Here is a 72089-nt window from a genome sequence, read left to right as displayed (position 1 = left end):
AGCCTAAAGGAAAGAATCCAATGGACACCAAATGGGTATTCAGAAAACAAGATGGATGAAAATGGCATAGTGGTTAGGAACAAAGCTAGATTGGTTGCTAAAGACTATTGTCAACAAGAAGGAATTGATTTTGATGAAACCTTTGCTCCTGTTATAAGACTTGAAGCCATCGGAATTTTCTTAGCCTATGTAGCCCATGCCAATTTCAAGGTCTATCAAATGGATGTTAAGAGTGCTTTTCAAAATGGAGATTTGGAGGAGTAAGTCTATGTCAGTCAGCCTCCTAGTTTTGAAGATCCAAATTTCCAAAATCATGTCTACTATCTTTTGAAAGCACTCTATGGACTGAAGCAAGCACCTAGAGCCTGGTATGACACTTTATTAAAGTTCCTTTTGGAAAATCACTTATTAAGAGGTACTGTGGATAAAACTTTATTCTTTAGAAATATTAATGGCTCTAGTATACTTGTTCAAATCTATGTAGATGATATTATATTTGGCTCTATAGATGAAAAACTTTGGAAAAAGTTTGCCAAATTGATGCAAAGTAAGTATGAAATGAGCATGATGGGAAAACTAACTTACTTTCTTGGTTTACAAGTTAAGCAAGTTAGTGATGGAATATTTATTAGTCAAACTAAATACATTCATAATCATTTAAAGAAGTTTGATCTAATGGATTGCACATCTGCAAAAACTCCCATGGCCATTGCAACTAAGCTTGAATTAAACACTATTGAAAAGTCTGTGGATATTTCAAGTTATAGGGGGCATGGTTGGTTCACTTTTGTACTTAACAGCTAGTAGGCCAGATATAATGTTAGCTACTTGTCTTTGTGCTAGATTTTAGGATGATCCTAGAGAATCTCATTTAGTAGCTATTAAGAGAATTTTCAGATATCTCAAGGCAACACCAAAACTTGGCATTTGGTACCCTAGAGATTCTGGTTTTGATCTAACTGGTTATTCAGATGCAGATTATGCAGGTTGTAAAATAGACATAAAAAGTACAACAGGAACCTGTCAGTTTCCAGTAAATAAGTTTTTGTCCTGGTTCAGTAAAAAGTAAAATTCAGTTTCTACTTCTACAGCTGAAGCTAGATATATTACTGCTGGTAGTTGCTGTGCACATATTCTATGGATGAAAAACCAATTATTGGACTATGGTCTACAACTGGATAGGATTCCTATTTTCTGTGATAACACAAGTGCAATTGTCATCACTAAAAATCCAGTACAGCATTCAAGAACAAAGCACATAGACATCAAGTACCACTTCATAAGGGAACATGTGATGAATGGTACGGTAGAACTACATTTTGTTCCAAGTGAAAACCAGCTTGCAGATATATTTACCAAGCCACTGGATGAATCCACCTTTTCAAGGTTGGTAAGTGAGTTAGGTATGCTTAATTATTCTTGAATTATTTCAGATTTTTTTGCAAGTTGTAATGCAGCCAGAAATTTAATTGACTTTTCTGCCTTGGATGAAATTTTGGCTAAGTCAAAATTTACATCCCGGAGGATGATCATTATCCATCGAGTTTGATCATCCGTCGGAATAAAATATCTAAAAATCAATTATTTTTCTGGATTATTTTAGTAAACCGACGGATCAAATGTTTTATCCTCATCCGTCGAGTTGTCCAAATCATGGTCGTTAATTCTCTGAACATCATCCATCAAGTTTACTTACAGTCTGTAAGTATATTTCTAAGGATGGTTGATAGAATTTTGACAGTTTATTTTAATTTAAACGGCTATTTTGGGCAAATCTGATTGGTTCTTATTACTTTTGTCAGTTTATTTTTGAGAGAGTATAAAAGAAAAATTCATTTTCATTACTTTTCTTTTATCATTCTCAATTCATCTTCTCTAACTTCTTCCTTTCTGAAAAGCAATTACCCTCTCTCTCTGCAATTTTTACTCTCTAACAATGGCACCAGTCATCAAAATCATGTCTCAAACTGGCTTTATCTATGAGAAGAAAAATTTCACGGCTCTAGTGAACAAGGGGATTCAACAGTCTGGCGACTACCATAAAATGATGAATTTTGTGCAAGGCTGTAAGCTCAACTATACCATGCCAGAGTCTGCCACTATCTATTGTGAGGTTGTGGATGAGATATGGACAGCCGCAGTGTACAACTCAACCGACAAGACCATCACTTTCACTATTAAAGGTAAGGAATTATGTGTTAATAGTGACATTGTTAAAGCATGCTTTAGGATTCCTGATAATACTGTCACTACTCCACACACAGACACTGATATTGTTAACATGTTAAACTCCATGGGTTATGCACTCACCATCTCTAAATTAAGTGAAATTAGGAGATTGGGTCTTAGGAAAGAATGAAGTATTTTGTGTATTTGATGCGTTTTTCTAGTGTTTGTGCATTTAAGGGTATTAGTTGCATTTCGGGAGAGAATTCATCAATAATAAGCCTTGGCATGTGTTTAGCATTGCAAGTGGGAAGATAAGAGCAGATTGCAGCGAAGAAACGGAGCAAAAACAGAGTATTTTCCAGAAAGGGTCTGAGTGCCCGCTCAGCTCTACTGAGCGGCCGCGCAGGAAGCTGAGTGCCCGCTCAGGAATGCTGAGCGGCCGCGCAGGGTCGTAATTTCAGATTAAATATTTTAGACTCCTATTTCTGTTTGGCTTCCAACTTCTGAGTTATCTGGGTTTTATGGGACTCCTATATAAGTAGATTTCAGAAATGTTTTACAAAGGTTGGATCTTAGTATTAATCGAAGAGCAAGGAGATAAGGAAGAAGACAGTTTTAGCACACCACAACGAAGAGGAAGCATATTTTCTTGTGATTCTTTATTTCGTTGTAACGTTGGATGCTAGTTTTCTTTACTTTGAACCTATTTACTCTTGTGACGTACTCTGGTTTAATATAAGTAGTTTTAGTTATTATTATTGTGTGTTATTATCATGTTTTCATATGAACCCATGATGATGATGAGTGCTATCATGGGCTAATCGTGATCATGGGGTCGTAACGGATTTACTATGGAGTTCTTTAGTTAGTTGTTTAATACCTTAGTGTGTGATGATTGTATGATATCTAGTATTGGTTGTGCGTATAAGTCTTATGTGCATCGCGAACATATAAGATAGAGTGTTAATCTCTTGTGAAGCGACGGTGGATCTTGAGATTTAGAACTTGCCATGCTAGCATAGGTTCATGTAAGAGTATGCATGATTAGTGGGTAACTCTAACCGTTTTATTTTCCCTGTGTAATCAAAAGGAATAACTTGTGCTTAAATCGTTATGTTGTCAATTTCTGTAGACATATAGGGACTTAACATAATTGATGCCTATTCAACTTCTATCTTAATTGTAGATGTTTGGTAGAATGGTACTAGTACAATGAAAGTTGCTTTTATCAGTTTCGTGTTGTTCGATTAATATCATCACTGTTGCATGATAAGGGTAATAACAATAATTATTGAAGGAAGTAGTAATGAAGTTGTGATCTCATGAGTGTTTTAATATTGTTAATTCAAGTGCTAATTATGTGCTTAATTATAGTAGTTAATTGTAGTTAATAATTAGTTAATCAAATCTAAGTGTTATTGTCTTAACATTGAGAAGTAATCATACATTGGTGAGTGAGTTTAATTGAACATAATCAGTCTGAGTCTCTGTGGGAACGAACTAGAAAGTATTCTATATTACTTGTGAATGCGTATACTTGCATGTGTTATTAGCGCGTGTTTTCGCCCTAATAAGTTTTTGGCGCCGCTGCCGGGGACTCGGCGTATTTGTTTAGTTTGTGTATTTACCATCATTGGTCATTAGGACTCAGTGATTAAGAAGTGTTACTTATTGTTTCCGGTTGTGTTTCAGGTACTTTAGCGAGCGTTTATGCAAACTCGTTCTCTTACTCGCAAGAGGACTTTAAATACAGCTGAGGAGACAGATGAAGTTCTTGATATTCCGGAGAAGATAGAATTTGAAGATTCGGATTCAGAAAGTGAGCAGAAAGAGCCAGTAACCATGGGTGATCATTTAGTTCCGGCAGATCCAGCTCTTATGGACTTTTCTCGGCCCAAAATTGATGACATTCAGTCTAGCATCATGCACCCGGCTATTGAGGCCAATAACTTTGAAATCAAGCCGGGCACTATTTAGATAGTGCAGAATTCTGTTTCTTTCGGAGGTGCTGCGACGGAAGACCCCAACATGCACATAAGGAATTTTGTCGAGATCTGCACATAAGGAAGTGCAGCTCCACCTTCTAGTGCTGATTCTGAGGAACTTAAGTTGTTGTGCAAAAGTCAGACGGTTTCTATCAAGACCTTGGAAAATCAAATCGGTCAAATAGCCAATGCAGTGCTCAATCATCAACCTGGCACACTTCCTAGTGACACTGAAGTGCCAGGCAGGAAGGAAGCTAAAGAGCAAGTCAAGGCTATTACCTTAAGGTCTGGAAAAGTTGCTGATGCTGAAAAAGCAAAAGAAGGAGAAGCTGAAGTTGGAGATGAAGAAGCTAAGGAAAAGGAGAAAGCGGCGGAACCAAGAAAGACTACTGTTGGACACACTCTGCCTGAGGAGGGGAAAAACAGCTCTATCCTCCACCACCTTTCCCTAAGAGATTGTAACAACAAAAGCTGGATAAGCAGTTCGGTTAGTTTCTGGAGGTGTTCAAGAAACTTCACATCAATATACCTTTCGATGAGGCTCTGGAGCAAATGCCTAGTTATGCAAAATTTATGAGGAGTATTCTTTCAAGGAAGGTGAAACTGGATGAACTTGAGACCGTTGCTCTAACGGAAGAATGCAGTGCTGTGCTGCAGCAAAAGTTACCTCCAAAGCTTAAAGATCCAGGTAGCTTCACCATTCCTTGCACCATTGGCAAGTTGTCTTTTGACAAGTGCCTTTGTGATTTGGGAGCAAGCATCAATCTGATGCAGTTGTCGATCTGTAAAAAGTCGAATTTGACTAATCCAAAGCCCACCTACATGTCTCTACAATTGGCTGATCGTTCTATTAGTTACCCACGAGGCATAGTGGAGGATGTTCTAGTAAAGGTGGATAAGCTCTTCTTTTCTGCAGACTTTGTTATTCTGGATTTCGAGGAAGATAAGAAGATTCCCATAATCTTCGGAAGACCTTTCTTGGCTACAGGTCGTACCTTGATAGATGTGTAGAAAGGTGAACTTACAATGCGGGTGCAGGATCAGGATGTGACATTCAATGTATTCAAGGCAATGAAATTCCCTACAGAAGATGAGGAGTGCTTAAAAGTGGATTTGATTGATTCTGCGGTTACTTCAGAACTTGATCATATGCTAATGTCTGATGCATTAGAGAAGGCCTTAGTGGGGGATTTTGACAGTGATGATGAAGATGGCAATGAGCAACTACAATATCTTAATGCTTCTCCCTGGAGGCAAAAACTAGACATGCCATTTGAATCTCTTGGTACTTCTGACCTCAAAAATGTTGAAGGAAAGCTCAAACCATCTATTGAGGAAGCACCTACCTTGGAGTTTAAACCATTGCCTGAACACTTGAGGTATGCTTTTTTAGGTGATGCATCTACTTTACCTGTTATTATTGCATCTGACCTTTCAGGCAGTGAGGAGGACAAGCTATTAAGGATTTTGAGAGAATTCAAATCGGCTATCGGATGGACTATAGCAGACATTAAAGGGATCAGCCCTTCATATTGCATGCACAAGATTCTGCTAGAAGAGGGTAGTAAGCCGACTATTGAGCAACAGCGCAGACTTAATCCTATCATGAAAGAAGTGGTGAAGAAAGAAATTCTGAAGTGGCTGGATGCAGGAATCATTTATCCTATTTTTGACAGTTCTTGGGTGAGCCCCGTGCAATGTGTACCTAAGAAAGGAGGTATCACTGTGGTAGCAAATGAGAAGAATGAGCTCATCTCCACGAGAACAGTCACGGGATGGAGAGTATGCATGGACTACAGAAAGTTGAACAAGGCCACAAGGAAGGATCACTTCCCGCTTCCGTTTATTGATCAGATGCTTGACAGGTTGGCCGGTCATGAGTATTATTGTATTGCACCAGAGGATTAAGAAAAGACTACCTTCACTTGTCTATTTAGCACGTTTGCTTTTTGCAGAGTTTCGTTTGGGTTATGTGGCGTGCCGGCCACTTTTGAGAGATGTATGATGGCTATACTCTCTGACATGATTGGAAATAATGTCGAGGTATTCATGGACGACTTCTCCGTCTTTGGACATTCGTATGATGAATGTTTGAATAATCTTCGTACAGTACTCAAAAGGTGTGTGGAAACTAATTTGGTGCTCAATTGGGAAAAATGTCATTTTATGGTGCGTGAATGCATTATTCTTGGGCATAAGGTCTCTAGCAAGGGTCTTGAGGTGGACAAAGCCAAGGTGGGAGTCATTGAAAATCTTCCACCACCTATTTTTGTGAAAGGAATCCGTAATTTTCTTGGTCATGCGGGTTTTTATCGGCGTTTTATCAAGGATTTTTCGAAGATATCTAAGCCGTTGTGCAACTTGCTTGAGAAAGATATGCCTTCTAAATTTGATGATGACTGCTTAACGGAATTCGAGACTCTTAAGAAGAGTTTGATAACTGCACCAGTTATTACAGCACCTGATTGGACAGAGCCTTTTGAGATGATGTGTGATGCTAGTGATTATGCGGTAGGTGCAGTTCTTGGGCAGCGCAAGAATAATCTCTTTCATGTGGTCTACTATGCTAGCAAGACCTTAAATGGGGCCCAAATGAACTACACCACTACTGAGAAGGAGCTCTTGGCTATAGTCTTTGGTTTCGAAAATTTTTGATCTTATTTGCTTGGGACAAAGGTGACAGTGTTACTGATCATGCGGCCATTCGCTATTTGGTTTCCAAGAAGGATTTGAAGCCGAGACTCATTCGTTGGGTGCTCTTACTACAGGAATTTGAGTTAGAGATCAAGGATCGAAAAGGTACTGAGAATCAAGTATCTGACCATCTCTCTAGATTGGAGAATCCCGAGTCTACTTCACATGATAAGACATTGATCAACGAATCTTTTCCGGATGAGCAGTTGTTCGCAGTTCAGGAGGAAGAGCCATGGTTCGCAGATATTGTGAATTATCTTATCAGCAATATAATGCCTCCGAATTTGACCACAGCTCAAAAGAAGAAGTTTCTGCATGAGGTGAAGTGGTATATGTGGGATGAACCGTATTTGTTTAGACAGGGAGCTGACCAAATCATCAGGAGATGTATCCCATTCTGTGAGACGGGGGGGATATTACGAGACTGCCACTCCACAGTTTATGGTGGACACTATGGTGGTGAGAAGACGACAGCTCGTATTCTGCAAGCAGGTTTTTTCTGGCCTACTTTGTTTAAGGATGTTCATCAGTTTATTTTAAGGTGTGATCGTTGCCAAAGAGTGGGGAATCTTACGAGAAAGGATGAGATGCCGTTAAATATAATGCTTGAAGTCGAGGTCTTTGATGTCTGAGGAATCGATTTTATGGGGCTTTTGTCTCGTCCTGCAATAATCAGTACATCTTGCTAGTAGTCGATTATGTCTCAAAATGGGTAGAAGTCAAAGCTCTACCGATAAATGATGCAAAGGAAGTGTTGAATTTTCTTCATAAGCAGATTTTCACAAGGTTTGGAATGCCACGAGTAATCATAAGTGATGAAGGGTCGCATTTCTGAAACCGTAAGTTTACTTCTATGATGCAGCGCTACAATGTGAATCATCGTGTTGCTACTGCCTATCATCCGCAAACAAATGGTCAAGCGGAAGTGTCTAACAGAGAGATCAAGCACATTTTAGAGAAGGTTGTTTGTCCGTCAAGGAAGGATTGGTCTTCAAAGCTCGATGAAGCTGTTTGGGCTTACATAACAGCATACAAGACTCCACTTGGGATGTCCCCGTTTCAACTTATGTATGGTAAGGGATGTCATTTACCTGCGGAGCTTGAGCACAAGGCCTATTGGGCGTTGAAGAATTTGAACCTGAAGGAATTTACGGATGAGCGGAAGCACGAAATAACATTTATTCCGTAAAAACCATATACCGCACATATAGAAAAACATATAAAAGGGAAAAACTGAGGAATCAAAACCATACCTCGTGAATTGAAGCTTTATAAAATTGGAGTGCTAGCAGTTGCTCCTCAATATGTGAAGCACTTTACCGGTATCCACCAAGAACAATCCGCTTCAATGAACCTTTTATAAAACTAAGCTTTTATAAAATGGAGTTTTTGGGAGAGAGAGAGAAGAAGAAGAAGATGGAGGCTAGGGTTTTCACAAAACCAAAATTGTGTGTTGTATTTTTTAGCCATCCATCTCATTCTATTTATAGGACTCTCCTAGGGTTTTATAATATATCTTTATATATATTAACCCCCCACATTTTATCTTCATAAAATGCTTTAATAATAATTAAAACTATTTTAATCATTATTTCTTTTCTTAATTATTTAGAAAATAATTCTCTCTCTCATTATTTCATCAAAGAAAATATTCTTTTATGGTGTGATCCTGTAGGTTCAATATTATGCCGGTAGTAGAAATAAATAATAATAAACTTTTATTAATTATTTATATGAATATTAAAATTCACTAAATATAATTAAATGATTAATTATATTTATTCTACATCGTGAGTGATGCTTCTCAACATATCGTGACTATCCGGATAATATGAATTCACTGCTTAGAATATCAAGAACCTGTCAGTGACTAGTTACCGTACAATGAATTCCTTCTACCCTTATAATATCCTGATTAAATACAAGGCATGGATCTTGTGTCAAGCCTATCAAATTTAATCATATGATTTCTTATTCATAATGCAAAGTTCATATTCATGCAAATTAGAAACTCCTTTCTAATTTCATACACTCTGGCCAGAGATTCCAGAACTCGCATACTAAGAATAACATAGGATATTCTCTTCCTATACTGGAAGGGGTAGATCCTCTATTGACGTTAACTATCTCTATACACAAATCCCTATGCCCAGAATAGACCTAATGGATGTCCTTGAGACTAAGGACTAAACTAAAGCACAGTTCATTATATATAAGATACCTTTAACGATCTCAAGTCTAAGGACACTTGTACAACTATCACTTAGTGAATAACTATTGACACGTGAGTAATCTCCATTAGTTGTTCAACTTATCAAGTCATGTTCAGTGAACTTATTCCCTAATAAGCACCTACATACCAGCTATAGTGTCACCACACAAATGCCTACGAGAACAGACATCCTCCTGAAGGGAGCAAGCATAGTATGTACCAATCTTTGCGGATCCACTAACATCCGATTAGTTATCCTATGATCAGGAACTGTTTAAGTCCAGAGTTGTCATCTTCTAGATCCCATTATTATAATCTCATTATAATTCTAGAAACTTTACTCTAAACTATGGAACATCTTATTTAATACAATTTAAAAAGATAAAGCCCATAAAAATACAACAAGTCTTTTATTAATTCAAAATGAAATCAAATAGGAATACAAGAAAGTTCTTCCTAACTCATCATACATGATTGGATTTAGGATAAACACTTTCAATCTCCCACTTGAACTAAAGCCAATCACCCTGGTATCTAATACCCATCTTTTCTTTATGACGATCAAAGTGAATCTGAGACAATGACTTTGTGAGTGGGTCTGCTATGTTGTTATGTGTGTCAACTCTCTCAATCTTGACATCTCCTCTTTCAATGATTTCCCTAATCAAATGAAAGCATCGCAAAACATGTTTGGAATTTTTATGAGACCTAGGTTCCTTGGCTTGTGCTATTGCTGCGTTGTTATCACAATACAACACAATAGGCTCCTCAATGCTAGGAACAACTCCCAACTCAGAAACAAATTTCCGCATCCAAACGGCTTCTTTTGCAGCCTCACTTGCAGCTATATATTCTGCTTCCGCTGTGGAGTCAGCCGTTGTAGACTGTTTGGAACTCTTCCAACTAATCGCACCACAGTTCAGAGTAAACACGTACCCTGACATGGATTTGCTATCATCACTTTCTGATTGAAAACTAGAGTCAGTATAGCCCTCTATTTTCAACTCAGATCCGCCACCAAAAACAAGAAAAATATCCTTAGTCCTTCGCAAGTACTTAAGGATGTTCTTCACTGCTTTCCAGTGGTCTTCACCTGGATTGGACTGATATCTGCTCGTCACACTGATTGAATATGCAACATTAGGCCTAGTACATAACATCGCGTACATGATAGATCCTATTGCTGAAGCATAAGGAATCTTACTCATACGCTCTCTTTCCTCAGGTGTCTTAGGAGACATCTTTTCAGAAAGGGACACTCCATGGCTCATCGGAATGAGACCTCTTTTGGAGTTTTCCATGCTAAACCTTTTAAGCACTTTCTGGATGTATGTACCCTGGGTAAGACCTATCATTCTTCTAGATCTATCTCTATAGATCTTCATACCGAGAATGTAGGATGTTTCTCCCAAGTCCTTCATAGTGAAGTTCTTCGATAGCCACACTTTGACTGATTGCAGCATCGATATATCATTTCCTATAAGAAGTATGTCATCCACATACAATACAAGAAATGTTACCGCGCTCCCACTAACCTTCTTGTAGACACATGGTTCATCTATGTTTTTGATAAAACCAAACTCTTTGATTATCTCATCAAAACGGATGTTCCATCTACGAGAAGCTTGCTTTAAACCATATATGGTTCGCAGTAGCTTACACACTAGGTGTTCATTTCCCTTAGAAAGAAAACCCTCTGGCTGTGTCATATACACTTCCTCTTCAAGTTTCCCATTGAGGAAGGCCATTTTCACGTCCATTTGCCAGATCTCATAGTCGTAGTAAGCAGCAATCGCAAGCAAAATCCGAATTGATTTTAACAGGGCTATAGGCGAAAAAGTTTCATCAAAGTCAATCCCTTGTCTTTATTTGAATCCTTTCGCCACGAGCCTGGCCTTATAGGTCTCTACCTGGCCATCTGCTTCAATCTTTCTTTTGTATACCCATTTACACTCAATAGGCTTCACACCCTCATGTGCTTCAACCAAAGTCCATACTTGGTTGGTATACATAGATTCCATTTCGGATTTCATGGCACTTTGCCATTTCTCTGAGTCAACACTACTCATAGCCTCATTATAGGTCATAGGGTCGTCATCATCAATGATTGACAGCTCATTGTCATTCTCAATGACAAGGCCATAATACCTCTCAGGTTGGCGAGACACTCTCCCTGACCTACGAATGGGCCGTTCCACAGAAGGTTGTTCAGTCTGAACAGGTGTTTCCATTTGATCCGTAGTAGTTTGTGCTTCTTGAACTTCATCAAGTTCAATTTTGCTCCCACTGTTTCCTTCAAGGATAAACTGCTTTTCCAAGAAGGTAGCATGTCTGGATACAAACACCTTATGATCGGTGTAAAAGTAATACCCTAAAGTCTCTTTAGGATATCCCACAAAACTACATTTTACGGATCGAGATTCCAGCTTATCTGGGTCAACTTTCTTGACATAAGCTGGACATCCCCAAATCTTAACATGTTTAAGACTCGGTTTCCTTTCTTTCCATATCTCATATGGAGTTTTAGGGACAGATTTGGAAGGCACCTTATTCAGTAAATATGCTGAGGTTTCCAATGCATAACCCCACAGGAATACTGGAAGATTTGCATAGCTCATCATGGACCGAACCATGTCTAACAAAGTTCGATTTATCCTTTCAGATACCCCATTCAACTATGGAGTATATGGAGGAGTCCATTGGGAGACTATACCATTTTCTTTGAGATAATCTAGAAACTCTCCAATTAAGTATTCACCACCTCGATCTGATCGAAGAGTTATAATTCTATGTTTGGTTTGTTTCTCCACTTCATGCTTATATTCTTTGAACTTTTCAAAGGCTTCAGACTTCTGTTTCATCAAATACACATATCTGAATCTAGATCATCTATGAAAGTAATGAAGTATGAAAATCCACCCATGGCTTGCGTAGACATTGGTCCACATACATCTGTGTGTACCAATCCTAGCAAATCTGCAGCCCTCTCTCCATGTCCACTAAATGGAGATTTGGTCATTTTACCCAATAGACAAGACTCGCATGTAGGATATGATTCAAAATCAAAAGGGTCAAGTAACCCTTCCTTATGCAATGTCCGCAGTCTATTTTCACTAATATGACCAAGTCTGCAGTGCCACAAAAAAGTGATATTTTCATCATCCCTTTTTCTTTTATTAGTAGGTTCAATTTGTAGTAAATCATGCTCTACGTCACATACATACAAACCATTATTTAAAATACCACTTCCATAAAGAACGTTATCTCTAAGAATTGAATATTTATTATTCTGAATAACAAACGAATATCCATCCAAGTCTAACATGGGAATAGAAATAATATTCCTCACAATCGAAGGAACAAAATAACAATTATTTAAAACAATGGTCTTGCCCGTAGGCATATGTAAATGAAATGATCCTACAGCTTCAGCAGCAACTCTTGCTCCATTTCCCATCCATAGAATCACCTCATCTTCCTCAAGAGTCCTACTTCTCCTTAGTCCCTGCAACGAATTACAAATATGAGAACCACGGGCGGTATCTAATACCCAAGTAGAAATTTGATTTAATGACATATTCACTTCAATCATGAACATACCTGAAGCAGAAGTGGTAGTCTCACTACCCTTCTTCTTCTTCAATTCTGCAAGGTAAACCTTGCAGTTCCTCTTCCAGTGCCCCACCTTGTTACAGTGAAAGCAAACAACTTTGCACTTGGGGTCTTCAGCTTTTGGTGGAACAGACTTTTTCTCACCTACTTTCTTCTTCTTGGAAGGGTTCTTCTTCCTTTTCTTAGGATTGGAACCTTCACCAATTAGAAGAACAGAGCCCTTCTTAGGGGGGAAATTCGATTCCGCAGTCTTCAACATGTTGTGGAGTTCAGCCAGGCTGACATCCAACTTATTCATGTGAAAGTTCACAACAAACTGTGAAAACGAACCCGGAAGTGATTGCAAGACCAAGTTCCATGGCAAAACCAAGTTGTCCAAGACGTTCAATCAAATTGATCATCTTAAGTACATGGTCATTCACGGATGATCCCTCAGACATCCTACAACCGAACAGCTCCTTCGATATCTCATATCGAGTTGTCCTCCCTGCCACATCATACAACTCTTGTAGATGCATAAGGATAGTGTGAGCATCCATATGCTCATGTTGCTTCTGTAGCTCGATGTTCATGGAAGCTAGCATGATGCATTGAGCAACATTTGCATCATCTATCCACTTACGATACACAACATGTTCATCATTATGTGCATCGTTAGCAGGTTCAGTAGGCTTAGGTGAGTCAAACACATATTCCAGCTTCTCCACCCTGAGAACAATTCTCAAGTTTCGAAGCCAGTCAGCAAAATTAGGACCAGTCAACTTGTGAGCATCTAGTATACTCCGGAGTGATAGTGCAGAAGACATAACGAATATAGTAAATCTGTAAATGATAAACACATAACAACACTTAGCAAATATTCAATTTTATTTCAAAACACTATATGAATTGGGTCTTTATTCATAAGTGGCTCCCACTAGTTTATCTAATTTATATACCCCCTAAGTGAAAATTAGGCATTCATAATGCTAGTGGGAATAGGGATCCTACATTCCATTACACAACCTCGGCTGTAGCACGAAACGTCATGTGATGTTCAATAGGAAGACAACTCTTGTCAATTACATCTTATGTTATTCCCTAATATAATTTTAGCCTCTTGAATAATTGAGTCACGGCTGTGGCACGACAAACTCAATATTCTAAGTCAAGTCTAACCCAACATTCCGTACAATTGAATCAGTCTTCAACGGCCCACGGCTGTGGCACGTAACGACCTTTAGATTCTAATTCAATGTACACATCTCTATGTAATAGACAAGTATTCCTTATTTCGAAATCAAAGCCCTCGGCTGTAGCACGAAACGATAATGATTTAAAAATAAGAACCACTTTCTATCATGTTGGAAGGCTATGACCGACACAAGCCCGTTGTGTCATTGGCCAATTACTACTTGATATTATTTAATTTTAGAGGGATTATATTACGTTACAATCATAATCACATTATAAAGAGATTCTTCCTTTTAAATTAAATATTTCAAATCAATAATCGATAATCAGATGATTCCCAGATCGGGTGGAGCATTGTCAAGAGGCGTCACTTAATAACCCTTTCTTACAGATAGAAATCTGTTATTGACAGAATCATCTTTTCTCTCAAAATTGAAAATTCATATTTAATTACGTGTTTCATAAACACAAGAATCTCATGATTGTATTCATAATATTATTGTCAAGGCAAGAAACGATTCCTATTCTAGATTTTCTAGAGCACGCCTTATATTGATTTAAGTTCACCTAAATCTATCATCGCATGGTAAACACAGGCATATATCTCATATATAAAAATAAATGAACAAGTAAGCATGCAATTAATATCATGTCACATATTGATATAATGATGTATGGATTTATTATAGCATTTAAAAGTAATTAAAATAATTAAAACATGCTTTAAAACACTTTCGGGAATATAAACAGTTTAAAACTTTTATATAAAAAATATTTGACCACTCCATTAGATTCGTCTCGGAAAAACGAATCCAACGATATATTGCACGCCCAAAACGGAGTGACGAAACTCCCAAAAAATCAAATTTAATGTGGACATAAGGGCTGTAACGCATGTACGTAATGCGTTACACCACTGTTGAGCCATTTACGCGTGTAACGCATTCCGTAAATGCGCAACAGTGTGTAACGCATTCACAGAATGCGCAACACGCCCCTTCCCCGCGTGCAGCGCATGCGCCTGCACAGCCGTAGCAGGTTTTTGCCATTTTTTTTTGTTTCTACCTACTACCTGTCTGTTGGCTTGCCTGCTGTTACAAAAAAAATAGAAGTAACTCCCCTTTTCCTTTACTCCCTTATTAATAACTCTTCATTAATATGTTATTATTTTATTTTTTTTAATAAATTAATTAACATTTAATTAATAAATTAATAAAAATCAAAATAACATGATTTCTTAAATCAGGGAGTAGTAGAAAAATACCAAATCAGCCATGGGTCCTTGTGCAAATTTTAATCATAATTATTCACATGTATAATTATTTTATGAATTTTAATTAAAACAATTTTTAAAAATTCATAACAAATAATCTACACATCACAAAATTATGAAAAAAATACCTAGATGATCTACAACACTTGTAGAACCCAGATCAGTCGTCAAAATTTCATGCAAAAATTATTTCAAATTAATTCATAATTAAATCTGAATAAACTTGCAAAAATCATAATAAATCCATACATGCATTAAAAAATCTAAAATTTTTTATATGAATCTATATGCATACACTCTGGCCAGAAATAACATTTATTCCGTAAAAACCATATACCGCACATATAGAAAAACGTATAAAAGGGAAAAATTGAGAAATCGAAACCATATCTCGTGAATTGAAGCTTTATAAAATTGGAGTGCTAGCAGTTGCTCCTCAATGTGTGAAGCACTCTACCGGTATCCACCAAGAACAATCCGCTTCAATGAACCTTTTATAAAACTAAACTTTTATAAAATGGAGTTTTTGGGAGAGAGAGAGAGAAGAAGAAGATGGAGGCTAGGGTTTTCACAAAACCAAAATTGTGTGTTATATTTTTGAGTCATCCATCTCATTCTATTTATAGGACTCTCCTAGGGTTTTATAATATATCTTTATATATATTAACCCCCCACATTTTATCTTCATAAAATGCTTTAATAATAATTAAAACTATTTTAATCATTATTTCTTTTCTTAACTATTTAGAAAATAATTCTCTCTCTCATTATTTCATCAAAGAAAATATTCTTTTATGGTGTGACCCTGTAGGTTCAATATTATGCCAGTAGTAGAAATAAATAATAATAAACTTTTATTTATTATTTATATGAATATTAAAATTCACTAAATATAATTAAATGATTAATTATATTTATTCTACATCGTGAGTGATGCTTCTCAACATATCGCGACTATCCGGATAATATGAATTCACTGCTTAGAATATCAAGAACCTGTCAGTGACTAGTTACCGTACAATGAATTCCTTCTACCCTTATAATATCCCGATTAAATACAAGGCATGGATCTTGTGTCAAACCTATCAAATTTAATCATATGATTTCTTATTCATAATGCAAAGTTCATATTCATGCAAATTACAAATCCCTATGCCCAGAATAGACCTAATGGATGTCCTTGAGACTAAGGACTAAACTAAAGCACAGTTCATTATATATAAGATACCTTTAACGATCTCAAGTCTAAGGACACTTGTACAACTATCACTCAGTGAATAACTATTGACACGTGAGTAATCTCCATTAGTTGTTCAACTTATCAAGTCATGTTCAGTGAACTTATTCCCTAATAAGCACCTACATACCAGCTATAGTGTCACCACACAAATGCCTATGAGAACAGACATCCTCCTGAAGGGAGCAAGCATAGTATGTACCAATCTTTGCGGATCCACTAACATCCGATTAGTTATCCTATGATCAGGAACTGTTTAAGTCCAGAGTTGTCATCTTCTAGATCCCATTATTATAATCTCATTATAATTCTAGAAACTTTACTCTAAACTATGGAACATCTTATTTATACACTTTAAAAAGATAAAGCCCATAAAAATATAACAAGTCTTTTATTAATTCAAAATGAAATCAAATAGGAATACAAGAAAGTTCTTCCTAACTCATCATACATGATTGGATTTAGGACAAACACTTTCAGAACCTGGATCTAGATGCAGCTGGAAAGAAGCGAATGCTTCAGCTTAATGAACCTGACAAATTTCGACTCCAAGCGTACGAGAACAACAAAATGTACAAGGAAAAAGTGAAAAGGTGGCATGACAGGAAGCTTCATCCTAAGTTAATTGTGTCGGGGCAGCAAGTTCTTTTATTCAACTCTCGTCTCCGACTTTTTCCTGGGAAGTTGAAATCAAGGTGGTCTGGACCTTTTATTGTCAAAACTATATTTCCACATGGAGCGGTGCAGATTTTTGAGAATGATCCGGACCAAGCATTCAAGGTTAATGGTCAGCGTTTGAAGCAATACTATGGGGACACGGCAAACCGGGAAGTGGTTAGTGCCGTTTTATTGTCAACTTGAGTAAGGTACGCTACGTCAAGCTAATGACGAAAAAGAAGCGCTTCTTGGGAGGCAACCCATCATTTGTTGTTACAGGATCCCTTAGAAGTTATTAACCTATCCAAAACTCTAAAAAAATCAAAAAAAACAGGGCAAGGAAAAAAAATTCCAGAAGACCCCTGAGTGCAGCGACCGCTCAGACTGAGCGCCCGCTCAGCTTTGCTGAGTGACCGCTCAGGGGCCGACTTGGAGAAATTTTTTTTAGTCCAATAAAAATCTGAAAAAATCTGAAAAAATAAAAAAACAATTTACAGCCCCATTACCCACGATTTATTCTCCCATTACCCACATTTTTAACCCTCAAAACCCACTCCTAATCAAATTTTACCCTAATCCCTACCCTATATATACATACACCTATCCCATATATTCCTCATACACTTTCAAACCTTAAACTCTCTCCCAAACCCAAACACACAAATCTTAAACACTTTTACTCAGTTTCGATGACACCCAAGAGATCAAGGACTATCGATAGCAGCAGCACTGTCCCTACTGCTGATTCTTCGAGGGGTACTGTTGTGAGGCCTCATTTGAATGATAGGGCTGCTGAGGAGGAGTATACTAGGCTTCTGGGTAAGCCAAGTTTGAAGGAGAGGGGGTTCTTACCATCGGGGAGGGATGGTGAGTTCTTGCATATGATTGCTGAAAAGGGTTGGATTGCTTTCTGTGAGTCTCCTGAAGCAGTTCCGATGAGCGTGGTTCGCGAGTTCTATGCGAACGCGAAGGCTGAGAAGAATGGGTATTCTGATGTTCGGGGGATGACGGTGGATTATCACCCTGCGACGATTCGCCGTGTGATTGGGCAGCGACAGAGGAAGCCCACGGAGGAGAATTGGAACGAGAAGACTGATGAGGATTTTGACTTGGATTTGATTTGTGCTACTCTCTGTAGGCCGGGCACAGTTTAGACCTTCAAGACTGGGACTAACGAGTATCGTCACTTTCCGGCGATCGCGATGAATAGGTATCCCGTGCATGGAATGCTTTTATTTGTGTTAACATTCTGCCTACTTCACATGCACATGACTTCACAGTTGAGAGAGCACAGTTGTTATGGGGAATTTTGAATGAGGAGTATTATGTGGACCTTGGTGAGTTCATCTACCAAGGAATTCTGAAGTTTTTGAGGGAAGCTAAGCACATGAACATCCCTTATGCATCCACGGTTACCAAGCTTTGCCGAGCGGTGGGAGTTCAATGGCCGTCTCATGAGCAGTTGCAGTTGCCGGCCGCTCCTATTGATTCCGAGACTCTGCATGCGATGCAGGAGTGGACCGGTGGTGAGCCTGAGGAATATGGGCTGGGTTATCATCTTCCAGGAGGGCGTCCAGCACGAGGTGCTACCATGGTGAGGCCAAGGCGAGATGAGGCTGGTTTCTAGAGCTCAGGAGGGTGCTGGGATGGCTGATGCCCAGTATAGGAGGCTGTCAAGGAGGATGGACGCTATATACGAGACACAGAGCAGGTTTGCTCAGGAGCTCACCCTTACACTTGGGACTGCTTTTCGAGGTCTTGGAGCTGACATCCAGTGGCCAGTTTTTGGTGAGGACTCTGCATATCCGCCTCCTGATACACCACCCTCTAAGGGTGATGATTATGATGATCTCTCCGAGTAGGTATACCATGTGTTCCTTTCTACTACCTTCACTGGGGACAGTGAAGATTTTAAGTTTGGGGGTGGTAGTTAAGGAATATTTTGTGTGTGTGTCATATAGTTGCATATTCATGATAGTTTAGTTCATATAATTGCATAATTTTTGCCATATAGTTTTTTTTTATTTATAGCTTTATTTATCATGTCATGTAGTTCATGCATATACCATGATCCCTTTTGCGCTGATTTACCAATTGATTTGTGATATTGATGCGAGTGTAGTGATAGCGTTAAAGTGATGTTGAGTCATGTAGGTTGATATGCATGCTAGAAACACTTGTAATTTCACTAAGTCTTAGAGAATGCTTAAGGATTAGGTTGTTGTTATGGTTTGATGGTTTTCGAGGTTAATCTATTGATTATGCTTAGAATTTTATAATAGGTTCTTAGTGATAAAAGGCATGAAAAGAAAAAATGGAGTGAAAAATGGAATTCATTGCTAATTGTGGCTAGGCGTCAAATGGCCAGTAGCCGGCTCGTATTTTTATGCGAGTAGTCTAGGGTTGAGCAAGAGGGAGCGAAACGTACTTGCTCAGAAATTTTGAAAAAAAAAAAGAAAAAAAAAGAAAAAAAAAAGAAAAAAAAAAGAGAAAAAAAATATAAAGAGTTAATGCATAATTGATCACGAGTGGGCTCTTTGGTATTCGAGTTATTAAGTTCTTAGGGGACTTTGTGCCTAGTGACCTAAGGCTTTCATAGTCTGGGATCCGCTAACCTAATGCTCGCTACATGGATGCCATCGTATAAGTCTTTTGTGGACCTCACTCATTGCACGGTCAAATAAGCATTTGTTGTTATAAATAAAAGCTTGATTCTGTAATAAGCTCCATAATTTTGAAGTGTTATAAGTCATTTTATGCCTAGAATTTTTATTCTTCGTATAATCATGTGATTGCCTTGAGGATAGTTGAGTTATGATAATTGATCTAGTTTCGAAGCATATCTGTTAAGCATCTGCACACACCATGTTTCTGGTTGTATGTTAGTTTGCATGATTTGATTAATCTTTATTCGCCTAATTGCATTTGTTGAGATGTCGTAAGTTGGTTGGTTTGGTCGTAGTAAGGGGGATCGCTGCATTTCATATAGATTTCATTCATGCATATTTTTGTTTTATTTTTGAGTCTGTGACGCTTGAGGACAAGCATCGATTTAAGTTTGGGGGTGTGATAAGTGGCATTTTATACCACTTAGAACGTCTTATAATAGCTTAAATTGGTGTCTTGAAATCAAGTATTTTGTGTATTTGATGCGTTTTTCTACTGTTTGTGCATTTCAGGGTATTAGTTGCATTTTGGGAGAGAATTCATCAATAATAAGCCTTGGCATGTGTTTAGCATTGCAAGTAGGAAGATAGGAGCAGATTGCAGCGAAGAAACGGAGCAAAAGCAGAGTATTTTCCAGAAGGGGTCTGAGCACCCGCTCAGCTCTGCTGAGCGGTCGCGCAGGAAGCTGAGCGCCCGCTCAGGAATGCTGAGCGGCTGCGCAGGGTCGTAATTTCAGATTAAATATTTTAGACTCCTATTTCTGTTTGTCTTCCAACTTCTGAGTTATCTGGGTTTTATGGGACTCCTATATAAGTAGATTTCAGAGATGTTTTACAAAGGTTGGATCGTAGTATTAATCGAAGAGCAAGGAGATAAGGAAGAAGACCGTTTTAGCACACCGCAACGAAGAGGAAGCATATTTTCTTGTGGTTCTTTATTTCGTTATAACGTTGGATGCTAGTTTTCTTTACTTTGAACCTATTTACTCTTGTGACGTACTCTGGTTTAATATAAGTAGTTTTAGTTATTATTATTGTGTGTTATTATCATGTTTTCATATGAACCCATGATGACGATGAGTGCTATCATGGGCTAATCGTGATCATGGGGTCGTAATGGATTTACTATGGAGTTCTTTAGTTAGTTGTTTAATACCTTAGTGTGTGATGATTGTATGATATCTAGTATTGGTTGTGCATATTCGTCTTATGTGCGTCGCGGACATATAAAATAGGGTGTTAATCTCTTGTGAAGCGACGGTGGATCTTGAGATTTAGAACTTGCCATGCTAGCATAAGTTTATGTAAGAGTATGCATGATCAGTGGGTAACTCTAACCGTTTTATTTGCCCTGTGTAATCAAAAGGAATAACTTGTGCTTAAATCGTTATGTTGTCAATTTCCGTAGACATATAGGGACTCAACATAATTGATGCCTATTCAACTTCTATCTTAATTGTGGATGTTTGGTAGAATGGTACTAGCACAATGAAAGTTGGCTTTTATCAGTTTCGTGTTATTCGATTAATATCATCACAGTTGCATGCTAAGGGTAATAACAATAATTATTGAAGGAAGTAGTAATGAAGTTATGATCTCCTGAGTGTTTTAATATTGTTAATTCAAGTGTTAATTAAGTGCTTAATTATAGTAGTTAATTGTAGTTAATAATTAGTTAATTAAATCTAAGTGTTATTGTCTTAACATTGAGAAGTAATCATACATTGGTGAGTGAGTTTAATTGAACACAATCAGTCTGAGTCTCTGTGGGAACGAACTAGAAAGTATTTTATATTACTTGCGAACGCGTATACTTGCGTGTGTTATTAGCGCGTGTTTTCGACCTAAAATTTGCCATTTCTTTCTGAGAATGTTGAGACATCTGTGCCAAAATTTTCATCAATCTGCACAGAGTCTATAATAGTCTCCACTCCACACTCATTCATTTATACTCACTCGATGGATATTGTTCATCCGTCGAGTAGTGATTGTATCATGATGGATGTGCCTAACAGCAGTCATCCGTCGGATAGTCAAATTACTAACCCGGTGGATATTTCTCATCCGTAGGGTGTCTCTGCACAACTCCAAAATTCAACTATAGTTACAAGTGCAGATGACTTAGTAATTGTACAATCACTATTAGGATTGTGGGAAGGTAGTGACTTGAGTGAGAGTCTAGGTTGCTCCCAGGAAAAAGGAGAGTAAAAGAGTGATCCAATGTAGTCCATTTTTTCAGGACTGGCAAAAGTGAGTGTGAGGAGTCCCACCTTAGATGGTGAAGGTGGGGGTGTGAGGGTGGGGAGCCAAGGTAAGACCTTGATGCAAGAAAAGAGAGAAATGAGAGAAATTTAGGTACTGGAGATATAAGGGTGGATGTCATTGTAAGTGAGTTAATGAATGACCAAGATGCAGACAGGGAGGGACTATCTCAACTAACTCAAAATGTTATAGATTCTACCTCCTTGGATGCTGAGATATTTACTCACCCTATTCCAGCATATCAACTTCTAGCTGGACAGGGCATCAGAAAGAATGCTCAATTTGGTGCACACCACACAGTCCATGCAAAGAGCTAAGGATGCCATCATAACTTTGCCCTCAACAGCTGGTGATGTTGATTATGAGACTGGTGGTTCAGAAGAATTCATTGGAGGTGAGGGTGGAGATAGTGAAGAAGAGCTATTGGACATAGGGGAGAAATAGGCCCTAGTTCCAGATCAAGCATACCATTATGGGCCTTCTCCAAGAAATGTGATGATCACCATTTCAAGACCACACCCATCCAACTTATCAGCCAAACACAGTCTGCACTTCAATCAACCAACAATGCTAGCACCAAGAAGCTTCTACAAGCACACCTTGCTTTTCTGTAATTACAACAAATCCAAGGTCTTCAACATACTCAGGATGTCACTACTATCAAAGGTGAAATTGATCAAATGAAAAGGGACATTTCTGAAAGGTTGGATTCTAAACTTCCAGAGACAACAATGACAAACATCAAAAGACAGCTCAGGAAAAACTCTGATCTTGCAACCAAGATGGATTCCTTGGACAAAAGAATGGTTACTATGGAAGCTTCTCTTACATCAATCCATCTACACCAAGCTCAACAAACAGACTTGCTTCAGAAACTGGTGGCTGCACAGGCCTCCTCCTCTACTCAACTTGTTGATAACAAAAAGGGGGAGAAATAGAGTTCTAGGAGTGAGGGGGAGCAAAAAGTGCTTAACATTCAAGTGAGTAAAGAAATTGTGCCAACAATTGCTTTCACAAAGCCACCAGCTAAAGATAGCATTGATCTGATAAATGAAGCAGCAGCCACTTTGAGAGCAGCTGAGAAGAAGCAGTTTAGTCAAATCAACTGGGAGAAAATTGATGAGGATATTCAAAAGAAATTTGGTCTAGCAAATTAGCCAGAAAAATCAGTCATTCATCACTCTCTAGTCAGGAAAATTTATGTGAATGATATGAGCATGAACTATCTAGAGAGAGGCCAGACATCCTGCATCAAATCCCCAAAGGCAGATCTAATCATGAAGCCAAAGGTGAACTACCCAAAGTCTTCACTCAAGAACCCTTTGGACACAGTGTATGAGACACCAAAGCCTGATGAGAAGAAGCTATTGGCCAGGTCTATAGCATTCTACAAAGATCCTGCAGAATCAGCTCTAAAAAGGAGAATTACCAAGATTTTCAGAAATGGTAAGGAAATTTGTGTGGTGGCCGGACACCCTCAATTTGTTGAAGGAAAAAAGGGAAGAAAAGGCAAGATTGAAGCAAGAAAAAAAGAAAGCTGCTCTAGATGCTAAAAACCTCAAACAAAAGAAGGAGCAAGTTGCTATCTTGGACAAGTTGCAAGCTGTGAAACACACACAACAAATTTCTGTACAGCCATCTGTAATTGCTGAATTTCAAGATCAAGTAGTGCAAGATGAACCTCCACAGACAAAGAAACCAAGGTACAAGCAAAGAATCAAGAGAAAATTTGATTTCAGTGATGAGGAGATGGAAGACTACTTTCCCAAAGAGTCTACTTCTACAACAACTCAAACATCCATGCCCTATATGGCACATGAAGAATTCAAGATAAATCCATCCAAGAATTTCCATGGTGAACCTATCATTCTAAAGGATGAGCCAATAGACTGGGGTAGTCTACCAATTCCTGAACTCAATCTACCTCATTTCATAAAGCCAAAGAAAACAAAGACCAGAGCAGTCAAGAAAGTGAAGCCCTCAACTCTCAGATCCAAGTCCCTAACCAAAGCTCAAACCAAAGTCAACAAGGGAGATATCATGTACATTTGTGACATCAAGGAATTTTATAATCTAAACCTCTATCTAGATGAACTGGAAGAAGTTAGAGGGATTAATGTTTACAGGAATCTACCTAAAAGGCTAATATTCAAGTACAAGGCAGGAAAAGAGATGACATGGCCACTTCACAGGATTCTTTAAGAGAGCCAATTTATACTGATAAAACTCTATTCATCTTTCAAGAAGAACTTTGGATTCAATGTGACAGCTAGAGTACTAGTTCTAAAGAAGATTGAATAACTGAGGAGTATTAGAGCCAAAGATGCACTCTCAAAGACTTTAACTATTCCTTACACAGGAAGTAGAGTGCATCTAAGGCCCTACTGGCTGATAAAATTCATGGATGATAAGGGAGTTAGGAGATTCTTCAGACTAGAGGACCAGCTGAGCATCTCTAGTAATGAGACTCTACTGGAAATGCAAGAAATGCTAGATCTGTCAGAAGCTGATGAACTTGAATTCCACAGACAGCTCCAAAATCATATAGAAGAAAACAACAGGAAGCTTGGAAAGAAATCCAGACTATCAAGGAAATAGATCAATCTGCTCAGACTAGAGGAGCACCTTGAAAATGACTGTGAGCAAATCTTTGTACACTTTGTCTTGTAAATTCTTCAGTAAATATTGCAGCATTTTTTAGTTTTATTTACTACCTTCTAAATTTTTATTTTTAGGGTGTTTTGTTATCATCAAGTTTCTCTTAATTTATGACTACAATTCTAGTAGGCATAAATTGGGGAAGATTGTTGGGAATATGTTGTGAACTTGATGATTACATTAACAAAATACCTTAGTAGATTTAACTTAGTGAAAAATGTAGCACCCGACGGATGATCAATTATAGTCCCGACGGATGATTCAATATAGTCCCAACGGATGACTAATTGATATCCATCGGGTGAGTAGCCTATATAACAATAAGTCATGTAGCACATTTCTGCAAATATCTTTGTATAAATTTTGTAGTAGCTTATGAGTCATGTAGACTGCTAGTAGATGTGCAGAATAGGTTGATTAAATATAAATATAAGATGTCTTGTAATTCTGCATAAATGAAATGGATTCAAGTGATAAATGACTACCCGACAGATGATTAACAAAGCTATCCGACGGATGATCAACAAGGCAACCCGACGGATGACAAGCATGTACCCGACGGATGATCAATTCAAACATCTGTTGACAGTGACAACACAGTCATATGCGTTGGGTGTTTGCAAAAGGAATGTGGCAGCCTGTTTAACAGGAAATGAAGAATAAAAAAGCATTACCATTTCCATGCAAGATTAAGAAGATTTTCAAAGATGTTGGAATAAAGTAGTTAAGCAGCATGGAGTTTGACTTGATAGTTTTGTTTTATTATCCTGTCTTATTACCATGTAAACTTGGTGGTATATAAACCAAGTGTAGCTAGTAGAATAAATAACTAAGCAAACACTTTTAGAAGAGAAATAGAAAAAGCTGTAACTGTTAAGAATTTCTCAGTAGTTTATTTGTTCACTTGTAAAGCAGTTGTGGGATAATTTATTCTTCATAGAGTTCTTAATTCGATATATATATATATATATATGTATATATATGTATATATATATGTATATATATATATATGGTGGATACTTTCAAATTTACCAGAAAGTTTTAAAGACTTGTGTTTTTATTACTTTGTGTTTTTGATTTATTTAACTTGTGATTCCGCACCTTGCAAATCAAAACACATATATATATAGTTTGAGTTAGAACATTTTATAGTTCAAGAAAAAGTTTACTAGAATTATATTCAACCCCCCTTCTGTAATTCTTGATGCATTGTTAGGGACTAACAAGTTCAACCAAACCCAAACACTAAACTTGATTTATTACAAATAACTTGAAAAAGTTTTAAAAAAAATCAAAAAACACACATTCACCCCCCTCTGTGTGAATTCCATACCTAACATACTCTACAACACAGAGATACGTAGGCATCTTGTGAGAACCGTGAAGTCTCGAACACAAGCGATCATAAAACCTCGAAGCTCAACAACCCTAGCTTTAAATACAATCATAACCCTAGTTTTGATTCCATGATAAGTACTACTACAAGGTTTGTTATACTGTAAAATTTAATTTAATTTATTAAATCATTGGAACCAAATCAGAAAAATATAGTAGTTTGATATGTTTGGTTTCGATTTGAAATGGATTATACCATTTTAGCACCATGTTATCAGTAATAATGAAAAACAAAATTACAATTACAATATATGATAATAATAACATATACCAATGCAATTCTATATATATTTGAAAAATTGTTAGAAATAGAAAAGATAAATTTAAATAATTCTCTGATGTCAATAAAATTAGGAAAAAAATATTCTTGAGATTACCTCAGGAAATTTTCCTGAGGTGCAAGTGTATTTTACTATAAAATAGTAATAGTATTTTTGTAAATATATATAATTTTTATGTAGTTACTATAATACCCTCGTGCATTAATATGAGAATTTTTTTTAACCTCAAAAAATGTTTGTTAGGTAACCTCAAGAACATCGATCTCTAAAATTGGTTGTCACATTTATTTGTTGTGATAAAAATACTTCAATTCATTTCTTAAAAGAAATTATTTTATTTAAAAGAAAAAGGAAACAAGAACTCTTTATGTAATATCGATTCCATTTATTTCACTAAATTTAAAGTAGAAAGAACATTTTAATTCCAAAAATAAAAAACAAATCAAGGTGTTTAAAAATTAAAAAACTTATTTGTATAATATTATCTTTGTTTGCGGGCTAGTAGTATTATTATATGACATCTCAACAAGCTCACTGTGTTTATAATATATTCAAAATAAATAAGGCATCCAATTTTCAAGGAGATTTATTGGAAATTTTCCAAAAAAATTATTAAAATTGAGTTTTGTAAGGACTATAATATGATAATATATGTTGTATACAATATTATTCAAAATATTACAAAACCAATTCCTAAATAATAGGAAGTTGTTTACCAAATAATTTATATCTAAAAAACTATCCTTTTTATTTAAATTATTAAATAAATTGAAGTTTAAGCTCCTAAATACTTTTATCTTCTTTTTTTGAGTTTGTTTAGTATATGATAAAATATGTTCAAGGTTATAATTTTCTCATTCATAATAATTTAATATATATATATATTACAAAACTTGGTCAACAAGTTTAAGATCTCCTAACACTGGAAATAAATTATATTTTATAATATTTAATTTATTACCATCTCCACATATTTTTCTATCACCCCCCCTCAAAGTCACGATACTCAAATCAAAAGTTTGCCACAATAAATTAAAAAACGGAATCGTCCGCTACAATCAGCCACTTGAATCAGTTTTCTCGTTCTGAATCGTACGCTTTATTCAGCCACTTAATTGAGTTTTCTTGTTCTGAATCGTCCGCTTTAATCAGCCACTTGAATTTATTTTCTCTTTTTGATCAGTTATTCTTTTAGTTGCCGTTGGATGTTTAAAAATTCACCATCATTGTCAATGGTCGTCGTCGTTTCCAATCCAGAAACGATCGTCGTTCATTTTATCGTCTCCAATTGAGAAACAATTATTGCGTCGTATGCACTGCTTTCATTCAAGAAATAATTATCAGATGTCGTTATTTTTTTTTTGTCTCACACCACGAACTCTCATAGTATTTGTTTCTCCTACTCGCAAACTCTTGCAAGGATAACCTAGGCTCTTGATACCATGATATGTGGAGATGGTAATAAATTAAATATTATAAGATATGATTTATTTCCAGCGTTAGGAGATCTTAAACTTATTGATCAAGTTTTGTAATTTATATATATATTAAATTATTATGAATGAGAAAAATATAACCTTGAACATTTTTTAATATGGTATCAGAGCTCAGGCTGGCGGGAGGAGGACTCAGGTTCGACTCCCTGCTACCCCCAATATTCTCAATAATTATTGAAAATATTATTATTGTACCTTGGTGGGCCCAAATAAATGGGACGAGATCCCCACCGAGTAATTGAAAAATGTGTATATTGTGGGCCCATAAATGGGACGAGATCCTAACCTAGTAATTGACCGGATGCTAGGCCCAAAAAGGGACGAGACACCTAGTAATCCACTCTTCAAACTCGAATAAACGGCCTTTCAAGTGAGGGGATGTTAAGATATGAGATATGATCCTTTTCTGGTACTTGCCGCCGTCTCTGCCTTTTTCCGGTGACCTTGTCGCCGGTTTTCCCCATCCCTTGTGCGCGTACACATGCGTGTGTGTTGTGCTTGGTGTTGCTCTGCGTTTTCACATCCGTGTTGCTATGTTTCATTCGATTGTGTTGTTGGGCTAATCCGAATCTGGGGCTCCCGACTCCTGTTGATTACTCGGTTATTGTTTTTAATAATTAGTATATTTATGAAAAATTTGAATGAATTTTAGTGATTAATCGAATAGTATTTTAATTATTCAAGAATCTAATCGGTAGAATACGTGATTGGAAACCCGAATAAGGTACCTCCGGATTTTACAGTCGTCCGCGATGAATTTCGACGAGCAGGCGGTGTACTGTGATGACGCGATTCTGAGTCCTTATATAAATAAATAATAAAATAATATTTAGTGTGTAAAGTCAATTTCTTGGGATTAAAAAAAATTGTTGTATTATATCGAAGTTGGGTAAATAAATGGGATTGTGAATTGTGATTGTGAATTACGCAATTGTTTTGGTTTGGATTGTGATTTGTGGATTGTAGATGTCGATTTATGTTTCGACGGGTAGGCCGATAAACAAAGGAAACATTGCCCGATTTTCTGGAAAAATTAGTTCCAAAAACCCGGGAACGCATCCTATAAAATATCAGGAATATCAGTCGAATGTGTATAACTATACAAATATAAACAGAAATATTTTACAATAGTACTTGCATGTTGTGATGAAATGTGTTGTAAATATTCGTCAACTCTATCTTCTGAAATGATAGTTGTACGTAATTACCGAAAAAGGTTATTGAACGAAGTTGTGAATATAACCTGATTTGTTATGTGCATTATAGTAATTCGAATAATTACGAGTCATGATTGTTATCGTTCGGGTAGGATTGATAGCGATGATATGTCAAGCATAACTGGTTGTCTAACATAAGGTAGTTCGACTCTGTAGGTTGTAATCGAAGGACCCGAGAATTGACGTCGGACTAAAGATAACCTAGTGATCAGTTGACAAGCTCAGCGAGGTTCCAAGCGAAGGACCTGATTGTTGAAGTCGGATCCGGGATAGTCTGATAGTTAGATGATTAAGCCGAGCATCCATATCGGTTCAAGGTCAATCAGAGAGAGTTGTAAAGCTCTGCAAGGCAAATACCCTGACCATTCTTTTATGGTTCAGTACATATGAATAGAATGTTATTTTATTCTCGTAAAGGAAGAGAAATGTTTTAAGTTACGTATCCCCTGTAGTTATAAATCATTGTTTTAAACCTGTTTTGGAGAAAAGTAACTTCAAAAGGTACCTATCTCGAATGAAAATGAGTTGTGAACCAGTTTTACGTGTGCTGTTAAAATGAATGGTTTTGAAATGAGATAGGTACAAGTGTTTTGAAAATAGGATAAAACGATCATATATGGGATACATAGGGGCCAGAGTGGCCTATTGAGGTTGCGTAAGAGGCTAACTCGGTTACGCGCATTACATAACCAATTAGTCCAGCAGGTCAGAGACCTAGCTAGTCTCTGAGTTCCAGAACATGTTTGTGGGATGGCAGATGGGGCCGTCTGGTGTTGATAGCCTGATCAGCTGTCTTCACATATCCATTACATATCTGATTTGGTTTTGTGGTTCCCATAACGGAACAAGTGATTTATACAGTGGACTTGGAAAGGAAAATAGGATGCTAAAATTTGACTCGGGTATTCACACACAGCACACTACTTATGGTATGTTTTACAGAGCATGGTAGTTGTAAATATCCAGTTTATACATGTTTTACTTTTTTTCTAACAAGTTATGAATTTTGTTCCTATAACTGTTTTATTTTAATTCGTTTTACTTGTTATTCATATAGTGGTACTGCTGAGCAATTGATTGCTCACCCTTACAGAATGTTTTGTATATATGTATTGCAGATTTGTAGGAGACCTTTCCGTGCAGTCAGGGCAGAGTTCCAGTTCTTTCCGTACTAGGCTCCTCTGAGGTAGTTGTGTTGGACCAAATAGGGTCTGTTGAGTTGCTGTATTAAGTTAGTTGCATCAGGATTGTTGGTAATAAGTTGGTTTTGCAATAGTTGTAACCTAAGTCACACTTAAACCTGGAAAAGGTCTTGGTAAAAAGGGGTCGTGTTTATGTATTATTATTGAATTGGATCATATTGTTGTTGTTGATGACGTCAACTCCTGACCCCGGGGTTGTGGCCGTCACACTAGCCATAGGCTAGCTCGTCTATATAGGCATGTTAATGAATCGGGTTTGGATCGGATCGATCTAAATTCTTGTCCATTTCCATCTATTTTTTTGAATCGCCCCAGATTTTTTATAGGCTGATTCGTATTCGGATCCATTTGGATCACGGATTTTGGATCAGATATTCGCTACATTTATGTATATTTAATTTTTAAGTAGCTCATTACAAAAGTTATTTAAATTTGACAATTTCGAAAAAATATTAAAATACAAGTAAAATACCAATTTAATAATGTCAAAAGTTACGAACTCTAACAAAATCTAAGAAGTTTAAAGACAAATAAAACATTGAAATTCATTTTTTAAAATAAAAATTACAATAATACTTAAAGAGTAGCAAGAATGCTTCTTAATATTGATCATGTAACTTAATAATATCAGCCCTAGTCGTGTTTCGTGTGATAGTCTTAAATTTCGGTGCAAACTGTTACAAAAACACTTATAATCAACCATACTAAATGGATAATTATGCTTAACAATAACCCATGGACCGAATGGAATATAGACAATGAGCCTTGATTGAATATAAGACTTCAAAATTAGAAATAGTAAAAAATAGTTTTATTATAATATGTATATATATATATATTAACTTATCAAAACTGTTTAAATCCATACCCGCTTAATTTATAATCAGATTTTTCTTATCGTATCAGGTTTCGGATTAGATTTTTAACAGGTCAATCTATATCCGCTAAAATGATCTCGGGTCAGATTGAGTTGGATTTCGTTCCATTGATACGCTTACTTCCAGGGGGGTTGACATCCACGGATACAACAACTAGACACTTTAATAGGGAAAAATGTTAACAAAAATTTAATATATATATCAGCAGCATATATATATAATTTATTATATATTTTCCATGTATATTTTATTTTTTAGATTTACATGAAATAAATAGTTGGACTGGCTTGAATTCATATTTATTACTCATCGAATCAGATCGTTATCGGATCAATTTTTTTCGGATCAGATATTTTTTTAATGATTTATATCCATTCCATTAGTTTTCGGACCATATTCAATTTTCGATCCATTGACAACTATAGCCATGCCTACCATATTTAAAAAAATTAGGCCAAAATTCCCGACAAACAGCATTTCAGGCTCAACATCCCATATATTGCGTTAATTCGTATGACGCATCACGTCTGATGCGCCGATTCATGTGTCGTATCTAGTCCTTCAGCGTAGCGAATCAAGCCTGATGCGACACCGAAAAATACACATCAGGCTTTAAAAAAAATAGATACTCTATCAAATGGGTAATGGGTAGGGATGATTAGTTACCTTGGAAATAGGATATTTTGGTGATTATCTCCATCACACATATGTTCAGAAAGTAACAACAGTTTTTACATATTATAATCATAGTTATAAAAATTGACGATTTTGCTTATTAATAGCCCGATAAATTGCTGTGCGGCAGTCTTCTGATCTAATAACCCTAAAATGACTAGAAAAGTCTTCCGATCTAATAACCCTAAAATGACTAGAAAAACATTTTCCAAAAATTGAGTCAAAAATCAGAGAGTAATCTGGTAAACATTAAAATAATCGGGTCAAAGAATATAATATATCATAATCAATATGATAATTTATAGTTGTTAATTTCGGTTTATAAAGAAATCAAAACTTATAATTTACCAGGAAAATATTATAATATGAAAAAAAAACTAGCTAAAATATATTCCCCATGTCCCATTCATTTCTATACACTTTCCTTTTTTGATATCCCATTCAATTCTATACATTTCATATACATTTCAAACTTATTAAAAATAGTAAAAATTTAATAATATAAAAATCAACGTCATCTACTACTTTTTCCCACTACACTCACTTTATTCATTAAATATTGAATGGTCCCTCCACTTTACCCAACTTTATACTTTTTCTCATTGAATTACACTATTTTTTTTTCTCGCATCCCACTGCCTAACCAAAACTAATATTATTTTAATGAATTTCTTGTCCTCCGTACCCAAACCATTTGTATAGAAATGATTGGGAAGTTCTTTTTATCGAGAATTAATTTTAAAAATTTTATATTAAAATCTAGTTCTTATGTTTCCGTACAAATTAATTAAATAAAATGATGGAGAATGTGATTAGTTTTCGTTATCATAACATTTATCCCTAATTTTTTTGTAAGAACACTTATCCCAGATTTCGAGCAATTTTCGTCCCCCATTCCCGTATTTAATAAAAAATAATCTAAATATGTTTAAAAATATAATTTATATGAACTATCATAATTACACATTTTAAATTCAATTTTTAAGTATCAAATTTATTTTGAATATAATGGATTTTTATCCAAAATAATAAAATAATAAAACGTTTTGTTTCGTTATCCAGAAAATCTAGCAGGCATCACCATTTTCTGGACAGCTAACTCAGTGCGTGACTGTGTGAGAGAGAAAACCAAGTAAATGGACGCTCAAGCTCTGTGTAACGTCTGCACTCCATTTCACCGGAAACCTACACTTTTCCGGTCACCGATTGCCTTCTCAAATTCGTTGAAATTCCGGCGTAAGATGACCGTGACGTCGGAGCTTCAAACTACAACGCCAACGCCTTCCGTTAACGGCGCTTATTCACAATCCGTACGGACTCACAAGGTCACCGTTAACGATAGACAGCGTGGCCTTGTTCATGAATTCGTTGTTCCTGAGGTTAATCTCGCCTTTTTTGTTTCTTTATTCTCGGGGTCGAGCTCAGTGGAGAACAGTTTTAGTGCGAGAATATGCGAGAATAATTGTTATGTAATTGTTACAATTTGTAGAATAATGTGTATATTGCACTGTGCTGTTCTCACCTGAGTGCGACACGAGTTTGTGTATTTATAATTTGTTTATTATTAATGTATAAATTGGTTGTGTTGATGTATTGGAATGTAGGATCAGTACATATTGCACACAGCTGAAGATCAGGATATTTCTCTACCTTTCGCTTGCAGGCACGGTATATGACTATGTCATTTTGCAATTGTGTTTGTGCGAGATTTACTGTTTTTATGAAAGTGTTACGATATTTGGAGTTTGAATGGGGATCAGTTGGTTTAAATTTGTACAAGTGTTTGAATGTATAAAATGTAAATGTTGCTGAAATGTGTATCTGTTAAGTTATGTGTGCTTTATTTTCATGATTAGCTTTTAAGGTTACAATTTTAAAATTGGCGAAGGAAGGAGTTGACATTTGTGAAGATAGACATTGGAAAGTATATGATTAATGCTTTAGATAAGTTGAACTGTTTCAACTTATCAGTAGATTTTGTAACCTGTTTCTTTTGTCTCGAGGACGCAGCTCTTAAAGTACAGACCCTGATGTCTTGTATTATTCTGGCAAAGCGTGGCGGCCTTTCTATATCAATTCACTCTATCACAATGGTCACCTTTTGTAGTTAATCTTTAGAAATTTATTGTTCGAGTTTAGTTTCAGATTCTTTCCATTATTTAATTTGTTTTGTGACGCCAGTGAACATACTGTCGGCATGCATTTTAATTTTTAAAATACCATGTTAAGTTTCACTTCTTTATCTTGTGAAAATTTGATTGAGTAATGGAGTTCAGTGCTACTGGTTAATAATAAATCATCTAGACGTGTTTTGATACCTCTTCCACTTATATACTCTCCTCTACTTCCACCATCCTTTATCCCCTTCACAATGGGCTCCACAATGGGCTCCACAATGGGCTCATGACTTTCTCTAACTCAAGCTTTAATATTGCAGGTTGTTGTACAAGCTGTGCTGTTCGTATAAAATCTGGAGAAATTAGACAGCCTGAAGCACTAGGAATATCTGCTGAATTAAAGGCCAAGGCATGTATTTTTAACTTGATAGCAAGCTTATTTTTCTCAATATATTTGACTGGGGACCAGCAATTTTTGGGCTAATGTTATTCTTTTAATTTTTAAAGACCTGTCATTATATTTCTTTCTCAAATTTACAGTATGCTGCATATCTGCAGTTACGTTGTTACTGAGTTGTATCTAATACTATGAATATATGGTTTGAGGAAGAAATTGATGGGAAAGAGAGAATAGGAAAATAAATTGGAAAAGAGAGGGGGAGCATAGTTGAAATATTTAGAAAAGACTCAGAGTAATACAGTAGAACTCTGCATAAGGATAAAAACGCATTCAAACATTATCGATTGCTTAAAATTGAATTTCGTTTAAGCTTTGAGCCAAGACTTAAGCGTGTTGTTTCTATTCATTGCTGCCCTAGGAGTCTTCCTCACTTTCACGTGATAAATTTAGAAGGATTATTAATTATTTATGATCCAATCTCTTTCATCTTCACCCTCTCTGATAATGAAAAATGACAGCTTTAAGTGTTTTAGTTATGGTCAGAATCAGCTTACACTTCCACCAAAACCATTTTGTCAGCCTCTATGTCATAATGATCACCCGTTTAATATTTCAATTGCTTAGTTTCCTTAAGATCCCTACAAAGACTTCTGTCTTGGTTGTAATTGATCTGGACGTGCTTTTTACCTAAATATTTTTCTCTATAGAGATTGACTTTGTCAAAGTAGGTACAATTGTACGAGTATCTTTGATGCACAAATGCATAATGTCCAACAAAAAAACTCAATTCTTTCCACCATTTCCTGTAGTTTAACATTGGCAAAGTCCCTGTGAATCAAAATATTTTACTGCAGTAATTTTTGTCATATACATATTATTATGAAAACCTAAGTCCTAGTTGGATCTGGGAAGAGATTGCTACTAAATACGATTAGGCTACTAGCCTACAACAGTTAAATATTGGGATTATTAGCAACTTTACTACCTATTTCCTAATGTTGTCGAGCTTGAAACAGTTAAAATATACTCATGTTGATATCCAATGCATAATTGACGGTACTTATGCTCGAGTGATGCTTTAAAATGACTAACAATGTAGTTTTAGAAATATCTAAGAAATTAAACTTCAACAAAGCTAAGCACAAGAATAAGAATGACTGGTGAGTTTTCTGACCGAGACCAGGAGTTTAAATTGATGCTGTGATCTCTAAACCTGAGCATGTTTATTACAAGAAGTAAACAGTAAATTGATTAATGATGTTCTTTAGGCGCAAGAAAAAAATTAATAATTCTTGTAAGTTTGAGTAAAATCTAACAGTTTCGGAAAGTTTTTCACGAGTTTTTAGAAGATTTGCCTTTAGATACAAATGTGAGTTAATAGAATCATGAGGATGAGGATATATGATGTTTCTATAATCTCTGAAGCTGATGAATCATTCTTTGACCTGTAGGGTTATGCACTTCTCTGTGTGGGATTTCCTACATCAGATATTGAAGTTGAAACACAAGATGAGGATGAGGTAATTGTTTATATCTGAAGTTTTGCTCTTGTGAAATTAAAATTCAATAGGCAAATTGTTGTAAACACAATGAACCGGTTTGATTGTTCATTGTTGATTTAAATATAATTTCTTGCTTACTTAAGCAGTTCAATCTTTTTGTGACATGTTTTTCAAGTGTCTCATTACTAAACAAGTAACATGAAAAGTGATGTAGCATAAAATTATATAGATCATAATGCTAATATTACTCGGATAGTGTGGGTACTCTTTACAAGTGAATAATTCTGGTCAATGGTTTTTTATGTTAAACATTTGCAGCTACTTTTGTCAAAATAAAAATAAATCATCTTTCCATTGCACTCGGGGATAGGGAGGTAACACAAAATATTGTAGAGATGTTTTATTTCTTTCGTTCTGTTTCATTAACCTTAATATCCATATTACCACATAAAGAGTATTATGGCAAAGTAGCTTCCCAGTAGTGTAGAATTTAAAAGATTACTTGTCATTTGTCAACTGTTAATAAGCTCAACCCTGTAGTATAGCGATAGTAAATGTTGACCCTTCTTCCAACATTATTGCAGGTATACTGGCTTCAGTTTGGAAGATATTTTGCCCGAGGACCCATTGTAAGTCATTTTTGCATTATAGATACGAGTCGCTCTTTTGTTTGATCAGATTAACATGTGATGAGATTTTGAAATAGAAAAAGATTTAGATTTACTTTTCCCAACTTATCTACCAGGAAAGAGACGACTATGCACTGGAGTTAGCTATGGGTGATGAGTGAGGTGTGTCGAATCGACTAATAGAAGTGAGGACAAGTTGAATGAAGCTGCTACCTAACCATATTCTTATTCTTGTTTTGTATTTAAGTGTAATATGTTATAATTATTGTGTAATTTAGCTCTGGCCTTGTAGCATGAGTACTTTCTGTTTATTGACAACTGTGTTCAGACTATTTTTTGTGTTGTAAGATAACTACTATATGTAAAAAGTACTTTTTATGCCATAAAATTTATAAAAAAATGAAGGCTTGTGCCCTTTAGATGGTTTAAATGAGGATTTCTTTGAACAGTTGCAGTAGTGAACGTTTTTAGATTGGTGCTGTTGGTTTTCTTTTGATCCTTTCACCACTTACTTCTTTATCTTCTGGATGGAGTTGTATTCTTTTGTGTCTTCCGATTGAAGTGTGTTACAGTAGAGCTGTATTATTTTTAATTTTGTTCTTTGTTCTCTTACTATCCTGGGAGTACATACGGATTTGGTCCGGCTACTACTCAGAGCATCTCCAATAGAGGTTGCCAAAGTTGATGTGGCAAGACAGTCTTGGTTGCCTACCTATTGGAGTTTGGAGTTTGTGGGTTGCAAAGATGTATATTATCATATTGCATTCCTTGCCCTAGCCAAACATTTGAAGTTTTGTCTTGTCAAAAAGTACATACCCTGCTGTAATATGTTCTAGCATGTGAATTCTCAACAGAACATACATATGTAAATACGGCAGAGAGACAATCCGTCAATGTTGCTCCACCTGGCAAAACCTGAACTACAAATTGAAGAGTTGAGGATGCACGGGAGGAAATTGAACACCCAACAAAGTTGGAAAAGCAGCTGGTGCGAGACCAAGGATTGAGTAATTCTTCATGCACACACTTGAATTATGTAGTGGTTGTATCAGTTACCTTAATGACACGCACATACTAATTTTTCTTCCTAGGGTATCTTTTACCGGTTCAATTTCCTGTCGTGTTTGAATCATTTACTTCAAGTAACACTTAAATTTTGGATTGTAGAAGTTGAACATCGCAATGCAGAGTGTTTGATTTCGTGTCAGTGTTTGAATCAATTAGATGCCACTTAACTACTGTACTCTGCAATGCAGAATGTTTGATTTCGTTTCACACTCTCCAGTCTCCATAACAGTCTAATTTCACAGGCCTATAGACTAGAGAAGGACAGACTTTGTATTTCTGCCTATAGACTAGAGAAGGACAGACTTTGTATTTCTTTTGCACGCTAAGAAACTTGTTTACCCGTGATTGTCAAACTTGAACCATATTTATGTATTTATTTATCTAATTAGTCAACTTGGACAGTTGCACTTAATCACTGCTCACAAGTTTAACGCATATCTTTTCCTTCTTCATTTGACCTTAATATATCTTTACTGCAACTGATCAGTCGTGAGTTCTCCGAAACACCCACTTTTGGTTGTGGTTCGAAGAGTTGATCACTGCCCTGTTAAGTCACCGGGTCTCCCGTAACTTTGTGTATTACTCACCTAGATCCAACTGAAGGAATTTACGGATGAGCGGAAGCGTAAAATAACATTTATTCCGTAAAAATCATATACCGTACATATTGAGAAACGTATAAAAAGAAAAAACTGAGGAATCGTAACCATACCTTGTGAATCGAAGCTTTATAAAAATGGAGTGCTAGCAGTTGCTCCTCAGTGTGTGAAGCACTCTACCGGTATCCACAAAGAACGATCTTCTTCGATGAATCTTTTATAAAACCGAGCTTTTATAAAATGGAGTTTTTGGGAGAGAGAGGAAGAAGATGGGGGCTAGGGTTTTCACAAAACAAAAAAAAAATTGTGTTAATAGAATGAGCCATCTCATTCTATTTATAGGGCTCTCCTAGGGTTATAAAATATATCTTTATATATATATTAACCCCCACATTTTATCTTTATAAAATGCTTTAATAATAATTAAAACTATTTTAATCATTATTTCCTTTTCTAAACTATTAAGAAAATAATCCTCTCTCTCATTATTTCATCAAAGAAAATATTCTTTATGGTGTGACCCTGTAGATTCAATATTATGCCGGTAGTAGAAATAAATAATAATAAACTTTTATTAATTATTTACATGAATAATAAAATTCACTAAATATAATTAACTGATTAATTATTTTTATTCTACATCGTGAGTGATGCTTCTTAACATATCGCGACTATCCGGATAATATGAATTCACTGCTTAGAATACCAAGAACCTGTCAATGACTAGTTACCGTACAATGAATTTCTTTTACCCTTATAATATCCCGATTAAATACAAGGCATGGATCTCGTGTCAGGCCTATCAAATTTAATCATATGATTTCTTATTCATAATGCAAAGTTCATATTAATGCAAATTAGAAACTCCTTTCTAATTTCATACACTCTGGCCAGAGATTCCAGAACTCGTATACTAAGAATAATATAGGATATTCTCTTCCTATACTGGAAGGGGTAGATCCTCTATTGACGTTAACTATCTCTGTACACAAATCCCTATGCACAGAATAGACCTAATGGATGTCCTTGAGACAAAGGACTAAACCAAAGCACAGTTCATTATATACAAGATAACTTTAACGATCTCAAGTCTAAGAACACTTGTACAACTATCACTTAGTGAACCACTATTGACACGTGAGTAATCTCCATTAGTTGTTCAACTTATCGAGTCATGTTCAGTGAACTTATTCCCTAATAAGCACCTACATACTAGCTATAGTGTCAGCACACAAATGCCTATGAGAACAGACATCCTCCTGAAGGTCACTAACATTCGATTAGTTATCCTATGATCAGGAACTGTTTAAATCTAGAGTTATCATCTTCTAGATCTCACTATTATAATCTCATTATAATTCTAGATGTTTTACTCTAAACTATGGAACATCTTATTTAAAACACTTTAAATAGATAAAGCCCATAATAAAAACATAACAAGTCTTTTATTAATTTCAATGAAATCAAATAGGAATACAAGAAAGTTCTTCCTAACTCATCATACATGATTGGATTTAGGACAAACACTTTCAATCTCCCACTTGAATCAAAGCCAATCACCCTGGTATCTAATACCCATCTTCTCTTTATGACGATCAAAGTGAATCTGAGACAATGACTTTGTGAGTGGGTCTGCTACGTTGTTATGTGTGTCAACTCTCTCAATCTTGACATCTCCTCTTTCAATGATTTTCCTAATCAAATGAAAGCATCGCAAAATATGTTTGGAATTTTTATGAGACTTAGGTTCCTTGGCTTGTGCTATTGCTGCGTTGTTATCACAATACAACACAATAGGCTCCTCAATGCTAGGAACAACTCCCAACTCAGAAACAAATTTCCTCATCCAAACGGCTTCTTTTGCAGCCTCACTTGCAGCTATATATTCTGCTTCCGATGTAGAGTCAGCCGTTGTAGACTGTTTGGAACTCTTCCAACTAATCGCACCACCATTCAGAGTAAACACGTACTCTGACATGGATTTGCTATCATCACTTTCTGATTGAAAATTAGAGTCAGTATAACCCTCTATTTTCAACTCAAATCCACCACCAAAAACAAGAAAAATATCCTTAGTCCTTCGCAAGTACTTAAGGATGTTCTTCACTGCTTTCCAGTGGTCTTCACCTGGATTGGACTGATATCTGCTCGTCACACTAACTGAATAAGCAACATCAGACCTAGTACATAACATCGCGTACATGATAGATCCTATTGCTGAAGCATAAGGAATCTTACTCATACGCTCTCTTTCCTCAGGTGTCTTAGGAGACATCTTTTCATAAAGGGACACTCCATGGCTCATCGGTATGAGACCTCTTTTGGAGTTTTCCATGCTAAACCTTTTAAACACTTTCTGGATGTATGTACCTTGGGTAAGACCTATCATTCTTCTAGATCTATCTCTATAGATCTTCATACCGAGAATGTAGGATGCTTCTTCCAAGTCCTTCATAGTGAAGTTTTTCGATAGCCACACTTTGACTGATTGTAGCATCGGTATATCATTTCCCATAAGAAGTATGTCATCCACATACAATACAAGAAATGTTACCGCGCTCCCACTAACCTTCTTGTAGACACATGGTTCATCTATGTTTTTGATAAAACCAAACTCTTTGATTGTCTCATCAAAACGGATGTTCCATCTACGAGAGGCTTGCTTTAAACCATATATGGTTCGTAGCAGCTTACACACTAAGTGTTCATTTCTCTTGGAAAGAAAACCCTCTGGCTGTGTCATATACACTTCCTTTTCAAGTTTCCCATTGAGGAAGGCCGTTTTCACGTCCATTTTCCAGATCTCATAGTCGTAGTAAGCAGCAATCGCAAACAAAATCCGAATTGATTTTAACAGGGCTATAGGCGAAAAAGTTTCATCAAAGTCAATCCCTTTCCTTTATCTGAATCCTTTTGCCACGAGCTTGGCCTTATAGGTCTCCACCTGGCCATCTGCTCCAATCTTTCTCTTGTATACCCATTTGCACTCAATAGGCTTCACACCCTCAGGTGCTTCAACCAAAGTCCATACTTGGTTGGTATACATAGATTTCATTTCGGATTTCATGACACTTTGCCATTTCTCTGAGTCAACACTACTCATAGCCTCATTATAGGTCATAGGGTCGTCATCATCAATGATTGACAACTCATTGTCATTCTCAATGACAAGGCCATAATACCTCTCAGGTCGGAGAGACACTCTCCCTGACCTACGAATGGGCTGTTCCACAGAAGGTTGTTCAGTCTGAACATGTGTTTCCACTTGAACCATAGTAGTTTGTGCTTCTTAAACTTCATCAAGTTCAATTTTTCTCCCACTGTTTCCTTCAAGGATAAACTATTTTTCCAAAAAGGTAGCATGTCTGGAGACAAACACCCTATGATCAGTGTAAAAGTAATACCCTAAAGTCTCTTTAGGATATCCCACAAAACTACATTTTACGGATCGAGATTCCAGCTTATCTGGGTCAACTTTCTTGACATAAGCTGGACATCCCCAAATCTTAACGTGTTTAAGACTTGGTTTCCTTTCTTTCCATATCTCATATGGAGTTTGAGGAACAGATTCGGAAGGCACCTTATTCAGTAAATATGCTGAGGTTTCCAATGCATAACCCCACAGGAATACTAGAAGATTTGCATAGCTCATCATGGAACGAACCATGTCTAACAGAGTTTGATTTCTCCTTTCAGATACCCCATTCAACTGTGGAGTATATGGAGGAGTCCACTGGGAGACTATACCATTTTCTTTGAGATAATCTAGAAACTCTCCATTCAAGTATTCACCACCTCGATCTGATCGAAGAGTTATAATACTATGTTTGGTTTGTTTCTCCAATTCATGCTTATATTCTTTGAACTTTTCAAAGGCTTCAGACTTGTGTTTCATCAAATACACATATCTGAATCTAGATCGATCATCTATGAAAGTAATGAAGTATGAAAATCCACCCATGACTTGCGTAGACATTGGTCCACATACATCTGTATGTACCAATCCTAGCAAATCTGCAGCCCTCTCTCCATGTCCACTAAATGGAGATTTGGTCATTTTACCCAATAGACAAGACTCGCATGTAGGATATGATTCAAAATCAAAGGGGTCAAGTAACCTTCCTTATGCAATGTCCACAGTCTATTTTCACTAATATGACCAAGTCTGCAGTGCCACAAAAAGGTGAGATTTTCATCATCCCTTTTTCTTTTATTAGTATGTTCAATTTATAGTTAATCATGCTCTACGTCATATACATATAGACCATTATTTAAAATACCACTTCCATAAAGAATGTTATCTCTAAGAATTGAACATTTATTATTCTGAATAACAAACGAAAATTCAGCCAAGTCCAACATGGGAATAGAAATAATATTCCTCACAATCGAGTGAACAAAATAACAATTATTTAAAACAATAGTCTTGCCCGTAGGCATATGTAAATGAAATGATCCTACAGCTTCAGCAGCAACTCTTGCTCCATTTTCCATCCTTAGAATCACCTTATCTTCCTCAAGAGTCCTACTTCTCCTTCGTCCCTGCAACGAATTGCAAATGTGAGAACCACAGGCGGTATCTAATACCCAAGTAGAAATTTGATTTAATGACATATTCACTTCAATCATGAACATACCTGAAGCAGAAGCGGTAGTCTCACTACCCTTCTTCTTCTTCAATTCTGCAAGGTAAACCTTGCAGTTCCTCTTCCTGTGCCCCACATTGTTACAGTGGAAGCAAACAGCTTTGCTCTTGGGGTCTTCAGCTTTTGGTGGAACCGGCTTTTTCTCACCTACTTTCTTCTTCTTGGAAGGGTTCTTCTTCCTTTTCTTAGGATTGGAACCTTCACCAATTAGAAGAACATAGCTCTTCTTAGGGGGAAAATTCGATTCCGCAGTCTTCAACATGTTGTGGAGTTCAGCCAGGCTAACATCCAGCTTATTCATGTGAAAGTTCACAACAAACTGCGAAAACGAACCCGGAAGTGATTGCAAGACCAAGTCTTGGCTCAGTTCCCCATCCATGGCAAAACCAAGTTGTCCAAGACGTTAATCAAATTGATCATCTTAAGTACATGGTCATTCACAGATGATCCCTCAGACATCCTACAACCGAACAGCTCCTTCGATATCTCATATCGAGTTGTCCTCCCTGCCACATCATACAACTCTTGTAGATGCATAAGGATAGTGTGAGCATCCATATGCTCATGCTGCTTTTGTAGCTCAATGTTCATGGAAGCTAGCATGATGCATTGAGCAACATTTGCATCATTTATCCACTTACGATACACAACATGTTCATCATTATGTGCATCGTTAGCAGGTTCAGTAGGCTTAGGTGAGTCAAGCACATATTCCAGATTCTCAACCCTGAGAACAATTCTCAAGTTTTGAAGCCAGTCAGCAAAATTAGGACCAGTCAATTTGTGAGCATCTAGTATGCTCCGGAGTGATAGTGCAGAAGACATAACGTATATAGTAAATCTGTAAATGATGAACACATAACAACACTTAACAAATATTCAATTTCATTTCAAAACACTATATGAATCAGGTCTTTATTCATAAGTGGCTCCCACTAGTTAATCTAATTTATACAACCCCCTAAGTGAAAAATTAAGCATTCATAATGCTAGTGGGAATAGGGATCCTACATTCCATCACACAACCTCGGTTGTAGCACAAAATGTCATGTGATGTTCAATAGGCAGACAACTCTTGTCAATTAAATCTTATGTTATTCCCTAATAAAACTTTAGCCTCTTGAATAATTGAGTCACGGCTGTAGCACGACAAACTCAATATTCTAAGTCAAGTCTAACCCAACATTTCGTACAGTTGAATCAGTCTCCAACGGCCCACGGCTGCAGCACGTAACGACCTTTAGATTCTAATTCAATGTATACATCTCTATGTAATAGACAAGTATTTCTTATTTCAAAATCAAAGCCCTCGGCTGTAGCACGAAACGACAATGATTTAAAAATAAGAACTACTTTCTACCATGTTGGAAGGCTATGACCGACACAAACTCGTTGTGTCATTGGCCAATTACTACTTGATATTATTTATTTTTAGAGAGATTATATTATGTTATAATCATAATCATATTATAAAGAGATTCTTCCTTTTAAATTAAATATTTCAAATCAATAATCGATAATCAGATGATTCCCAGATCGGGGGGAGCATTGTCAAGATGTGTCACTTAATACCCCTTTCTTACATATCGAAATCTGTTTTTGACAGAATCATCCTTTCTCTCAAAATTGAAAATTCATATTTAATTACGTGTTTCATAAACACAAGAATCTCATGATTGTATTCATAATATTATTGTCAAGGCAAGAAACGATTCATATTCTAGATTTTCTAGAGCACGCCTTATTTTGATTTAAGTTCACCTAAATCTATCATCGCATGGTAAACATAGGCATATATCTCATATATAAAAATAAATAAACAGATAAGCATGCAAGCAATATCATGTCACACATTGATATAATGATGTATGGATTTATTATAGCATTTAAAAGCAATTAAAACATGTTTTAAAACACTTTCGGGAATATAAACAGTTCAAAACTTTTATATAAAAAATATTTGACCACTCCATTAGATTCGTCTCGGAAAAACGAATTCAACGATATATTGCACGCCCAAAACGGAGTTACGAAACTCCCAAAAAATCAAATTTAATGTAGACAAACGGGCTGTAACGCATTACAGGAACACGTTACAAGGTCTGTAACGCATTCCGGTAATGCGTTACAACACTTTTGAGCCTTTCAAGTGTGTAACGCATTCCTTAAATGCGCAACCCCCCTTTTCCCGCGCGTGCGCTACACTCGCCTGGCACAGCCGACTCTGCAAATTTTTTTTTTCGTTTGTTTTCTTCTGTTGCGACGTGTCTGCTTCCAGCCGTTTCTTTTGCTGCTGTTACAAACAAAAGTAACCCCCTTACCCTTTACTCCCTTATTAATAACTCTTTATTAATTTATTATTTTAATTTTATTATTAATAAATTAATTAACATTTAATTAATAAATTAATAAAAATTAAAATAATATGATTTCTTAAATCAGGGAGTAGCAGAAAATTATCAAATCAGCCATGGGTCCTTGTGCAAATTTTAATCATAATTATTCATATGCATAATTATTTCATAAATTTTAATTAAAACAATTTTAAAAAATTCATAACAAATAATTTACACATCACAAAATTATGAAAAAAATACCTAGATGATCTACAACACTTGTAGATACCAGATCAGTAGTCAAAATCTCATGCAAAAATTATTTCGAATTAATTCATAATTAAATCCAAATAAACTTGCAAAAATCATAATAAATCCATACATGCATAAAAAAATCTGAATTTTTTTATATGAATCTCTATATGCAGAACCCAGCTCTGATGCCAATGAAGGAATTTACGGATGAGCGGAAGCATGAAATAACATTTATTACGTAAAAATCATATACCGCACATATAGAAAAACGTATAAAAAGGAAAAACTGAGGAATCGTAACCATATCTTGTGAATTGAAGCTTTATAAAAATGGAGTGCTAGTAGTTGATCCTCAGTGTGTGAAGCACTCTACCGGTATCCACCAAGAACGATCCTCTTCGATGAACCTTTTATAAAACCGAGCTTTTATAAAATGGAGTTTTTGGGAGAGAGAGAGGAAGAAGATGGAGGCTAGGGGTTTCACAAAACCAAAAAAAAAATTGTGTTAATAGAATGAGCCATCTCATTCTATTTATAGGGCTCTCCTAGGGTTATAAAATATATCTTTATATATATATATATATTAACCCCCACATTTTATCTTTATAAAATGCTTTAATAATAATTAAATCTATTTTAATCATTATTTCCTTTTCTAAACTATTTAGAAAATAATTCTCTCTCTCATTATTTAATCAAAGAAAATATTCTTTTATGGTGTGATCCTGTAGGTTCAATATTATGCCGGTAGTAGAAATAAATAATAATAAACTTTTATTAATTATTTATATGAATAATAAAATTCACTAAATATAATTAACTGATTAATTATAATTATTCTACATCGTGAGTGATGCTTCTCAACATATCGCGACTATCCGGATAATATGAATTCACTGCTTAGAATACCAAGAACCTGTCAATGACTAGTTACCGTACAATGAATTCCTTGTATCCTTATAATATCCCGATTAAATACAAGGCATGAATCTCGTGTCAGGCCTATCAAATTTAATCATATGATTTCTTATTCATAATGCAAAGTTCATATTAATGCAAATTAGAAACTCCTTTCTAATTTCATACACTCTGGCCAGAGATTCCAGAACTCGTATACTAAGAATAATATATGATATTCTCTTTCTATACTGGAAGGGGTAGATCCTCTATTGACGTTAACTATCTCTGTACACAAATCCCTATGTCCAGAGTAGACTTAATGGATGTCCTTGAGACAAAGGACTAAACCAAAGCACAGTTCATTATATACAAGATAACTTTAACGATCTCAAGTCTAAGGACACTTGTAAAACTATCACTCAGTGAACCACTATTGACACGTGAGTAATCTCCATTAGTTGTTCAACTTATCGAGTAATGTTCAGTGAACTTATTATCTAATAAGCAACTACATACTAGCTATAGTGTCACCACACAAATGCCTATGAGAACAGACATCCTCCTGAAGGGAGCAAACATAGTATGTACCAATCTTTACGGATCTACTAACATCCGATTAGTTATTCTATGATTATGAACTGTTTAAATCTAGAGTTATCATCTTCTAGATCTCACTATTATAATCTCATTATAATTCTAGAAGTTTTACTCTAAACTATGAAACATCTTATTTAAAACACTTTAAATAGATAAAGCCCGTAATAAAAACATAACAAGTCTTTTATTAATTTCAATAAAATCAAATAGGAATACAAGAAAGTTCTTCCTAACTCATCATACATGATTGGATTTAGGACAAACACTTTCACCAACAACGGCTTAGGCCTTAAAAGAATCATATGTTATATACTAAGGAATTATAAATTATAACCAGGCTCAAGTGATGAACTTGTGTGATGATGTTTGCAACTGATCCTTTGAATTATTTAACAACTTCAGCAGTATGATATCCTAGTTGGTATAATGTTAAATTGTTCTCATCATATTTAGTTACCAAGCATAATCTTGGAAATAAACAAGTAAATACATTGAAAACTCATGTTTTTAGCCTAAAACAGGATTATTATTACTGAATATATGATAGTAACATTTTATTTCCTAATGAACTAAAGTTTTGTAACGTGTGTATGGTTGACCTCTATTACCTTGTGCAAACAACTAACTAAAACATTATTTTTTTTTACTTTACTTGGTGCAAGCATGTGAACTCAAGGATTGCAAACTGTGCAACTCTTTATCACACTATATAAAGTGACACTGTCATAAAATAGAGGAGGGGTTTGCACACAGAGTCATAGATACTCAGCAACTCCTCTCTAGCTACCCTCCCAAATTACTGCAAGTCTTTTTAATGTTGTTTCTAGAACTCCTTTTGTCACTACTTGCATGATTCATCTCATTTCTTAAAACCCCTGGGAATCATATGACCTGTAGCATCACACACCTGCTAGATATTTGTGTACATGCAAATCACATATATAGTGTTGATTTGTTTGTGTCACTAATATAAAGCATTGATACATGTTTTCTGGATTCTCCTTGGGTTTCAATATGAGTGTGTTGATGGTAAATGAGTTGGAGAGTGTAAAGATGTATTTTTATGTTTTGATGATGAAAGCCAGGAGATTTCCAGGTATGGCATGGAGAAGTTTGTGGAGAGTGGGGAAAGAAGATCCAAGAAGAGTCATTCATTCACTTAAAGTTGGTTTATCCTTGACATTGGTGTCTTTGCTGTATCTGATGGAGCCTTTATTTAAAGGAATTGGATCTAATGCCATCTGGGCTGTTATGACTGTCGTTGTCGTGCTTGAGTTCACTGCTGGTGAGTTCTTAATATTTTGATCTCAACACACACGCGAGAATGATGTCAATGCACTGGACAAGTTATTTGTAGTATGTAACTATCCGTGCTGCGATCGTTTGTAACTTTTTATAATTTATAACAGAACGTACACAGTATATCCCAAAGCGGAGTCTGGTCTAGTCCGTCTGATTTATTTTACTTATAGGTCATCTATAGTTGCTTTCTAAGCTATATAATTTGCATGACAGGTGCTACCTTGTGCAAAGGATTGAATAGGGGATTAGGAACAGTTGCAGCTGGATCATTGGCATTTTTAATGGAGTTTATTGCTACTGAATACGGGAGGGTTTTTCGAGCTATTTTTATAGGTGCTGCTGTTTTTGTAATTGGTAAGTATCATTTATGTAATATTGATCATTATCATAGAAATCAATTTATTGTGACCAGATGTTCCTAATCTACAATTACCAAGCTTAATTTTAGTTTGGTTAATAGTGTTAACTTTACTTGTCTAATTTTGTTTTTGCCATTTCTGAAAGATTTTTAAATTTTCAATTGTGACAGGTGCAGCAGCTACATACCTAAGATTTTTGCCATACATAAAGAAAAATTATGACTATGGCGTAGTGATCTTTTTGCTGACATTTAATTTGATAACTGTTTCAAGTTATCGTGTTGATAATGTGCTGAAAATCGCACATGACCGCTTTTACACCATTGCCATTGGCTGTGGAATCTGCCTTCTCATGAGCCTCCTAGTCTTTCCAAATTGGTCAGGAGAGGACCTCCATAACTCTAGTGTTGGTAAACTTGAAGGATTAGCTATGTCAATTGAAGGTATCTATGCATCTATACAAGTTTTCATTCGTGTATTATCAATTTTCATTTTTCATCCTCATGACTTGTTTCCGACAATTTGTTCAAAACTTTAAAACTACAACAAATTCACAATTATTTATGAAGCTCATCAAAATAGTCGACTATTATTATTATGAGACCAGGTAAAAAAAAATTCATTGAGGTTGATGTGGAGTTCATTGTACTAAGTGTGAAACTTTACAGCATGTGTGTCGAAATACTTCAAAGATCATGAAATAGAGTCCGACATAAGCAGAGACAACTCAGAGGAGGATCCTATTTACATGGGCTACAAGGCTGTTGTGGACTCAAAAGCTTATGATGAGACCTTGGTAAGCTGATCTTTGATTTCGTATAGATTATGGTAGAACCAGTTTGTATCATCATGTTGTATTACCATATGTCTGATATATAATATTCATCGAACAGGCATTACATGCAAGTTGGGAGCCAAGGCACTCGAGACACTGTTACAGATACCCTTGGCAGCAATATGTTAAACTGGGAGCTGTTCTTCGGAGTTTTGGATATACAGTTGTGGCTTTGCACGGATGTTTGGAAACTGAAATCCAGGTAAAGATATTGATTATCTTCTCTATTTGGCCACTTGATTCAGTAAGTAAATAAGGAAGAATCGTGTTCTTTGCTTCTGATTTATTACTTAAGCAAAAGCTGCACATACAGTGTTGTAAAACCTTAGAGAAAAAAAGACACCTACATTTTTTTTGCACAGAACTTGTACTGCTATATTTCTTGTTATTTCTTTTCTTCTTCTAAAACTCAAGGTAAACTAGCCATTATATAGGCTTTACAAACATATTAAAACTAACTATTACTAAAACTAACCACTACTAATTAATGGATAAATTACATGTCCATAATTTACTCCATAACTCCACTACTAAACAATTCTAAAATAATATTTTTCTCTAATAATTAATCTATTGCTAAATATCTAATAATTAAATAAACAAATAATTAATAACTAAATTTAAGATTATTCCAACATACAGTACTCTAGTAGTCTCATAGATGGTTGCTGTGCACCAAAAAGTAGATAAATCAAATTCATTTCATAGCCAGAATGTATGGTTACAAATGTAGTTATGAGCACCAGCTTCTCCCAACCAGCATAAAGCCAAAAAACGCTTTGCTTAAAAGAACCAAATATTTTAGAGTCTTCTAGAGCCACAAAAATAAAATGTTTCTATCAGAGAAAAGGTTTAGGGCATTCGATATATTGTAAGAGGTCTGATATGTCTTCACCTGCAAATCTTATGGTCCAGAGAATGGTCTGCCCCTTTAAATTACAGATTACTAGATTCTAGTCACCTTGCTCTGGAATTTAGATTATGTTCTTTATTTTAAATTTCGCCCCTCTGATTTTGTGGACGATTTAGACGCCAAGATCTGTGAGAGCTCTCTTCAAAGATCCATGCACTCGACTAGCCGGAGAAGTATCAAAAGCCTTGAGGGAACTAGCAGATAGCATCAGAAAGCGTCGCCAATGCTCACCAGAAGTACTATCTGATCATCTACATGAAGCCCTTCACGATCTCAATGCTGCCTTAAAATCACAACCGAGACTCTTTGTTGGTTCAAAGATGAACCAAACGAGCAACATGCTAGCCTTAGCAGCAGCAACAGCGAGGCAAACTGCAGACAAGCACTTGTCAAGTGTAAAAACAGATTCATCAGCATTGCATGAGTGGAAATTGTCCAAAAGGGTATCCGAAAAAACCAAAGAGGCCGAGAGAAAAGTGTTGAGGCCAACATTAAGCAAGATTGCAATCACTAGTCTCGAATTCTCAGAGGCACTTCCGTTTGCTGCATTTGCTTCTTTGCTAGTTGAGACTGTGGCAAGGCTTGACATTGTTATTGAAGAAGTAGAAGAACTTGGCAGAATGGCTAGTTTTAAAGAGTTTGATCCTGATGAGATAACTGTGACTTGCGAGAAGCCCAAGGTGGAAACTGCCTCTACTTACCGTAATAATCTACCTTCACATGGAGCAGACTGAAGCCCGTGCATGGATGATGGAGATACTTCCAAGAACCAGGAATATTTATCTTATAAAACTGTACTTAATTTTCCTCAAATGAAACTAAATTTGAGTTAAGATCATGATATTATATATATTGACAAACATTTTAAACGTATGTTTGTTAGAAGTTCTGTGTCATATTTTGCCTCTAACAAATGAACATTACTATAAAATAAATCTTCTCAAATTAACCTATGTGTTAGAATAATATAAAATCATGAAAATGATCATTCTCTGGTATCTTGAGATTTTAGAGTAACTGGACATAGTATCAGAGCTGAGGTGATTGCTGGCAGAGGACTCATGATCATTCTATAATACCTTAAGGTCCGGTTCCTTGCCAGTATCAGTCACTTTGAATAAGCAAGAAAATTGACAATTGTGCTGAAGACCACATTCGAATTATAATGTACACCAATTAACTTAGTTATAGAAATTATAGTGTTAGAGATTCATAAGTCATAACCAAATCGTTTAACTCTGATTGAACACACACTTCACTTGTATAAAATCTAAATAAACCCAGGGTCATGAAAATATTTTATAATTAATGTCAATCATTAAGCAAAATATATTTATATATATAATAATAAAGTTTCTAAATATATCTATACTTTAAAATTTTAAAAATTATACCGAGTAATAAAATAATTGACATTAATATTATTTTTATAATTTGAAATTCTAAATTTTAGTTTAATTTAAAAAAAATTAAAATTATAATTTAAATATTTTACTGAATTTCAATTTTACCCTTCACAATATAAATAATTTTAACAAAATGGTTAAAGGGATGCATATTGTATTTGATGTCTAAAGTTAGGGATTGCAAACTGTATTTTTGAAAGTAAATATATAGTTTTGTTATTTAATGAAAGGTTGGGGTTACAAACCGCAATTAACTATTTATTTTAATTTCATTACATAAAAGAGGGTCTAAAACGATGCTCAAGTATACTATACTCGATAATTTTTCACGCTTTTATATATGAAAATATTCTGCACTTGTTTCTAAACCATGAAACTACTGATGATTTGTAGGACTCTTTTGTACAAATCTGATTTATATTGGAATGCCGGTGAAGAGAATGATAGGCAATGTCAATGGTTTATTCAATTATGCTCGAAGCGTGGGGGATGATAGCCTGGTTATTGGTCTGCCACTGGCTCTGGTGGTGGGTTATTTCACAGTGCCTGGTAAGAATTCAGGCAAGTAAGCTGTCTACATTGGAATTGCCATGTGCTAAAAGGACAAATAGGAAAGAGTCATTATATGGGACTATGGGGATGAGTCCTAGACTTGTTTAGATGATGTGCCATTATTTTGTAGTTTACAGATTGCAAGTTTGAATTATAAACATACAAGTCATACCACATTTCATACCAGTTGAAGTTTTTCTCAGAAAGTTGAATGATGATAACCAAACTTTCATAGTAGAAGTACTTTAAAAGCTTAGTGTTCATTGACAGCTCAACTGTCATTCAGCCCAACCTCGGAATCTAAAATGTCGATCCCATGATGATGGGTTATTATTTATACATATGAAACTATGTATTACAAGAGCTTCATGCCTGAGCTACTAAATGCCTATTCTGCAGGCTCTCACAGGCCCGGGGGAGGGGGCACAGATCTTGGACAATGGGCCGAAAGCCTGTGAGAACACTCCAAACTGCATGAAGGTAACTTAATACAGAACATAGTATTATCCCATAGAAATATTTCTTATATCACAACAATATAGTTGTCTTCCTGTGCCCACAGATCACTGAAATCTCCAAAACTCCCATCACTGCTACTTTGTCTACAAATTGGAGCCTTGTTCAATATTTCCATCCCTGCAGCGAAGAATAATATTTCCATCACTGGTAAAATTGATTTTCTATTTTGTTGTCTAGAGGATTTACAAGAAAAAATGTGAATGTGACAAGTCTAACCTTCATGCGACATGTTCCCATTTCCAAAAAAATCCATGTAGTCTCCATGTTCCGAGTAAGGTGATGACATGCTGTTCTGTATTAAGGTTAAATCATCAGTAAGTCCAAATTCCTCTGTAAAAGTTGAGTATGATGAACTAGATGATATATCAAATTTGTCAGATGCTTCAAATGGCACCACTGGTTTTGGAAACTCTTTCTGTGGGAAATTTCTATGAACCCCTTCTTGTCCTGAATAAATTTCCTGTCCATTTTATATATAAGACTTTCACTCTAAAAAAACATTGGAACAAGATTGAGTGAAGAACTTATATTTCTACCTTGGATGAATCAAGAATGAAAATCGGAGAGACCCAAAGACTTGAAGAAGAATTAGCCATTTGCGGAGCAGCTAGTTTATCATCCTCCACCACCGGTGTTAATGGCTTTGGAAAAGTAAGTGTACTTGAAGAGTTACACTGAATAGCCGTGCAACTTGGTTGAGATCGCATAGAGCTGATCACCGTCTCATCCCGAGTTGTAGTTGAGTTAATATCCCCTTTCCTTGAACTACTTGGAACTTGTTTTGCTTTGGAGCATCTATTTGTGTTATTGTTCTTCATTGTCAGCTCGTTCTTTTTTAGGATACGGCACAATGCAAACGGTCCCTATAACAATTTCAGAATCAGCCATATATGGTGATATTAGGCCTAATAGGGTAGAATATAACAATCTAAAATTAATGAGCTAATTCAGTTTACCTGAAAGCTTTGAGACCCTTCACCTTCAGTAATACCATCAGAGAGACGATATTCGTGCATCACCCATTCTGTTCTATCCCCTGCAGGAGCTCTTCCGGTATAAAACACTAGTGTTTTCCTATATCCAGTTACAGATGAATGACACACTATTTTCCTGTCTTTTCCTGTGGCTTTCCAGTATCCTATCTTGGTAGCTCGGTTTGTTCTTGACCCGTTTGGATATTTTCGATCACGGGGACAAAAGAAAAACCACTCCATGTCGCAACTTGGGAGAAATGATTTTTCTGCAGTGTAGTTGCTTGCTTATTAGAACAAATATATTCGAAAACTATTGTAATTTGTCCGTTCACTACTAATAATATGCAGATGCAGAAAACACCACATGGCAATTACAAATTCATGAATTAATCTATGAACTTTTAATATTATCACCGAGTGAAATAAAATTGTTGAGAATTCACACACGCAAACACATTTGTAATGTTTAAACTGTTGCCATGTCAGCAACATGCAATTTAATGTCTCAGAATACTCTAGCATTGTAGTGTAGCCTAGTGGAAATTCCACTTCACTTGGTAACAAAGAGGTTGAGTGTGCTAGTTTCCGGGGAGGCGTGTTGTGTGACTGCGCGAGTACAAGGGCAAAGGCCCCTGCTTTTCTTTGAAAAAAGAATCTTAGAAGAAGTATAGTTTCAGAAATTTTACCTGGTAACTCCCATGGATCAAACTTGTAAAGATTAATCTCTGGAATGACTTCAAGTTCAATTTCAAGTCCCTCTACTTTCCTTTTCAGGTAATAACCAACTAGTTCCTCATCAGTAGGGTGGAATCGAAATCCGGGTGGGAGTGATCCCCTTCCCATCTTCCTTCTTAACTAAAACTATTCAATATCTAGTAAAGGATAAAGCACAAAAGAGAAGAACCTGTAAACAAGTTTTTAAGGAACAACTAGTCTCACTAAGTTCCAAGACTATACCTGTTGAATATTTGAAAGATCCAAAAATAGAAACTTTTGCCAACACAAAACTTCTTTTCAAGAATTGCAAAGGATTTCAATACATTGCAACCTTTGTTCGACAGAATCATTGTACTCAAAAAATCCAGTGGTATTATTAATTTATAAACCCCCACTCTCCCCCCTTAAGAAAAAATCCAGATATTAAAATCGACTTACGAAAAATGTAGTCTCTGTCTACAATAATCTAACCTGAGATTTTTTTTACAAAACAGAGCATAAACAGGGGGGAGATTATAGAGAAAAACTAGTTTGAAGTTATGCAAGTATAATATTTGAAAATTGGAAGCTGCTATCGGTGAGGAAAGCTTATTTTATCAGTGTAGAATTTGATATGAGCAAAGATATATGTCAAAGTGAATTATGTAGTGAGTGTTTGTTTTGAGAGAGAGTGTGTAGAGGAAAAACAGAGGAGATGAAGATGGCTTTTATAGAGGGGCAGAGGGGCTATAAGCCTACAACTCTGTTACAGCCGTTAAGCTTGCTAACGGATAGTCAAGTGTCTATTTGTTATGGAAAGATATTACGGACGCTCAGAATTATTGCTAAAGTAAAGATAGAACCTAACACTCTCTACGCCAGCCCAGGGTATCGATTTACAAATTGTTTAATTACAGAAATACGCGTAAAACTGCAAAGTGTATTCATGTAGGAGAGTAATAATAATACAACCCTTTCTGGCTTTAAAAGAAGGAAATAGTTGAATAATAATCTGAACACCGAAAGGCAATTTTGTTTGTTTGAATATGACATAAAATTCTACAAAGATGGTCCACCAAGTAAAAAGAAAGAAACAACTCGTAAAATTCAGTTCACACCTTGAAACAGTAATTGAGCGCCATATAATAGAATTTATAGCAGTTAAAGTGAAGGCATTATTTGAAGAATGTGGGGGAGTTGAAGATTGTAACACATCATCTTGGAGTCAGATCTGCAGACCCACTGCACTTTCACTTTCTTTTTTTCTTTATATCAGTAGTGTTGATGTCACCTGGGATGCCCCAGGAGCTTTCCTCAAAGTGCATGTTGAGTTCTCTTGACACTTTCTGGTTGTTTTATTCAAGTAACACAAAGTGAAATTTGTGGTTTGAACTACAAGTACATGTGTCACCATGTCATCACTTTAAAGTTTTCACTCCTGATCTTATGATCTCCATGTTTTAATCAACATCAGATTTTATTGTTAAAGGTTATAAGATCTTGTTCGGATCTGTATCTAACACCTTAAGATTTTAGATAAACTGATTACTCAACAATCACTTAAAATCTTTGATGTTTTTAGGCGGACGAAGTTGGTTTTTCCCTTACGTTTAATCTTGATTTGAACTTCTGGCAATGCTGATCGTAAAACTGAACCCTGAAAAGAGTTCAGTGGTATCAGGTATGCAAGCTAGTAAATGGTATATGTAAATTAAGGAATTAGAAGTTCATTAATAATATATAAAATATAAACAGCGCGTACGCGTACTATTTAACGGTAATGGTACACTTGGATAATAGACTTGTTGGGACTTGGGGGTGTGATTCTCACTAACATTGATTTCTAGCCCATAAAAGTGAAGCCAAAATAGCCATTCACAACGCTTTTGATTTAGAAATATATACAAAGGTGTTTGCTTTCATGGTAATGATATAGGGACATCCAGTCTGCTTCCCTACCGCTAATACATTATTCATATCTCACAAAAATGAAACACATATACATATACATATAAACAAAAATGAAACACATATACACGTATTTTTTTCCCTGTGTATCATTTATTTTTTTGATATCGGTCAACAAGGTCCGGCAAATAACAGGTAAATATGTGGGTTTCCCTTTATAGTATAATAAAATAAAACACAACATACACGTATTGATATATCATATGCATACAAGTAGATATATAGGGATGGGGGATGATCATGTGATAGAAAACAGGATACGCAAGTTAAAGTTGGACAGTTTTTTGAGAATGGTCATTTTGGTACAGTTTAATTAAAATATCGACTATATTTATCATTTTTTCTATAATTTACTGTTTTTTTAATTGTGATTAATTTATTAAGTAAGATGATAAGAAATTCTAGATTCGAAAATGTTTCAAAAGAAATATAATTATTGAACTAATATATTTTGTTGCATTTCATTTTCTTTATATTACATCTTACTAAAATGATGCAGGCAAAACAGCCATTATAATTTTTCTCTAAATACAGAGTGAGTTAGAATCTTAATAAAAAGATTTGATTACGTTTGTGTAATATTTTTATATGCCTAAAAATACAAAATTTCAAAGGGGCCAATATAATACGAGAAACTTGGTAAAGGTTGAACAAATGAATTATAAGATCCTAAAATCAAGAATTCTGGTATGGACATGGAGAGGTAAAGTTTAGGTTGAAGATGAATAGAAAAAAGGAGCTGATGGCAGCTAAACTAGGAGGAACAAACAGAAGAAGAGAAGATTCAGCAAAAGCAACTGTCTCTGATCATCTCTCTCAAACAATCAAGTCCACCTCCAATCTTCTTCAGCTCATGCTTCAGTCCTCTCCTTCCCAGGCACTTCTCACCTCCCTTTCGAAAATATATACATTTTCCCAATGCATTGCCTACAGTGAACTAATATGACATGTTTATCACTTTAAAATTCTGTCAAAAAGTTTGAGTTAAACAGGGCTACGATCTTTTTTTTGACAAGGTCAGTTAAATTTAAATACCCACACACACGTTTGCCCCTTCAATGAAACTCGAATTGAGTACCACTTTGGCACTTTCATTAGAAATGAGGGAGAAAATATTTATATCTTAATTTAGGCAATCATAATGGTTGTATTTTGTTGATATGTTTACCTTGTATAGGCTCAACTGAGAAAGCTTCCAAAAAACCTTGTGGCCAAGACATCAACAATTAGAAACACTAGGAGAGTATGTTTCTGGAAATTCCTCATCCTGTTTAATAGTAATCACATTCCTTGAGGGAAATTTAATGCACCAGTGCATGCACCTGTTTCAATTTCTATGGTGCAGGTCTTGAATGAGTTGCCTCCCGTGGTTTCGTCTTTAGATGCGCATACGGAGAATGGTTTAAAAAGGTGATCCTCTTCTCCAAATGTTTCTGTTCTCTAATTTCCTTCATGTTACATGTAATGGAGCAACATCTACATGTTGCTAAAAGCAGATCGTGCTTCACAGTGATCTGCGGAGGGAATATAAGATCTGGTAAATAGTTGTGAAGCTATGTATATCATATGATCTCACTTCTCTTGTGCACAATTGTGGCAGCGGGCTTCATCTCAACACTATTTTACAGATAAATGAAACTATTAAAATCTGCCAGCTTAAGTCTATAACCAGCATGCAAGTCTCTCCCAAGGTACATTACTGATCAACTTTGTCTTTTACTCTTACACGTCCATGGTAGTGGATGGTCGATGGAGAGATGATCTATGGTATGCTTGTTTCTTAGCAGGAACCTAAATTGACGACTGAGGCTCAGCCATCAGAAGAAGCAGAATGATCTAAGTATTATCAACCAGTTTGCGACCAAACATCATAATTTAACTGTGCATTTATAACAAGAACCAAGAAGCAACATAATTGATTCTCATTAGGCTATTAAAGCTCTCTCTAAGCTAAGATTATATGACCACTAGTTATGGTAGTTGAATGTTCAACTCATGGCTAATGACTAATCTCACTATGTTTTTCAAGTTTGACACTGATAATGCTTTTGTATTAAAAAAAGAGAAAAATGCCAATTTTTTAAATTATTTTTATGATTATAATAATATCCTCATGCATTCACATTAAAAAAATATTTTGTACTTACCTAAGTTACATGAGTACTGTGTGGATCAATTTCACAAAAAAAACTAATTACTGAATTATCATTATCTTTATTGGTCACAATGACTATTATTAACTTGTAGTTAAATAAATAATTCAATTCAATATGTGTTAAATCTCCAAAACAAGATTTCAATTTCCTTTAGTGTTATTTCCAAATAAAAAAATTTATCCTTCGAGAGCACAGTCGATGAAAAGACAAAATTGTCCTAATATTATTTTTGAATTTACTTAGAATTGTGCTAAGTTTTGTCCTTCGAATAGCTTTTGATCTGTAAATTAAAATTTTGAGGGGAAAATAAACACTTTATTTTACTTTTCTAATTAATTAGAGTCAAACTCGATTACAAGAACTCAACTAAAACAACAACCGGAAAGAAGCTCTTTTTCTCCGCAGCAGTTTAGACAAATGAAATAGCCTACAAATACGTGGGCCGTAAAACTCAACCTCAGGCCTCTGGATCATTGATTCATTATCATATCGAAAAACAACTCTATTTAAATTAAATTGGGCCGTAATCATGAGTTGGGCTAAACTCGTAGGTTCTAAGCTCGGCCCACATGAAGCAAGCAAGGAGGTTTAAATTAGGGTTTGAGTTGTGTATAAATATTATGCTCCCTCTTCTTCTCCTCTCATCAGCTCGGGGATTGAAGGAGATACAAGAATAAAACACAAAATCTGTGCTATTTTCATATAAGCTTCTATCTTGTTCAATTTTATCTATAAATGTTTATTATTATTATTATTATAATTATATTTGTTTGGTTTGAAATATGTCAAAAATTGTGAATGCAATGAGGAAAACACATCTGTGCTCCAGAGATGAGAATCAATCTCTTCTGTGACGGCTGTACAACCTCTAAGAAGTTCTGAGCACTCTAATTTTATTCTTATTATAATATTTATTATTATTTTGGTATTTGTGTATACATATAGGCGAGATGATGATAAGATTGACTTGCTCTGTCATTCCTGATAATCTTTGATGTTATAAAATCTCGACAGGATCTGATCGCTTCGTTTTTATTAATTTTGCAATTATAAATTTATATGATGTATAAAAGTGAAAGTGAGGGGGGACTGGAGAAGTAAATGATGAATACATAAAAAAGACAAATGGGTAATTTGCGTCTGAATGTTATTGATGCTATACACCTTGGAGAACTGATACTGCCTATTCCCCCCCTCCTTGTTTCGTTGATATTTTTTTTAACAATTTCTTTTGTTCTAATTATTCTCTAGTTTTTATTTTGCTTAATTATTGAAATCTGTATTTTGACCTAAAAACTATGCAGCTGTTTTTTTTTTATTTTAAAGAGTATGAGAACTAGGCATCAAGTTTCGGCTTTTTTGTTTGTAGCGGTCTATTTGAATATTATTTATAATATAATATTTTGACAAAATTTGATCAATTTCACTTTAAAAAAATCAATCAGAATTTTAATTTGGGACAGAATCTTAATGTGTGTATTTTAGCAAAGTGCCTATTATGTACCAGATGTATTGAATAGAGAATGTTGAGCTGCTGACGAGAGATAGCAACCTGGCGTATGTTTATTGAAGGTATACCTCACAATTTGGATAACCAGTTCGGTTTCGGATCAGGTTAATTTTGGATTAGATTTATTTTTGGATTATGATATATTTGAAGACTATTATGATCGGATCAGATGTGATTCTGTTCGGGTCTAATTTGAATTAAAATCAGATAAAATTCGGATTAAAATTGGACAAAATTCTGTTCAGATCAAATTAGGTTCAGATATTTTTGGATTATAATTTATTTATTTTTTCAATTTTTGAGATTCAAAAAATATCCTTTTTATTTGATTTAGTATTTTTAATGTAATATAATGTACCTTAACAAAAGAATATAATTAAATAAATATGATATTATAAACATAAAATTATTTAAAGTATAAATTTTGCTTATTTCAGGTCATATTCGGTTCGGGTAATATATTATTTGATTTTAATCAGTTACAAGTTATAATCGGATCTTCTATTTTGGAACATTTTCGGTTAAATTTTCGGTTCGGATATTTTTTGGATTGGTTTAAATCGGTTTTTGAATAATTGTTGAATTATTTAACTCGGATCGGATCCCGATTTCATGAATTTCGGTTTAATTATTCGGATCGAGAACTATTTTGTCAGAGGCTAATCGGAGGCAATGTGCCTTTTCCAGACAGATGTATGAGGAAGAGTCGCTTGAACAATTAATTTCACCCGACCTGGGGAGAGATACTACATTTGTTAATATGTGTAATTGTAAATCTCATACCATGAATACATGTATTTGCAAATGGCAAACTCAACTATATTTTTGATTCATTTGTCAAATGGAGTATATGAGACCAACTCCGAGAGTCATTTACCATTTTTTTATAAAAAATATTATTATATAGGTTTTCAGTTATTTAAGATTCAAATCTATATTTTTATTTCAACAAGTCTCTTCATTGATTTTTATATATTTTTTAATCAACAGTAAATATAATAATATCAAAAATTGTTATTAGACTTCACATCATTTAAAATATATGCTAATATAAAAGTGAAAGCGGAGGCAAAAGATGCTTCTCACAATTAAGGAGAGTTTTAGTTCTCCTAAAACTTTGAGCACGGATAAGGAGGTTCTTGGGGTTGTTTTTGTTATAATTTCGTCAAATTTTGGCTATAGAGGATGGGCTCTCGGAGTTGCTCGTAAAGTTTGCCAAGTAATCCCGATTTAAGAAGACATGATCTTAAATTTTCTTAAGACAATGTAAATTTTTAGATATATAATTTGTCTGCAGTATTTTATGGGGGTAATAGGTTAAAATATAATTAAACTGAGTCAAAACTTGTAATTGATTTACTCAACTCAAAAAGTTTCCACTCGATTAAGTGATAAATTTGTAATTAACTAACTGAACTGTTAAAAAGTCGCAATTAAATTATTGGACGGATGGTCAACTTGCAATTCGGTAATCAAAGTCAAAAAATTAGAAAATAACACATATTTTCATTTATATTCAATTATTTACTTTATTAAATTAATAATTTAGTTTTTAATATTAAAAATAACAATTGAAATCAAATTTGTATTTATCGAAAATTATAAAAATGAAAATCGTGTTTTAAATATTATATCATAATATTCATGGTTAGACTTAGGCCATGTTTGAAAGTTAGCTTTTTGAGATAAAATTAGCTTATTGTATTAATTTAGATGTTTGACCAAATGAAAAAGATAATATTGGTGCTTGGTACTTAGATGATTCAAATGATTTTTTTGTCCAAATAAGTAGGGCTGTAAAAAAAATTCTAAAAATCCGATATTCGTCTGAAAAATTCGCAATCTTATCGGAAATAAAGGTGATATTATTTGTATCCGAAACAAAACGAATATTATCTGTATTTGAATCTGACGATTGCGGATACAGATACGGATATAGGCATATTCGTATCCGATAATATCCGAATTCGAATAAATATATCTTATATTTAAATATTTAAATAATTTAAAAATATATTATATTAAAATTTATAGTGTGTTTATGTGTATATATACACAAATATATATATATATATATTAAAAATTATGTTTATTTTTATTTAGTCCCATTTGCAAGTTTATTTTTATTCAGTAACCCTAGTTACAAGTTTTTATTAATCTAGTAATGTAAATGCAAGTTGGAGTTGAGTTCAGTTTTGTAAGTTGCAAGTTCAGTTTTTATTATATTAGTGATGTTAATGGTAGTGACCTCAATGTAAGTTTTAATTTCTTGAGTTATGTAAATGCAAGTTTTTTGAGTTCAGTAACCCAATTGCAAGTTTTAGGTCACTTCAATTATGTTTTAGCCTATTAGCTCGTATTTTATGAGTTAAATCTGTTGGATTGCGTAAGTAATGTGCATCAGGGTTAATCCTGAACATTTTCAAAAATACTGCCACCAAAATTTTACGGTTGTTTTTTTTAAAAAAAACAAGAACATGTGACTACTAACAGGCGGGTCGACTTGCCCCAACTCTTCTCGACTCATCTTTTTATTCGTTTAAAAATAGCTCGTAGCTGGCCAGTTTGAACTCGACATAAATCGGTACCAGAATCAGGATATACACGAGTTCATTAAATCTGAATCGAGATTTGACACGTACAGCTCGTCACGCACGGCGCGGCTCGACCAAGCACGCCAAACCGACTCGGCAAGTACTTTAGACATTATATGCATTTTTGCATACACGGAAGCGTGAATAACAATTAAATCGCATAAAACCCATATAATCGCATACAAATCGTGAATATATCGAGGGATTGATTACTAACCTTTAAAAGCGATCCAAGAATGATGAACGGATATCTCTAGCAGCTGCTCCTCAAGTGTGAAGCACTCCACCGGTATCCACCAAGAGATCGAAGTAATGGAGAGAGGCAGATGTTGAGAGAATTAGGGTTGCCTCCTTTTCTTTTCTTCTTAAAATTAGGGGTTTGGAGTTGGATGAGGCAAATAGGGTTTATAATAGTATATTTATAGGCAAAAAATTTCAGCTGAAATTTTTCCCATAAAATATTATTATTAATAACCCTTTAATTGATTATTCTCATTAATCAATTCACTAATAATTAAAACACCTTTTAATCATTAATCCCTTTTCTAAACACTTTAGAAAATAATTCGCTCACTTGATTTAATTTCCAAAGGTTAAAACCTTAATTAATAATAGAGTAAATTACAGTTTGCACCCATTATCTTTGGGTGTTTTTTCACTATGGTCTCAAACTACGTTTGTTGACAAGTTGCACTCTAGGTTTTAAGTATCTGTTCATTTTGCACCCCTTCAGTCATTTACCATCCAACATCACCGTTAACGTTAGAACTGTCAGGGGTAAAATTGGTAATTAAACAAAATACCCCTAATCCCCAATTTGTATAGCGTCATTTTGTCATACGCTCTTTCCTCTTCCCTGAAACTATCAACATGGAAACTAAATACCTCTTTCTTAATCCCTAAAATATACCTAAATACTTAGAAAATCAAATTGCGGTGACTGGTTAATTACGATGCGAGGCCGTTTACGGGTTGTTGGTGATGGTAGCACTACTTGGGCTGAAGTTCCAGACGAATGTTGGAGTGAAGGGATACTAGATTAGATGTTATTCAAACTAGAGCCAATAACCCTTACATGATGAAGAGGATAGGAACAAGTCTAGAGTGTAGTCACTGCAAAGGGGTTGGTCACAACACAAGAACCTGCACAAAAAAGGTTAGACTTGTGTACTAACTTTACTCTTTTCATTTAGCAATACATGTACCCGAGTTAAAAGTTCAAGAATAAACATTGTATATGTAGAAATTGGATGAAGGAGCCCAAACAGGGTGTGAGAATATGGAGGAACAGACCAGGGAAAATGTAGCTGAAAAAAGGCCTCCCAGGTGTGCATACTGTAAGGAAGAAGGACACAATATTAGAACCTGTTCTGTAAAGGTGAAATATTATTCTTACCCTTACCTATAAAATTAAAATAGTTTGGCCACTAATAATTGGCTTATCTATATGTGATTACAGGCATTAGATGAGAAAAAGAACAAACAAGAGGCAGATGAAGCAACAAACCAGAGAGCCAAATATGAAGGAGCACAAACAGACAATATTGGTAGAAAAAAGTCAAGTGGTTCTGGAGGCGGAAGAGTGAAACAACTAGCCGGACTAAGTAAAAGATCATCTCCATTAAAGACCTCAACACATGCAGGCATCGTCAAGCCTTCAAAGAACCAGCACAAACATCTGAGATTCAGCGAGTGCAAGGCCAGAAATTCACATCTTTAAAGAATTTGGAGGCTGCAAGGTTGCATAAGCAGGAAAATATGGGGAAAAAGGAGTGATTTTAAGATAAAATCTCTGCGTACTATTATGTGATATTTTGGTATTTCAGATACAATCACACATTAATCATTCTCAGTATTTGTAATGAACTGAGATTGTGTGCTCTTTTGTTACTCTCATTTATTTATTTTGGTATCGAAATGTAACGACTGCTTTTGCTACTCTAATTACTAAGTACTCTCTTTTGCTACATGAAATTACTATCTTCATTTATCATTCAACAACCAGTGAACATCAATTCTAGAAAAAAACCAGCACAACCACCTAAATTCAATGCAAATCTATTACAAATCATAAATTCTAACCACCAAACTTTCCATTGCAAGATAGAAATTAATAACACTTACATGTCTGTTTCTACAGCCTCCAAAAAATTACAATTACTACTCCTAATCTGACGAAAACAAGAAGAGAAAAATCAAGATCCAAGTTACAATTAGGAGAACAAGAGCTTTACTACATGACTGTTTCTCAACCTCTACTATCCCAGGTTGTTCAAACTTATTTCTTCCTCTTTCACCTTCTTCAAGTCTGTTTAATCGCCTAAGCAACCCAGGGATTATGATTTGAGCATGGTCACACAAAGGAGGATCAACCCATTAGAAAAAGCCACATCTACGATCAGGACATAATAAGAAATGACGCCCAGCATTTGTTGAGGTCCATGCTATTGCCTCCAATACCCACTTCCCACAATTACACATGCAAGCCATTAACAGAAAAGAAATGAAGGCTGTAAAATAGATGCTAAGTGATGTATGAATCATATATATATTGGGGTTGTGTATATATACTGCTAAGTGCCTAGATAGCCGTTAGGCAAACCAAATTACAAATTTATCCTTCTGAAAATTGAACAGTACTAACGTTAACGGTGATGTTGGATGGCAGATGGTTAAAGGGGTGCAAAATGAACAGATACTTAAAACCTGGAGTGCAACTTGTCAACAAACGTAGTTTGAGACCATAGTGAGAAAACACCCAAAGATAATGGGTGCAAACTGCAATTTACTCTTAATAATATTAAGAATTTTTCTTAATTAATTAAATCTCATTTAATCAATTATTAAAATTTTTAATTAATTATTATTTCACACATAAATAATTATCAGCCATTATTAATTAATTTCTCCACCATTAAATGATTCTCTTTTATGGTGTGACCCTATAGGTTCAATATTAAACCGGTAGTAGAAATAAATAATAATAAAACTATTTTATCATTATTTATATGAATTCTCTAATTCATTAAATATGATTAATTAATAAATTAATCATATTTATTCAACATCTTGAGGGATACTTCTCCGCTTATCGCGACTATCCGGATAATACGAATTCACTGCTTAGAATACCAAGAACCTCTTCAGTGAATAGTTACCGTACAATCAATTCTTTCTACCCTGCAATGTCCCGATTAAATACAAGGCATGGATCTTGTGTCAAGCCTATCTAATTTAATCATATGCTTTCCCATTCACTATGCTTAGTTCTAATTAATGTGAACTAGAAACTCCTTTCTAATTCCATTCACTCTGGTCAGAGATTCCTGAACTAGCATAAGTGGATCAGCATAGAACATTCTCTTCCTTCACTAGAAGGGGTAGATCCTTTATTGATCATTCACTATCTTCGTGTACAAATTCCTACACCCAGAAGAGCCCTTATTATTGTCCCCTGAAGACTAACTAAACCAAAATATAGTTTGGTGTACACAAGATGACTATGATGACCTCAAATCTAATGACACTTGTACGACTATCACTATGTGAACAACTGCTGACACGTGAGTGAACTCCATCAGTTGTTCAGCTGTGCGAGTCATGTTCAGTGAACTAATTCTATAATAAGCACCTACATACTAGCTATAGTGTCACCACACAAATGTCTATGAGAACAGACATCCTTCATAATGAAGCAAGCATAGTATGTACCGATCTTTGTGGATAACTAATTACCAGTTAGTAATCCTACGACCAGGAACTATTTAAGTTCAGAGTTATCATCTTTTAGGTCTTATTATTACGATCTCATCATAATCCATAAAAAGCTTTTCTCTAAACTATGGTATATCTTATTTAAACACTTAAATAGATATAGCCCGTAATAAAAATAAAACAAGTCTTTTATTAATATAATTGAAATCAAACAAATTACATAAAAGTTATTCCTAAATCATCATACATGATTGGACTTAGGACACATCTATTTCAATCTCCCACATGTACTAAAGCCAATCACTCTGGTATCTAATACCCATCTTGTCTTTATGACGATCAAAGTGACTTTGAGAAAGTGGCTTTGTTAAAGGGTCTGCTATGTTGTTATGTGTGTCAACTCTCTTGACGTTGATATCTCCTCTTTCAACAATCTTTCTCTTATATACCCACTTGCACCCGATAGGCTTAACACCTTCAGGCGCCTCAACCAAAGTCCACACTTGGTTGGCATACATGGAGTCCATTTCAGATTTCATGGCACTCTGCCATTTTTCCGAGTCTTCACAACTCATAGCCTCATCAGAGCCCATAGGTCATAGGGTCTTCTTCATCAATAAGTAACAAGTCATTATCATTCTCAATGACAAGGCCATAATACCTCTCAGGTTGACGAGATACCCTACTTGACCTACGCACATGCTATTTTACATAAGGTTGTACTTTATGAATAGGTACTTCCTCTTGAACCGTTGTAGGTTGTGCTTCTTGAACTTCATTAAGTTCAACCTTGCTCCCACTGTTCCCTTCAGGGATAAACTGTTTCTCCAAGAAGGTCACGTGTCTGGAAACAAACACCCTTTGTTAGGTGTAAAAGTAATATCCTAAAATCTCTTTTGGATATCCAACAAACCTACATTTTACGGATCTTGGTTCTAGCTTTCCAGGTTGATGTTCAACTTTCTTGATAAAAGCTGGACATCCCCAAATCTTAATGTGTTTAAGACTTGGCTTCCTTCTTTTCCATATCTCATACGGAGTTTTCGGAATAGATTTAGAAGGTACCTTGTTCAGTAAATATGTTGAAGTTTCTAAGTCATAACCCCAAAGGGATACTGGAAGATCTGTATAGCTCATCATGGACCGAACCATGTCCAACAAAGTTCGGTTCCTCCTTTCAGAAACTCCATTCAACTGTGGAGTTGCAGGAGATGTCCATTGTGATAGTATACCGTTTTTTTGAGATGATTTAGGAACTCCCCACTTAAGTATTCACCTCCTTGATCTGATCGAAGAACTTTAATACTCATATGGTTTGTTTCTCTGATTCATATCTATACTCTTAGAACTTTTCAAAAGCTTCAGACTTGTATTTCATTAAATACACATATCCAAATCTAGATTTATCATCCGTAAAAGTAATGAAGTATGAAAATCCTCCCATAACTTGTGTCGACATTGGTCCACATACATCCGTGTGTACCAAGTCTAACACGTCCGCAACTCTCTCTCCATGTCCAGTAAATGGAGATTTGGTCATCTTACCCATGAGACAAGATTCGCATACCGGATATGATTCAAAATCAAATGGTTCAAGTAACCCATCCTAGTGTAATGAGCGTAATCTTTTCTCACTAATATGACCTAGCCTACAGTGCCATAAATAGGTCAAATTTTCATCATCTTGTTTTCTTTTATTAGTTTGTTCAATCTGAAGTAAATCATTTCCTAAGTCGCATACATACAAACCATTATTTAAAGTACCACATCCATAAAGAACATTATCTCTAAGAATAAAACATTCATTATTCTTAATAATAAATGAAAACCATCCCAATCCAACATAGGAATAGAAACAATCTTCCTCACAATAGAGGGAACGTAATAACAATTATTCAAAATAATAGTCTTGCCCGTAGGCATATGTAAACTAAATGATCTTACAGATATGGCGGCAACCCTTGCTACATTTCCCATACGTAGAATCACCTCATCTTCTTCAAGAGTCCTACTTCCCTTTATTCCCTACAAAGAATTGTAAATATGAGAACCACAGGCGGTATCTAATACCCAAGTAGAAATTTGACTTAGTGACATATTAACTTCGATCATGAACATACCTGAATCAGAAGGGGTAGTCTCACTAGCCTTCTTCTTTTTCAACTCTGCAAGATAAGTCTTGCAGTTTCTCTTCCAATGTCCCGCCTTGTTACAGTGAAAACAAACAACATTGCTTTTGGGGTCTACATTAGCCTTTGATGGAGTAGGCTTACTCTCACCAACCTTCTTCTTTTTCTTGGGAAAGGTCCTCTTCCTTTTCTTGGAAGTTGAGCCTTCTCCAATAAGAAGAACAAAACTCTTTTTAGAAGGAAAATTTGACTCAGCTATTTTCAACGTGTTATGAAGTTCATGCAAGCTGACATCCACCTTATTCATGTGAAAGTTCACAATAAACTGGGAGAATGAATCTGGAAGTGATTGTAAGACCAAGTCTTGGCTCAGCTCCCCATCCATGGCAAAACCAAGTTGCCCCAAACTTTCAATCAAATTGATCATTTTTAGCACATGGTCATTCACAGATGTCCCTTCTGCCATTTTACTGAGGAATAGCTCTTTTGATATCTCATATCGAGCTGTCCTCCCCTCTACATCATACAACTCTTGTAGATACACTAGGATAATGTATGCATCCATGTGCTCATGTTGCTTCTGAAGCTCAGGGTTCATAGATGCCAATATAATACATTGGGAAACATTTGCCTCATCTATCCATTTATGATATTCTTGATGCTCTTGATAAGTTGCATCATCATCGGGGGCTTTAGGCAATGGTGAGTTTAGCACATATCCCATCTTCTCAGACTTAAGAACAATTCTCAAGTTTCGAAGCCAATCAACAAAGTTGGGACCAGTCAACTTGTTAGCATCAAATATGCTACGGAGTGATAGTACAGAAGACATGATATCTATAAAATCTGAAAATGAAAACACATAACAACATAAGCATATAAATTATTCAATATTACCCCACCATATGAATCGGGACTTTATCCATTGGTGGCTCCTACTATTTAATCCATGTTATACAACCCTCTAAATGTATAACTAAGCATTCATAACGCTAGTGAGAATAAGGATCCTATTTTCCATTACATCACCTCGACTGTGGCACGAAACGCAATATGATGTTCTATAGGTAGACAACTCTTGTCAATTACATCTCATGTTATTCCCTATAATCTTTTAGCCTCTTGAATCAATGAGTCTCGGCTGTAGCACGACTCACTCAATATTCTAAGTCAAGTCAAACCCAACATCTTGTATAATTAAATTAGACTTCCTGAAGGGTTTTTAACACATAAACACAGCGAAAATGTAAATTTAATCTTAAAAAAAACTGAAACCCTCCGCAGGATCCATGCGAAAAATAATATTTAATTCGTAGTTCAGTGTGTTTACCTTAAGAAGCTTTACGTTAATGGAAAGATGGAGGTCTTTAATAGCGATCCAAGAACGATGAACGGAGATCCTTAGCAGCTGCTCCTCAAGTGTGAAGCACTCCACCGGTATCCACCAAGAAAACGATGTAATGAAGGAGGAGGAGATAGAGAGAATTAGGGTTTTGTAAATCTTTTTGGTTGAGGCAAAAATAGGGTTTATAATAGTATATTTATAGGCAAAATTTTCAGCTGGAAATTTTCCCATAAAATATTATTATTATTAACCCTTTATTATTCTCACTAATAATTAAAACACCTTTTAATTATTAATCCTTTTTCTAACTCTTTAGAAATAATTCTCTCACTTGATTTAATTTCCAAAAATTAAATTCTTAATTAATAATATTAAGAACCTTTTCTTAATTAATTTATAATCAATTAAATCTCATTTAATCAATTATTAAATTTGCCAATTAATTATTTATTTCATAAATAAATAATTATCAGCCATTATTAATTAATTCCTCCACCATTAAATCATTCTCTTTTATGGTGTGACCCTGTAGGTTCAATATTAAGCCGGTAGTAGAAATAAATAATAATAAAACTATTTTATCATTATTTATATAAATTCTCTAATTCATTAAATATGATTAATTAATTAATCATATTTATTCTACATCGTGAGGGATACTTCTCAGCATATCGCGACTATCCGGATAATACGAATTCACTGCTTAGAATACCAAGAACCTATTCAGTGAGTAGTTACCGTACAATTAATTCCTTCTACCCTGCAATGTCACGATTAAATACAAGGCATGAAACTTGTGTCAAGCCTATCTTATTTAATCACCTGCTTTCCCATTCACTATGCTTAGTTCTATTTAATGTAAATTAGAAACTCCTTTCTAATTTCATTCACTCTGGCCAGAGATTCCTGAACTAACATAAGTGGATCAGCATTGAACATTCTCTTCCTACACTGGAAGGGGTAGATCCTTTATTGATCATACACTATCTTCGTATACAAATTCCTATACCCAGTAGAGCCCTTACAATTGTCCCTTGAGACTAAGAACTAAACCAAAGTATAGTTCAGTGTACACAAGATGACTATAATGACCTCAATCTAAGGATACTTGTACAACTATCACTATGTGAACAACTGCTGACACGTGAGTGAACTTCATCAGTTGTTCATCTGTGTGAGTCATGTTCAGTGAACTTATTCTATAATAAGCACCTACATACTAGCTATAGTGTCACCACACAAATGTCAATGAGAACAGACATCCTTCATAATGAAGCAAGCATAGTATGTACTGATCTTTGCGGATTATTAATTACCAGTTAGTAATCCTACGACCAGGAACTATTTAAGTTTAGAGTTATCATCTTTTAGGTCTCATTATTATGATCTCATCACAATCCATAAAAAGCTTTACTCTAAACTGTGGTATATCTTATTTAAACATTTAAATAGATAGAGCCCACAATAAAAACAAAACAAGCCTTTTATTAATATCAATGAAATTAAAACAAATTACATAAAAGTTATTCCTAAATCCTCATACATGATTGGACTTAGGACATATCTCTTTCAATCTCCCACTTGTACTAAAGCCAATCACTCTGGTATCTAATACCCATCTTGTCTTTATGACGATCAAAGTGACTCTGAGAAAGTGGCTTTGTGAGTGGGTCTGCTATGTTGTTATGTGTGTCAACTCTCTCGACATTGACATCTCCTCTTTCAACAATCTGAATTGTACCACCATTCAGAGTAAACACGTACCCTGACTAGAGTCAGTATAACCCTCTATTTTCAACTCAGATTCACCACCAAAAACAAGAAAAATATCCTGAGTCCTTCGCAAGTACTTAAGGATGTTTTTCACTGCTTTCCAGTGATCTTCACCTGGATTGGACTGATATCTGCTCGCCACACTAATTGAATAAGCAACATTAGGCCTTGTACACAACATCGCGTACATGATAGATCCTATTGCTGAAGCATAAGGAATCTTACTCATACGCTCTCTTTCCTCAGGTGTCTTAGGAGACATCTTTTCGGAAAGGGATACTCCATGGCTCATCGGTATGAGACCTTTTTTGGAGTTTTCCATGCTAAACCTTTTAAGCACTTTCTGGATGTATGTACCCTGGGTAAGACCTATCATTCTTCTAGATCTGTCTCTATAGATCTTCATACCGAGAATGTAGGATGCTTCTCTCAAGTCCTTCATGGTGAAGTTCTTTGATAGCCATACTTTGACTGATTGTAGCATCGGTATATCATTTCCTATAAGAAGTATGTCATCCGCATACAATATAAGAAATATTACTGCGCTCCCACT

The 72089-nt window shown here is 35.4% G+C and overlaps 4 protein-coding genes, 1 long non-coding RNA gene and 3 other non-coding genes across 10 annotated transcripts; 7 read left to right on the top strand and 1 right to left on the bottom strand.

Annotated features, from left to right (window-relative positions):
* Nucleotides 1-32785: 32785 nt before the first annotated feature.
* On the top strand, nt 32786-36805 carry LOC141724301 (ferredoxin C 2, chloroplastic). The gene is made up of 6 exons (XM_074526379.1): nt 32786-33121; nt 33347-33410; nt 34180-34268; nt 35711-35779; nt 36346-36390; nt 36507-36805. Exons 1-6 carry the CDS (start codon nt 32879-32881, stop codon nt 36549-36551), a joined length of 555 nt encoding a protein of 184 aa, XP_074382480.1. The 5' UTR covers nt 32786-32878; the 3' UTR covers nt 36552-36805.
* Nucleotides 36806-47542: 10737 nt separating this feature from the next.
* Nucleotides 47543-51089, top strand: LOC141724300 (aluminum-activated malate transporter 12-like). The gene is made up of 6 exons (XM_074526378.1): nt 47543-48076; nt 48307-48447; nt 48623-48895; nt 49121-49248; nt 49346-49489; nt 50317-51089. The coding sequence occupies exons 1-6, from the start codon at nt 47776-47778 to the stop codon at nt 50932-50934; spliced, it is 1605 nt and encodes a 534-aa protein (XP_074382479.1). The 5' UTR covers nt 47543-47775; the 3' UTR covers nt 50935-51089.
* A 1365-nt stretch (nt 51090-52454) lies between these two features.
* LOC141724299 (NAC domain-containing protein 71-like) lies at nt 52455-55175 on the bottom strand. 3 transcript variants are annotated; one of them, XM_074526376.1, is made up of 6 exons: nt 54609-55170; nt 54338-54523; nt 53634-53917; nt 53214-53540; nt 52894-53137; nt 52455-52794 (listed from the first exon to the last, which is right to left on the bottom strand). In XM_074526376.1, the coding sequence occupies exons 2-6, from the start codon at nt 54492-54494 to the stop codon at nt 52682-52684; spliced, it is 1125 nt and encodes a 374-aa protein (XP_074382477.1). In that variant the 5' UTR covers nt 54495-54523; nt 54609-55170; the 3' UTR covers nt 52455-52681. The 3 variants fall into 3 exon arrangements, with proteins under 3 accessions (XP_074382477.1, XP_074382478.1, XP_074382476.1); XM_074526377.1 differs by having other exon boundaries at nt 52894-52969; nt 54338-55175; XM_074526375.1 differs by having other exon boundaries at nt 54338-55169.
* A 1839-nt stretch (nt 55176-57014) lies between these two features.
* Nucleotides 57015-58403, top strand: LOC141723352 (tobamovirus multiplication protein 2B-like). The gene is made up of 5 exons (XM_074525144.1): nt 57015-57192; nt 57493-57558; nt 57661-57725; nt 57916-58006; nt 58103-58403. Exons 1-5 carry the CDS (start codon nt 57037-57039, stop codon nt 58148-58150), a joined length of 426 nt encoding a protein of 141 aa, XP_074381245.1. The 5' UTR covers nt 57015-57036; the 3' UTR covers nt 58151-58403.
* Nucleotides 58404-59127: 724 nt separating this feature from the next.
* On the top strand, nt 59128-60801 carry LOC141661387 (uncharacterized). Its single transcript, XR_012549930.1, has 2 exons — nt 59128-60043; nt 60419-60801. It is a non-coding gene; the product is annotated as an uncharacterized LOC141661387 (long non-coding RNA).
* On the top strand, nt 59270-59357 carry LOC141663028 (small nucleolar RNA U61). The gene has a single exon (XR_012551119.1). It is a non-coding gene; the product is annotated as a small nucleolar RNA U61 (small nucleolar RNA).
* LOC141663032 (small nucleolar RNA snoR14) lies at nt 59417-59496 on the top strand. The gene has a single exon (XR_012551123.1). It is a non-coding gene; the product is annotated as a small nucleolar RNA snoR14 (small nucleolar RNA).
* Nucleotides 59564-59656, top strand: LOC141663026 (small nucleolar RNA Z101). The gene has a single exon (XR_012551117.1). It is a non-coding gene; the product is annotated as a small nucleolar RNA Z101 (small nucleolar RNA).
* Nucleotides 60802-72089: the final 11288 nt, after the last annotated feature.

The sequence above is a fragment of the Apium graveolens genome, chromosome 5 (assembly GCF_009905375.1).
Source record: "Apium graveolens cultivar Ventura chromosome 5, ASM990537v1, whole genome shotgun sequence".
Classification (NCBI taxonomy): Eukaryota; Viridiplantae; Streptophyta; class Magnoliopsida; order Apiales; family Apiaceae; genus Apium; species Apium graveolens.
Note: the sequence above shows the minus strand (reverse complement) of the source record. Positions and strands in the feature narration are given on the sequence as shown.

What these genes read in the sequence shown, in the direction of transcription:
- LOC141724301 (XM_074526379.1), top strand. Translation starts at nt 32,879, where the DNA reads ATGGACGCTCAAGCTCTGTGTAACGTCTGCACTCCATTTCACCGGAAA. An exon ending in CTGCTGAATTAAAGGCCAAG is followed by an intron (nt 34,269 to 35,710) that starts GCATGTATTTTT and finishes TTTGACCTGTAG; the next exon opens with GGTTATGCACTTCTCTGTGT. An exon ending in AAACACAAGATGAGGATGAG is followed by an intron (nt 35,780 to 36,345) that starts GTAATTGTTTAT and finishes ACATTATTGCAG; the next exon opens with GTATACTGGCTTCAGTTTGG.
- LOC141724300 (XM_074526378.1), top strand. Translation starts at nt 47,776, where the DNA reads ATGTTTTCTGGATTCTCCTTGGGTTTCAATATGAGTGTGTTGATGGTA. An exon ending in CGTGCTTGAGTTCACTGCTG is followed by an intron (nt 48,077 to 48,306) that starts GTGAGTTCTTAA and finishes TTTGCATGACAG; the next exon opens with GTGCTACCTTGTGCAAAGGA. An exon ending in AAGCTTATGATGAGACCTTG is followed by an intron (nt 49,249 to 49,345) that starts GTAAGCTGATCT and finishes TTCATCGAACAG; the next exon opens with GCATTACATGCAAGTTGGGA.
- LOC141724299 (XM_074526376.1), bottom strand. Translation starts at nt 54,494, where the DNA reads ATGGGAAGGGGATCACTCCCACCCGGATTTCGATTCCACCCTACTGAT. An exon ending in AAGGGTCTCAAAGCTTTCAG is followed by an intron (nt 53,541 to 53,633) that starts GTAAACTGAATT and finishes AAATTGTTATAG; the next exon opens with GGACCGTTTGCATTGTGCCG. An exon ending in TGGGAACATGTCGCATGAAG is followed by an intron (nt 52,795 to 52,893) that starts GTTAGACTTGTC and finishes TCTTCGCTGCAG; the next exon opens with GGATGGAAATATTGAACAAG.
- LOC141723352 (XM_074525144.1), top strand. Translation starts at nt 57,037, where the DNA reads ATGAATAGAAAAAAGGAGCTGATGGCAGCTAAACTAGGAGGAACAAAC. An exon ending in TTCAGTCCTCTCCTTCCCAG is followed by an intron (nt 57,193 to 57,492) that starts GCACTTCTCACC and finishes TACCTTGTATAG; the next exon opens with GCTCAACTGAGAAAGCTTCC. An exon ending in GCATGCAAGTCTCTCCCAAG is followed by an intron (nt 58,007 to 58,102) that starts GTACATTACTGA and finishes GTTTCTTAGCAG; the next exon opens with GAACCTAAATTGACGACTGA.